Source organism: Trachemys scripta, chromosome 10 (genome assembly GCF_013100865.1).
Source record: "Trachemys scripta elegans isolate TJP31775 chromosome 10, CAS_Tse_1.0, whole genome shotgun sequence".
Classification (NCBI taxonomy): Eukaryota; Metazoa; Chordata; order Testudines; family Emydidae; genus Trachemys; species Trachemys scripta.
In genome coordinates, this window is record NC_048307.1 from 30,585,761 (window position 1) to 30,642,927 (window position 57,167).

The following is a 57,167-nucleotide window of genomic DNA, read 5'->3' on the forward strand; positions in this document are numbered from 1 at the left end:
TAGAGGTGGCCCCTCTCACTCCTAGACTAGACATGTGACCAGAAGCAGGGGATCGTTGTAAGAGAGGTTGCCCCACTTCTGTGTCTGTTCTGCGGATAGAGATATTTGCTCTCCATTGCTGTCATGCCCTTCACAAAACGGAATGTACTTTACTTCTAAAACTGGAGAGGGCTGCAAGGGGACTTTGATATACCAAGTAGCATCCCAAGAGTGTTGGCTTTTCTATGTGCCAAAGGGAGTGGGTCAGTTTCTGAGTCTGGTATGTGGCTGTGTTTGCTCCACAGAGCGTGTACTGAGGCTGATTGACTGCACGACGAGAACAGAGCAAGACTTCGTGGGGCACGATGACTCCGTTCACCTCTGCAGATTCACCCCTTCGGGTAAACGCCTCTTCACGGCTTCCTACAATGAAATCCTGGTGTGGGAGATAACGAGCACATGAACTGAGCCAGCTTGGCTCCTACCAGAGTTGAGAGAGGTTTTCTAAACAACTGTTTTACTCCGGCATGAATCGAGGAAGATAATGTGAGAAGAGAAATGTTTCCATCAATCTCGGGCTATTAGCAACTGAATAAATCTGAACCAGACCCTTGCAATCCTCAATCACTGCTGGGTAGTAATCCCCTTTCAGAGTCTCTACTAGCCATTGTGTTCCAGTTCACAAGGCACAACACCCAAACTAACCAGAAATTGGGGTTGGCTGGTATTTAATCATAAATCTAATTCTGCTTTAACACGCAACCTGACTTACAGGATGTGAAATGAATTTGGGGTCTTAGTGGACAGTATCCGAATCAGAAAGGGCACCCTCACAGTTGGTACCTTCTTAGCAGTCTAAGCAGAGGCTGAGAATTGAATGGGGCAAGAAGACTGGATTCCTCTCTCCCTCACTAGGAGTGGTCCACCAGGTCAGGACTAAGGAACACTGCAGTGTCAGGGAAGGGAAGTTTTTTCTGCCACTGTCTGTGCTGTGTTCTGTGGTTAAATGGAGGACAATCTCCAGGGCTGTCAAGCCAGCGTCCTTCACTCACACTAACATTCTTTGCAAAAGAAAACAGCCCACATGCTTGCCAAAGACATGGCTGTACCTTGACCTGTTTCTGTTTTCATGGCCTTCAGGGTTTTCATTCCTAGGCTCTGTGGGCGGGAGTCTGGCGTGCCCCACCTGATGCAGACACATGGCATTTTTATTTGTAAATTATCAGGACCCAATGGCTCCGAGTGTCATTTTGTATGTAACATAGCATCGATTTTTATTGGGAAGAGTTTTTGTATTGGTTTTTATAAGCTGTATAGTTCTTAAATAAAAGTGTTGGGTTGATTTTCTGTCTGGTTGGTTCACTCTAGTTTCTTTAATTGTCAGTAGCATTTCTAGTGTGATCGGCGTGTGACAATGTAGAACTTGTTCCAAAAAGGTGCCCGTTCAGTCTGCCTGCAGATACGCCTTTCACACCACAGCGCGGAACTGAACTAGAGAGGACCCTTTCCCTGATTCAAATCTAATGAAGTAGAGCCTCTGTCATTCTCTCTCACTGCTCCTTTGCAGCTGCAGTCTTGGATATTAAGTCTAAATTCTGTTGCTCTGTGTATTGACAGGAGGCGTAAGTGTGTCACTTGAAGAAATTAGCTGAATGAGCTATAATTCTGCATTCCAATGCTGCTCTGTTTCACCAGAGTTAATACAGAGTAACTTTATTGTCTCTGGAGTTACACTGGTGTAACTGAGATCAGAATGTGGCCCAAAGGCTCCTGCTTTGGTGCAAGGCGTGTTTAGCTGGCTGAGCTGTTTTTAAATCATACAAGAGGTGACTGAGGAGTGTTAAGAACACTAGACAGTAATACTCTGCTTTGGGAGTGTTCCTCTTTAGTGGTCCACTGTGCTCTTCTCTGCATTACTCCCTTGGGCCAGATTCTGCAATGCAGCTCTGAAGGCAAAGGGAGTTCTGAGCATGGAGCAGATACACAATTGGACCTCCTGGATCATTATTGGATCAGTGATATAGGTGTTGCAGTGTTTGAGGAGATCATCTTGCTGCTACAAACCATACATCCATGATAAAAAATAGTCCCGGCTTCAAACTTCTACAGTGCCATTCTGGAAACAGGGAGTTTTAGAGAGGCAGCGGGAGCACCAGCTAGGAGGGAGAAAGTGGCATGATGAGCACATGAAGGCACTTCTAAGACAAATGGTGCCTGTCTGAAACTCCAGTTATATGATGAACCTGCTTGGTTTCAGGGGAGGAGCTACTGTCCTGCTTTGGGATGTCGGGTCGGAAACTAGAAGGCTGTCTTCTGACATAGCATGTATGTCTTGGCACCTAATCTTAATCAATCAAGCTTAATGTTTCAGGCTGCATGTTGATCAACAGCTGTGATCAAGAGCACCCCTGCCACCTACCAGATCTGAGGAGTGTATTTAGTGGGTGAATGTGGAGTTCATACCCATCACTGGATGCTGTCAGAGGTGGGATGTTCAAATAGAAGAACTGCTGGTTTGTTGCAGCATGGCAAATCTTACATACCTGAACCAGTGGCAACCATAGCTTTGCCATAACCTGGCAACGAGAAGGGACAATCTGCTGACACCGTCATGAGCTGATGGATCAGGAGTATGTGTACTGGCAAAGGAAATATGGTGTTAAAACCAAGCAACTATTCTAAGGGGCCAAGTTGCCCTACCAGGAAAACCTGCATTATCTCTTTGAGAGAGTGCCACTCTGGTCTGCGTGTGTAGGTGCTGCATGTTTTAACAGCAGAAATTCTAAAGTAGTTAAACCAATTGTGGGTGTGTACTCCTTTCTGCAGTTTTCCATTAGGTTGGACTGCAAACACTACAAAACAGGCATGTGGGACAAGTAGGTAGTGGTGGAGTTGGGGTGTATGGGATGGTGGAGTTCATCAGTTTGTGACTGCAAAACGGGCTCAAATTTTAGCAACTGTGTAACACTGAGAGGATTGCATTGGCAACATCCCAGGGTTCTGAGAGTTGTTCTTAATTTGCATTGGTCCCATTATGCACTGAGTGGTTGACTGCAGCATCAGGATGTTTTAGTTTGCAATGTGCCATCCCTCTCTGCATGCAGGAAACCCTTGCATGCAGGAACCTGAGATTCCTGTTATCTGTACCCAACCCAAGCGTTTTGGATCAGGACAGAGCATTGTCTACTGAGAGCTGTATCTAGGGCAGGGGAGGGCAAACTTTGGCCCATGGGCTGGATCTGACCCGCCGGCCATTTTAAGCCGGCCCGCGAGCCGCACCACGTGGCTCGGCTCTGCTCCAGCCGGACTGCTGGGTTGGGGGCCGCACCAGATGGCTCAACCCTGCTCCGCTGCTCTGGTCAGGGCTGCATTACGCGGCTCCCGGAAGCCGTGGCATGGTCCCGCTCCGTCTCCTATGCACACTAATGGGAGCTGCAGGGACTATGTCTGCAGATGGGGCAGCGTGCAGAGCCGCCTAGCTGCGCCTCCACGTAGGAGCCGGAGAACGGACATGACACTGCTTCTGGGAGCTGCTTGAGGTAAGTGCTGCTTGGAGCCTGCACCCCTTGAGCCTCTCCCCACACCCCAACACCCTGCTCCAGTCCTGATGCCCCTCCCGCTCTCCAAACCCCAGAGTCCGCACCCCCTCCTGCACCCCAACCCCAATTTTGTGAGCATTCATGGCCTGCCATACAATTTCTATTCCCCCACGTGGCCCTCAGGCCAAAATATTTGCCCATCCCTGATCTAGGGGCTAGGACAGAAGCATGCTTTGTGGACCAGGTTGTGTATGAAAGAGGTGGTTGTGTTGCCCAGGGTTCGAACTCAGGCTCAAGCCTAACCTTCCACCTGCACACACATCGTGCTAACCCAAGGTCCAGAGCCTAGGGGGTGGAGGGTCTGAGCCTGAGTCAAGGCCAGGGTTCAAGTTCAGGTCCTACTGTTTGGCAGTGTAAATACAGCCCCAGTGGACTTGTGCTCTGGGAATCCACCCCCAGGATCCCACAGGCTGACTTTCTTTGTCTCGGGACAACCAAGTTGGGTGGGCAGGTAGCTGTCAAATTTTCGACAGTGCATCCTGAACAAGGGGCTAGAGCAACCACATTTTGGGAGGGCGCTAGGAACTCTGGGGTCGGGTGGCTGGACTGGGGCCCAGGTTGGGACCCAGGGTCAGGGCCGTCTCCAGACACCAGCTTACCAAGTAGGTGCTTGGGGCGGCCACTTCAGAGAGGGGCGGCACGTCCAGCTGTTCGGCGGCAATTCGGTGGATGGTCCCTCACTCCTGCTCGGAGCGAATGGCCTCCCGTCAAATTGCCGCCGCAGATCGCAATCGCGGCTTTTTGTTTGTTTGTTTGTTTGGCTGCTTGGGGCGGCCAAACCCTGGAGCCAGCCCTGCCCAGGGTTCAACACTTCCTAACCGGGGGTTGCATGTAGATGCTCAAGCTAGGGTCTGCTAACTGCAGTTCTCCTACCCGGGCCTTCCCTTGCGGTGCAGACAGACCCGTTGTGCCCTAAATGCACCAACCTAGGTGATGGCTGGTTGTAACTAACCAGGGGGCCCTTTCCCCAGTTCCCCCTGGGTGCTGACTCGGGTGTCACCACCTCCCACCCCGAGCCTGTCTGAGAAGCGGGCGCCCTGCCCCATGGTACCCTTCTCCCACCGCCCACTGACTTCAGTGGAAGCCGGGATCGGGTCCTAGATAAGCCAAGCCCCGATCTCTCCCCAGCCCGGGAGGGAGGGGCAGCCTCCCCCCGCCGGTCCCTCGCTGTGCGCCGGGCGGGTAGGTGCGGCCGTGCCCCGACTGGCCGCACGGCGGCGCTGCGGGCCCCGGGCCCCACAGTGGTTCGGCGAGCGACGCTCGTGCCCCACGTCCCCGGCCCACGTGCTCTGCGGTGAGGCCGGAAGTGGGGGCGGGACTCGGGAGGGCGGCAGGCTGAGGGGGGAGGGGGCAGCGCCGCGGCCTGGCACCCCCGGCGCGGGAGAGGCGGCAGCGGCGATGAAGCGAGACGTGCGCATCCTCCTGGTGGGGGAGGGTAAGAGCCGGGCCCTGGCTGCCGTGGGGGACGGGATCCGGATCCCGGGGCACGCTGGGTAAAGGGGGGCAACTGAGGGGAGTGGGAGGGGTCTCGGCTCACCCCGCAGGGTCAGCCTGGGTAATGGGGACAGACCCCCCTGCAGAGAGATCAGCCCCCCCGGGGCACGCTGGGTAATGGGAACAGACACCCCCCCCCCCCCCGCAGAGAGATCAGCCCCCTCCCCGGGGCACACTAGGTAATGGGGACAGACACCCCACCCTCCCGCAGAGAGATCAGCCGCCCCCGGGGCACACTGGGTAATGGGGACTAGGGTGACCAGAGGGCAAGTGTGAAAAATCGGGACGGGGTGGGAGTAATACGTGCCTATATAAGAAAAAGCCCCCAAAATCGGGACTGACCCTATAAAATTGGGACATCTGATCACCCTAATGGGGACAGACACTCCTCCTGCAAAGAGATCAGCCCCCCCATCCCCCAGGGAATGCTGGGTAATGGGGACAGACACCCCCCCCCCCCAGAGAGATCAGCCCCCCCGGGGCACCCTGGGTAATGGGGACAGACACCCCCCTACCACAGAGAGATCTGCCCCCCTCGGGGCAGGCTGGGTAATGGGGACAGACAACCCCCCTGCAGAAAGATCAGCCCCCCTCCACTCCCCCGGGGCAGGCTGGGAATGGGGGCAGATACCCCCACTCCGCAGATCAAATCCCTCCAGGTTAGACTGGTTGCAGGCAACCTCCTCTCTCTCCTCCTGTTTCCTGTCCGGGCAGGAGATTGGAATTGAAGATGGTGATGGTGGTGGGTTGGCGGGGGGGAGTTGGATGACTGGGCTCAGGGCTGTTGCTAGCAAGCCCTTCTGTCCCATACCACGCTCCACACACTGATGAACACTTCCCCTGAGAGTGGGACGTGGGAGTCATCATCCCTGATGTCCTGTTGGGAAAACTGAGGCAGGGGTAGGGGAGAGGCTCACCCAAGGTCATGTAGCCCATCAGTCCCAGAGCAGGAGTGGAGCCTGGCTCTCCTGCCCCCCAGGCCTGTGTTGTAACCACTAGACCATTCTGCAATATAGGCACTTTGGCCTATATCTGGAAGGAATCAGATGGTAGGAATTAACCTACCATCGCCTTGTGAATTAGGGCAGAGGAGCCCGGCCTGCCAGGAGCAGAATTTTCTGTAAATTAGGCCCAGTTATGAAACATAGTGTCATCCGAAGTCCCTCCTGCTCCATCCATGACTGCCAGGGTGTCTGGGATGTCCCATTGACCAACCCTAAGGAGCGGGCTGCTGCTGTGCTGGGTCTCCATTGCCGATTCAGTGGGGAAACACTTACAGTGTACAAATTTGGTAACAGGAAAAGTTGGGGGACCAGATCCTGCGTTAGTGTAAACTGGCCTCATTTCACTGAAGTCAGTGGTGTGACAGACTTACACTGGCTAGGGATCTGCCCATGTTTCTCCTTTTAACACACTGGATTTTCCATTAACGCTGAGATTACTGAATGTGTCCCTTCCCTATTATAAAGTGTGGCACAGTTGTGATCAGCAGAGGTGCTTGAGCTGGGATCCCTCACTCTTTTAAAGAGGGGAGGCTGGTGGTAGAGCATGCTCTGCAAGGCACATTTCTTTATGCGGTGTCGTGGAGGGTGGCTTTGGATGGAGTTGTTAGATTCCCACAAGGAAGGGGCAGCTTGTATTTACTTTTGTCATGTGGGACAACAGCACCTTGAGCCCTGGACAGGTGCCCCCTTTTTATTGTTGTACTGATCCAAAGAAAAGAAAGATCTCTAATGTGTGAAGTGTGGTGGATGGGCATAACTTTAAGAACCTTACATTCCCTGTTTGAAAGGTATGTCAGTGGGGTTCCATTGGGTTTTGGCATTAGAAAGAGGGGCAGGGAGCAGGAGAAAGAATCGCAGCATCTCAGCCTTCTGCTTGTACATGTGCTTTAGAGGCACTGGGGCAGTATTAACAAGCATGGTTCTTGCTTAGGGCTTCAGCCATGGGATCCAGTGCCAGCCAGGGAGTGGGTTAGGGAAACGAATGACAGAAGGATTCAATCCTTGCCCATTAATTTCCCATAACCCTTAAACCAGCGTGTTCTGGGATGTAGAGTCCTACCACGTAGGAGACTTAAAATGGTCAAAAGTCCCTCATTTGAAAAATACGACTTTACGTGTGGGGAGGCAAGAGGGCTTTAAGGGCCTGGCTGGATGTGAAGGCCAGGAGAAGGCTTGAGCCAAGAGATGTCTTTTAACCTTGGTTTCAGAGATGCACCTCAGGGCTTGTCTACATGGGGGCATTTCCTGGTATTATTGTACTGCTAGTCAGCTGTAGTTCTATCCCTCTAACTCCCCATGAGGACACTTATTCCAGAGGAAGTGTGCTTTTCCAGTTTATTTTATGTCACTCTGAAAGTGAGGTAAATTAATCTGGAGAAAGACACTGTCTTCTTCAGAATAAGTGTGTCCATGTGGGAAGTTAGACCAGTATAACCGTACGCTCTAGGTATGCTGGTAAATTCCCCATGCAGACCAGCCCCCACAGCTGTGTGTGCACAGGCATCTCAGCTGGGACGTGTGCAATTACAACGTAGACATTTCCCATTGTTCCAGCTCCATGCAGCATTTTCAAATATTAATAACGTTCCTTTTTTTCATACTTAGCTCTTCACTGAGAGCTGCGTCTGTGCCAGCTTTCAAGGTGCAGCGCTCTGGTTCGGTTTTTATTATTTATTTGGAGCTTCTTTTTAAAAAGTGCAGCTGTTCAGGAGGCGATTGCGTTCTAGTGGTGTTAGCGCAGAGCTAACAATCAGGAAACCTAGGTTTGATTCCTGACCGCCCCAACGTGCTGTGTAATGTCAGGCAAGTCCTTTGACCTCTTTGTTTCTTGGTGACCCCATTTGTAATCCCCCACCTTTGTAAAGCTCTCTCCCAGCTAGTGCTTTCCATCCATAGAAATTCCCCTTCTTATTAAGGAGATCAACAAGAAGTGGGACAAAGTAACAGCAGTTTATAGACAGAGCCGTGAAGCCTGTCTAGGCTACAGGCAGAAGAGAAGGAAGGAACGGATTACACCCAGCACATGGAATACCATAGAAACCAGACGAGCCCTGAAGAAAAAAGTTTTAGACACACAATCCCTGAAGCTAAAGGACAAATACCACGAGCAGTATAGCAAGGCTCACCGGGAAGTGAAACGCCTTGTGAGAGCAGACAAACAGCATTATATTGATAATCTGACAACACAAGCAGAGGATGCAGCTGCTCGTGGTGAATTAGGAACTGTCTACAAAATGACACGGCTTATCAGTGGTAAACGGCAGACACCAACAAACATTCTCATCAGGAACAAACAAGGCCACCTACTAACAACCAAAAAAGAACAAGAAATGCGCTGGACAGAGCTTTTCAAAGAATTGCTGAACAGAGAGCCACCTAAAGAGGAAGCAAATATCCAGGAGGCAGAGGAAGATCTTGATATCAACCCAGACACCCCAGCTAAGGAAGAGATCATTCAAGCCATCAAATCCTTAAAAAATGGGAAAGCTCCTGGCAAGGATAACTTGAATGCAGATTGTTCAAGGTAAATCCTACATTAGCAGCATCTATCCTGGCCCCTCTATTTACATCAGTCTGGGAAAGGGAAAAAGTGCCAGATGAGTGGACCAATGAGTGGTATAGTGAAGATACCAAAGAAAGGAATTCTCAGTGATTGTAATAACTGGCATCACACTTTTATCTGTGCCAAGCAAAGTATTGTGTAAGATCATAGTCCAGTGTATATCAGAGGCAGTTGATAGCGTTCTCAGAAAAGAGCAAGTTGATTTTCAGAAAGGGCCTAGATGCACAGACCAGATCTTCACTCTACGAAACATAATAGAACAGTGCTTAGAATGGCAACGGCAACTCTACGTACATTTCATAGACTTTGAGAAGGCTTTTGATAGCATTCACAGGACCAGCCTATGGCGCATTCTGCGGGCATATGGAATTCCTTTCCGTATAATCAACGTCATCAAAAGCTTCTATTTCAACCTTATATGCAGTGTTGATCACAGTGAGCTCAGTTTTGAAGTCAAAACGGGAATACGTCAGGGGAGTGTCATGTCTGCAATCCTTCAACATTGCCATTGACTGGGTAATGTGGTGTACAACAGAAGACATGCCAAGAGGCATGACACCCTTTTCATCCCTTGAAGACCTGGACTTCTCTCATGATCTCGCTCTCCTATCACATACCCAACACCATATACAAGAAAAAACAACTCGACTCAACGCATTCAGCCAGCAAATTGGATTGAAAATCAGCTGCAATAAGACAGATATCATGAGCGTTAATATTGCCTCACCATCACCAGTACGGATAGAGGATTATGTCCTCACCAATGCAGAAACATTCACATACTTGGGCAGCACCATCAGCCAGGACGGTGGAACAAGCCAGGACATCCGGAACAAAATCAGTAAAGCCAGGAACACCTTCAGGAGCTTAAATACAGTCTGGAAATCATCAAAATACAACACTAAAACCAATTAGAGCTGCGTACTTTCAACACTACTTTATAGTGCAGAATGATGGAGAATGAGAAAGTATGACGTGTCCAAACTGTCCATACAACCTACCTCAGAAAAATCCTCCGTATCTTTTGGCCCAGAACAATCTTAAACCAAGATCTATTGACACAGTGCAGCCAAGGATCTGAGCACCATCATTGCCAGGAGGCATTGAAGATTGATCAGTCACGTGCTTCAAATGGAAACTGATTCCATCACCAGAGTGGCAATAAGATGGACACCTGAAGGCAAGAAAAAATTAGGCTGCCCAAAAACAACATGGCGAAGAGCTGTGGAAGCCGAGCTGAAAAACCTGGGGCACAGCTGGGGAACCATTGAAAGACTTGCCAGAAACTGAGAGGAGGGGAGGAGCGTTGTCGCTGCCCTAAATGCCAGAGGCGTAATAGGAACATGATGATGATTAAGGAACTATCTTTGTCATGCTCTCAGAACTCAAAAAATAGCTGGTGGGATTTTCCTCAGGCTTTCCAAACAGGTCCCCCTGTAGGCTGAGCTTGAGCAGAGAAAATTGCACCCCAAAGAGCAAATGCTCTGGGAAGTTAGGAGTGTGTGAAAGCGAGGTTAGCTTCTGAACCGTTTACTGATAGGAAATGATGGTATTTATTGGTGGGGGGCTCTGGTGGTAATGTGGCACTGGTTCCCCTCTCTGCTTCACAAAACAGTTGGGACTTCAGGGTTAAGGGTGGGTGTGAATGTTGAAGGGAGCCTGTGACCTTCAGTGGTTGTAGGAAATTTCACCCTTTAGCCCAGGGGTAGGCAGCCTATGGCACGCATGCCAAAGGCGGCACGCGAGCTGATTTTCAGTGGCACTTAGACTGCCTGGGTCCTGGCCACCGGTCCGGGGGGCTCTGCATTTTAATTTAATTTTAAATCATAGAATCATAGAATATCAGGGTTGGAAGGGACCTCAGGAGGTTATCTAGTCCAACCCCCTGCTCAAAGCAGGACCAATGAAGAAGTGAAGCTTCTTAAACGTTTTAAAAACCTTATTTACTTTACATACAACAATAGTTTAGTTATATATTATAGACTTATAGAAAGAGACCATCTAAAAACATTAAAATGTATTACTGGAACGCGAAACCTTAAATCAGAGTGAATAAATGAAGACTCGGCGCACCACTTCTGAAAGGTTGCGGACCCCTGCTTTAGCCTCTGGGCTTGGAATGAATTTGCCTTCATCTCTTTGCCCTAACCCCACACCCCTCTGCTTTGTCACCTGGATAGATTTCAGCCCCTAGCATCTGATGGCTCTGCCACCTCCATTCCCAAAGGTCCAGCCTGAACCTCCTGCCTTTCTTTCTCTCGCAGCCCGGGTGGGGAAGACATCGCTGATTATGGCTCTGGTGGGCGAGGAGTTCCCTGAGGAGGTGAGCGAGGGGCGGTTTACCTTTCCTGTGTGTTTTTAATGCATCCTGGGAGGGCGAATGTCTGTCTGTCTGTCATGGGGCAGAGGCCAGCAGAGCCTCTAGATGTGAGACCAGCATTAATAGGCTCATCTCTACTGTCCAGGCAGAATGAGCCTGGAGCAGCAAAATCTTTACTGCCTTTCTGGGGGTGTGACTGAGTCTGAGAGGCAGGCTTCTCCACTTGGTTTTCTTACCGCAGTCCTGCTTTGGAGAACAGCCTGCCCTTGTGCTCTAGGGTGCCTGGGCCTTTCTCTGTAGCCTGCTGCTGTTGGGCCTTAGGAATGAGCAGCCCGCCTGAACAGCTGTCTGCTCTGGTCCATGCATTGGCCACTAGAAGATGCTTCCCTAGTCAGCCCAAAGCAGGGTCCCTGTCCCTCCTAGCCGCAATGTGTTCTCTCTAGCAAGGCAGTTCAGGCTGCTGTCCCTGGTCCAGCTGGGAAAGTCCCTTGAAGTGGTCACACTGTGTTCTCTGCTCTTCTGTGTACATGCAGAGAGCCCCAAGCTGCAGCCATCTGTGTGAAATACAGAGTAGCCAGCCTGCCTTCATGCACTGTAGAGCTCCTCCCAGCTCCAGGGCATGGGCTGCTTTAGAAAGGGAAAACATAATTAGCCCAAATGGGGGAGCAGATGGTCTAAGTTCCTGAGCCCCTTGCTGACCCTCGGTGACACTTGCACTGCTGCAGCGTGAGGCTCGGCTTGGTGGGATAGATCTAAATGCCTGTCCCGTTTCCACAGCAAAGCCCAGCTAATCGGCTTAATGCTCTTCCCAGGCTGCTGGAAGGTCAGTGCTTCAGGTCAATGTTTGTGTAAGGTTTAAGGGGCGATGGAAGTGCTTAGGAGCTTATCTGCAGGCCAGGAAGGGGGAGCTTTGCCCTTCCACGTCCCCTCTTCTCATGGGCAAGAGAAGGTAGAATCGCCCTGTCTGGTGCTCCCCGGGGCATTGAGTGTAGTGCCGTTTCAGCCTCTCCCGCCACGGTACACCACCAAGGCGGGAGATTATCTTAATGCAGAGCCAGTGAGGTGCACAGTGCAGGCCAATAGGAGTTGTGCCAGAGCATCGACTGGCCCCTGCCCTGGATCCACAGCAGAACTTGGGCTCAGATGTGAATGCTGGAGTAGCCCTGAGTAAGAAGTCAGGCATTACTCCTTCTGCTAGCTAATCAACGGGCTGGGAAGTAACGCCCACTCGCCATGTCCATTCACTCCTGGGCTAGCTTCCCCCTGACCCAGATCTGCCCTGGTGGGAGCACCTCCTGGAGGAGAGCAAGGCTGATCCCGTGTCTCCCACTCCTGAGCGGTGGCTGTTTTGAGGCATGTGCTGTGGCCTCAGAGAGGATAGTGCTGAGCCTCAAAAGCTCATGTAGTCCCTGACCCCTCCTCTTTTGGGTCTTTAAGGTGACAGAAGTGTTGTGTGTCTCCTCTATGTTGTATTCAGCATAGACCTGCCTGTTACCTCCCTCTCCCTCACATGCTGTGCCCTGGGGCTTGCTCCTCCTCACGCTGCCCCGCTGACCGTGTCTGTTTGTTTTGAAGGTGCCCCCTCGTGCAGAGGAGATCACAATCCCAGCCGACGTCACACCTGAGAAAGTCCCCACCCACATTGTGGACTACTCAGGTAGGGCCCCATTGCACCTGCACTGCTCCACCTCTGGCTCTTCCTACTCCTTCCGTCCTCACCAGAACCCAAGCTGAGTACCCCACACTGTGCACAAGCCCCTTCCCAGCTGTGCCATGCTGCCAGTTCACGTGGACTGTTGTGAAACAGGTCGCGGCAGCCGGGTGACTCTGCCTTTTTCCCTTTCAGAATCAGAGCAAACGGAGGATGAGCTGCAGGAGGAGATCACCAAGGTGAGTGAGGACAGGCGGCTGGGGCAGCTGGGTTTGAGATGGCAAGTCAGGGTATCTGATTCTTCGTCTCTGCAGCCTGCCCATCAGCTTCGCCGAGCTCTGCGATAGGCCATCTCAAGAGTCGTGTTGTCAGTTTTGTTAACAGTTTGCATAACCTCTTCCCTCTTCTCACTGAGCTAGCTCAAGGTCAGAGCTCTTGCTTTCTGAAGTGATTGCCCAGGGGGGTTCTCAGGAGAGGCAGAAGACTGGGCATTGTGGGCCTGGGCAAGACGGCATGGTTTGATCATCAGAGCAACCTTCTGGTGAGCAATCTGTGCTGATCCCCAGAAGAGTGGACAGGACCCAGCTGTTAGCAGTTCTTGGCAGGTCTGGCAGATTGAGTGAGGGCAGGAGGGGGAAGTCCCGTTGTTATGGCTAATAAAACTGGACGTCTTTTCAAATCCTTATTTGAGCTCAGCCTTCTGCCCTCTCCAGCCCGGAGATCCCATGAGGAAGGAACTAGGCTGGAGTGGCTGTGTGAACCTGCTCCCTCCACCCCTCCAGAGCAAGAGTGTATACAAGAGGCTTAAAGTGGTTACATTAAACCCTGCCTAAACCCTTGCGTCTTTCTGGGATTAGCAATAAACTCTCTCCCGAAAGGGGCAGTGGTCTGCCCATCTGCTCATTTAAAAGCACTCACACTGGTGCCATCTGAAGGGCGGGGTTGTGGTGGGATTGGAGGGGAAGGGCAGGGACCCACGCAAAGCATAACAAGCAGATAGAAAAGCTGATCGGGGCTTGGTGTAGTGGCTGGGAGCTGTGTGGGGTGTAGCACATGGTGGTAGTCAGGGTTAGGGGTTCTTCCCCAGGTGGGGAAGGTGCTGGCTATCTCTGTGATCCTACAATCCAGCACCTAACAGTGGCAGCTCCAAGGCTAACCCTCTGCTGAGCCAGAGCAGGGCTGCCAAGATCCCTGGTTGGTCATGCCGGGGTGGGTATGGACACTTGATAGTACCCATCTGTCCTAGGAAGAAATTGATGCTCAATGAAGACAGAGAATGGAGGGGAGGGATTTCTTCATGCTTAGAAATCCAACATCAGGACACTGTCTGCTTAGGGGCTTGATGCTGGGGTATGGAGTCTCTCCCCAGTTCAGAGCCAGCCCACGCTGGCAGCAAGCAAGGCAGTGCCAGCTGCAGCTATTTGCTAGGCTGTGGATCAGGGTCTCACCGAAGCTCCCAGGGAGCAAGTTTCCACGTTGTAAAATCCACCCTCACTATTGGTGTTAGCAGGCTGGCTTGGCAGTCTGAGCAGAGAGGGCTAGCTGAGAGATTCGTACTGCTACTCAGCACTGCAGCTGATCTCCTCTCCCGCCTCCGGAGCGGAGTTGAGTCCCATTATGAGGGTGGGGGTGGGGGAAGCTGCCAGGGCCACTCGCTGGGCTGGACTGTGAGTGACACAGTGTCAGGCTGCTGGGCTGTGCCTTTCAGCAGCAGCTGGGTCACTGAAGATCAACCCGTAATGAAATCGGAGCTCCGGCCTGGTGCCGAGGGTGGGTTTTGGCAGCTGGAATTACAGAAAGCATCTGTTCAGTTAAGATCATCTGGCTTCTCAAGAGCTTGCAAACAGCCTGCGGGGCAGCCTGTCTTGGTATAGGCGTGGTTTGTGGGGGGGGGGGGTGCAGGGAGGGGCGGGCGTTGGTACAAAGTCCAGGGCAGTGGCGAGCCTGCCTTGTTGTTTGTGGGAGGCCTGTCTGCTTGGTGATAGAGCTGTACCATGCCTGGGCCGGGCCCTGCCCTCTCCACACCGGGAGAGGAGCATGGTCTGCGGCACACGCTGGCTGTCGGGAAGAACAGCCTCTGCCATGCCTGAGCGATGGGCTTTCTGGAGTGTTACCCACGGCTCATCCTGCTGTTCTCTCTGCAGGCCAACGTGGTCTGTGTGGTGTACGATGTCACCGTGGAGGCCACAATTGAGAAGGTAATGGGCTGATCCAGGCTTGTGGGCTTCTGACCCACAGTGTCATGTCTGGCCTCGCTCTGCTCTACTGCCTCTCCCTGCCCCCCAGGGATCTGCCACAGACCATGCCCCAAACACTGCCCTGTTCCATGTTCTCCATGGAGGACTACATGCTTCTCAGCCGCAGTCTGGGCTTCCTGGGGTAATTTGATTGCTCTTGCTTCTTGCTGAAGCCACTAGCTGGTTGTAGTCTCCAAAACATGCCAGCCCAGCCCCATCTCCCCAGCTCTGTATGCAAAGGGAATGTACTGCCAAGAGTTGGTCATTAGCCAGCCCACTTTTGCTCAGAGCCATCACTTAGCACCTCGTCATTAGCAGCCACAGGCAGTTCTTAAAGTGATTCAGGGCATGGAGTGCTGGGGATTTCTTCAGACGCGATGGGACTCCATCACATCAGAGACAGAGCAATTCCTGCCCACTCCAGGTGCACCCCAGACTGGATCACTGCCAGCCCACCACCCCAGGAATTGGCCTTGACCCCTCTGGGCTGCAGCCTGCAGCCTGTTTATTGTCACATGCATTCTGCTTATCTGTGGGGTTACAGTGGAGCAGATGGGCTGTGATGATGAGGTGGTTGTATTGCCTCAGCTCCCTGCTGGCTTTTAATTAGTACACAAGCCACATCCCCACCTTCTCTGTCACTCACAGCAGTGGCCAGTCTGTTCTAACAGGGCTTTCTCCTGGTTTGCCTTTCAGATTCGGACAAAGTGGATTCCCTTGGTGAACGGGGGAGTTGAAAAGGGTTCCAGGTACTGTTCCAAACGCAGCTTTTCTGGAGTCTGGGAGGGAAGAGGGCGTGCCAGTGGCGCAATGGACCGGCTCTGGGTCCTGCTCCCATATAGCTCCGTGTGTTGGCTGTGCACACAAGCACTTGAGCACAGCCTGAGGATTGCTGGCTATTTGACAGGGACTTGGGAACTGGGGAATCCTGCAGGGAAAATAGCTTGGCACTGCCTGGGAGCTTCCTGCGAACGGCAGTACACAGTATTAGGGGGCAGTTGTCCAGCTCTTGGGCCCCACGAGTGATAGAGGTGGGGAGAATCTGGAGGCTTTTCCTCCTCTCAGGGTCTCGCTGCCACCGAGGCGAGAGGATCTGCTGGTGAGATGCCTCCTGATGTAGGGGAGCAAGTGAGTTGCTGAGTCAGCGCAGGACCGCAGAGACCTAAGCTAATCGTGGGTTGCTTGGACATAAGGTCGACTCATGTGCCCAGTAGTCTGGTGAAAACATCAGCAGGACCAACCAGCCTGGCTTGTTCTGGCTGATCCAATGCCTGGTTCCAGCAGCTGGAGGTGGAGGAACAGTCAGGGGGCTGGCAGTTCTGTTCCTCTGAGTGCTCTTCTGACCAGCTGCCCTAAGAGCACATGTGCAATATGAGAGCCCAGATGGGAATTGTGTGATAGGGAGACAGCGTCAGGCGTTGACCTCTGTCTTTCCTCTCCATGACACTTCATCTCTTCTCCCTCCTAGAATCCCGATCATCCTAGTGGGAAACAAGTCTGACCTACAGTCTGGGAGCTCCATGGAGATCATCCTGCCCATCATGAACCAGTTTTCTGAGATAGAGACTTGCGTGGAGGTGGGAAATCAGTGCACTGTACTTTGTCCGTCCCTTGAATGTCTAATGTTAATTACTAACAAGAGGCCTTGTCCCCGGTTTCATGGGCTGTCACTACAGTGACTAGGAGGAACAATCTCCACCCTGATTTGGATCTGCCTTTTCAACGCTGATCCTTGAAAGAGCCCCAGCCCAGCCCTGGCAGGGATCCCAGTCTCCTGGGCCCGGAGGGGAACCTGACAGAATTCTCATTGGCTTCTGGGAGCATGAAATGGGCCAAGTGAAACCAACATGTAAATGAGGAATTTCCCTTTTTGGTTTGTTTCCTAGTAACTGTCACTGACTTCAGTCCATGCCTTGATCTAATACCTATCTGGAGCTGAGGCTCACATCTCTCTTGTGCCCTCAGCTCCATCTTCCGTCTGGCCCCAGGCCTTGCCCACTCACGGTCCCTTTCTCTGTCGTTGCACTAGTGTTCGGCCAAGAACTTAAAGAATATCTCTGAATTGTTCTACTATGCCCAGAAAGCAGTTCTGCACCCGACAGCCCCCTTGTACGATCCAGAGGAGAAACAGGTAATCGAAGCCATCCCTGAACCCCAGTCAGCCTTGTTCTTCTCCCTTCCAGACATCCACGTGCTTCCTAGAAACCTTCCAGATTCTCCCTGAACACCCTCAATCCTCAGGCATGATTGTTCTTAACTGCTGCCTGATTCTCCTTGTCCTCTGCCAGTCGACAGGCCCCCTCCTCTCAGCAGAGTTAGCCCATTAAGCATCCCCCCTCTGCGACTGAACTCGCTGTGTGCGCGCTGCACCCCTCCGCAGGTGCAGTTCATGGGGTGCCAGGGCAGCTGTTCTACGGGAGCTGAAGCGCACCCTGGGAGTCTCTCACCCAGAAGTGCCTCTCGCGCACATCATGCCATGCTGCTCTGATACAATAGATGGATCACCAGCCCCACCGGGAGACAGTGATTCGGAGCCCTGAGAAGGCTTCCCCGGGGAAGAGTGTGTGAAGCCTGGGACTGTTTAGTGAGGGGATTGATGGAGGTATCCAGAATAATGACTGGTTTGCCCCTATGTCCACCTGGTTCCAATGGTACAAGAACAAGGGGATGTCCAGTGCCACTGAAAGTTGGCAAATAGTCTTTACCATTTAGAAAAGGCAATACTTTTTTGTGCAACATATGGCTAGCCAGTGGAACACTTTGCCACTGTATGTCATTGAGGCCATGAGCATAGAAGGACTCTGAAAAGGACTGGACTTTTATATGGATAACAAGATCATCCACGGTTATGTTAGGGGTCACACAGAAGGGAGGCATGCCTTCATACTTCAGGGCACAAGCAGCCTCTGACTGACGGGTTAGGAAGAAAATTCCCATGTGGGCTGAGGATTGTTCACAACTTATCCCTACCTCTGCAGCAGCAGCTCATAATGGCCATTGTCAGAGCCAGGGTACTGGTCTAGGTGGACCATTGCCCTGAGCCAGTACAGGAAGCCTTTGAAGGTGGGTTTGTGGGAGGGAGCACTGAGCAGAAGACAGCCTCTTCATGTGCTTTTCACTATGACTCATTATACCCACAGCTGCGACCGACGTGTGCACGAGCTCTTACACGGATTTTCAACATCTCAGACCAGGATAACAACCAGATCCTAAGTGACGATGAGCTCAACTACTTCCAGGTACGGACTGCTTAGCGCTTGGCTTTCCAGAGGGTCCCCTGTCCCTGGACTGTGATATCACCATGACCACTGCTACAGCAGCTGCACACATCCCCTCCTGCCTGTTCTCTGGAAAGCCCCTCTTTCTTCTAACTCCAAGGGAAAGAGAGAGTCCCTTGCATGGCACATTGAGCCCTGTTTGGATTCCTGGTCCTTGATGCCAAAGGGGAATGCCAGCAGCTAGTGTTCTGGTACACAGAGATCTGTGTATCTGCTCGTCTGTCTAGAGAAGGGTTTCATGCCCACACACTCTGAGCAGGGCCGAGCAGAGCAGTGGAAGGGATTGCTCTGTGATGTGTGAAGCAGGATACCCCTAGAGAGTAACAAGGAGTTCTGCTGCATTGGCCAGCTGAGGAGTAGGGACTCATGTGGCAGGAGTAAGGCAGAGCTGGCAACCCATGAGGTGAGTGGAGTTTGTCTTCCTGTGATTCAGTGGCAGGTTTGCTTGGCGTCCCAGGGTGTGCATAGGTACTGGTATAGCAAGAGTTCGGCAGCTCTTGGGAAGCAGCCTTCTAGCTGAAATAGGGAAATGGAGTAATTAAGGGTGCGGTGGGAGGGCTCTGGAGTGGGTTATAATTCCTTTCCTCCCTTCCGGAGAGCTGGAAAGAGACAGGGAGTCTGTCTGCTGGCAAGGGGCTTTCCTGACCTTGCCCTTGTGTCTCTCGGAGATAGAAATCCTGCTTCGGGAATCCCCTGGCGCCCCAGGCCCTGGAAGACGTGAAGACAGTTGTGTGGAAGAACACCACGGATGGGGTGCAGGACAATGGCCTAACGTTAAACGGTAACTGAAGTGGGCAGCTTTTGTGTTGGTGTCACTGTCTCCTTGCTCCGTGCCCGGCCACTCTCCCCTCTGGCACCTGGGAGACAAGCGTTGGGCTGGGCAGAGAAAGAAAGACCATAGATCTTCAGGAACATGGAGCATGGGCCATGGCTTTGTACCCCGCCCCACACACCATAATGAAAAAGCTCATTGGGCATCTTCTCGGATGAGCTGGTGCTTGGTGTAGAGCCCCAGAGCCGCCTGGTTCAGGGCCCAGCTTTCCCCAAGGAAGGAGGGTTTCCTTAGGGAGCGTCCTGTTCTGACTTTGTGCTGAAGCACCTTGCTGGCTGGGCTGAGCGGAGCTTGCCGCTCCATTGCACCATAGCGCGGTCTGCATGGTGTGTGCCATGCGCTGAGACCCTGCCTCCCTCTCCGCTCACAGGCTTCCTCTTCCTCAACACCCTCTTCATCCAGAGGGGGCGGCACGAGACCACTTGGACCATCCTGCGCCGCTTCGGCTACGCTGATGAGCTGGAGCTGACGGACGACTATCTCTACCCGCTGTGCGTACAGGGCTCATCCTCTCCGATGCTGGGGAGGGGTTGGCAGGCTGGGGATGGGGTCCCCTAGGGAGATGGCTCTGAGACATCTCGATGAGCCTTCCTTTTCAGCCACCATATTCCTTTCTGAGGAGGCTCGGGGTCTCTCTTCCATCCTAACTGACCTTCTCCAACCATACATGGTCTCTGAGCAGCGAGTTCTCCTTTACTCCCAGTGGGTCTGCATCGCTTCCTGCCCCAGTGGCCTGGCAAGGCAGGAGCTAGAATCCAACCTGACAACAGTGCACAGCACCCAGTCCAGTTCTCTGGCAAGGGCAGTCACACTCATTGCCCCTGCACTGGCCTGTCTGGGAAGTCAGGATGTGGGTGTGGACAGACCACTAACCCCAGTGACGCTGTTGATTCCACTGGTGCCCATAGAAGGGAGCAAATGCGGCCGTGACTGTGAGTTTCCAGTGAAATCATTACGGGGCTTTTGAAGTCTGTTCTCTCTCGGCAAAGCTGTTTGGAGCAGTAAGCTGTCAGCTCAGGGTTCAGCTGGGATTTTGCAGCTGCCTTCTCTTCTCTGATTCCTGTCACGCCCCCAGACTAACAAAAGGGTTTGTACTGTGAGCTAGAGAATCCTATCGCCAAAGCAGCAGGGCTCGTGGGGGTAGAATAGGGCTCTCACCATTGGAAGGGGAGCTCCTGTGACGAAAGCACCATTGTGACATATCGGGGTACAATTCAGGCTAGTGGGGGCTTGTCACCCCTGCCCTGCAACCTTTGGTGCCTTACAATGGTTTGCTGAAGCAGCTCCCAACTGGGCTGCTGTCAAACAGCCTCCAGCATGCAAGCCATGCCCTGAGTCTCTCTGTGTAGCTTCAGCCACATGTGAGTGACACTCTGGCTCTCACAGCCTTGGTTATATTGCAGGGTGACCCCAGCACACCCCCAGTCCCAGATTTCTCCAGGAAACGTATGTACAGCCCTCTCCTGGGCAGTACACAATATTTTAGTCCGTTGTTCCTTAAAGGGTATAATATGCCAGCAGATTATCTCAAATAGTGATGCAGACACGTCAGTTTAAACACACTGGATTAGATAAAACAGTAAATCAAGTTTATTAACTACAGAGAGAGATTTAAGTGAGTACAAGTAATGAGGCGTAAAAGTCAGAAATGGTTACAAGAAAAATCAAGATAAGACATTTCTTAATACCTGACTTAACAGATGATACCAGATTCAAGCAAAGTTTCTCACCACATGCCCTCTTCAGTCTTACTGACCAACCCCTGTAGGTCGGGACCCGTCCCCCAAAGTCCAACGAATGCTTCCTTTGTCGCTCCAGGTGCAGGGAGAAAGAGGAGGGTCCCTTGGGGGTGTTTGTCCCTCCTTTCTCTAGTTTCAGTCCCTCTCTTGAAAAACATTTCCAGCTGGGCACCAAGAGACTGTCTGTGTGGAAGGATGTTCCTCGCTGGCTTTTTCTCACCTGTTGGAACTGCTTGTTTGTTTTCCTTCCTGTGTGATGACTGTTTCCTGCTTAAATGCAAATGAAGCGGAGCACACATTCCTTTGTTGAGGACAGACCTGTTTGCCAGCCTCAGTTTGGGTGGGGCTGTGGGGTTTGGAACATGTTGATAACTTCATACGGGGAACTCTTGTAAGGTCACATAGTGTTGCCACACTTCTATTAACGGGATGATATTAACCAGCAAACTGAGTTTTCAAATGGTACCTCACAAGACATGCCTTGTACAAAACTTATTGCACTAGCGTATAGGGTGTGAAGATGGGTGTATTCTGTCACGGCCACTCTGTCTCTTGCTGAATACTGCACTTGGAGCTCATGGCAGAGCAAAATCAACACAGGAGGGGCTGCGGCAGTGTTACCCCCCCACTTAGATAAGCATCCCAGGCCCAGGGAAGAACCATGTATTCCTGTAAATCAGAGGCACCCAAACATCACCAGTTGAGAGCTGCATTAGCACCTTGCTCACGGACTGCGCCCAGTTGCTTTGAAATGGAGCAGGTTGCAGCCAGGCCACTGGGATCAAGATGAGGTATAGTCAGCTGGGAGCTGTAGTCTCTTAAAACCATTGTAGGGCACCAGGGCCTGCACTCTGGCCTCCCCTGTTACGGGTGTTTGTGACACCACTGACCCGGGTCCATTGGAGCTGTGTGCAGGTGGTTGGCCTGTTTGACTCTGAGGGCACATGCAGTCAGTGAGAACTACTGCAATAGGCTCCATTCAGAGGAGCCAGACCATGGGCCAGATCCTCCTTTCTCGTGGAATTGTTTTGTGCTGTTGGGTGGCGTGGAGCAGCCAGAGTGATTCCTGTGCTAGTCACCAGGCTCAATGAAGAGAGGTCTGAGTGGACGTCCCCGGTGTGGGAGTTAGTATGTCCCTGAGTGCCTGGTTGACGGGTTGCACTGACTTGTTCTCTCTCCCTCCCTGCAGGTTCCGCGTGCCCCAGGGCTGCTCCACGGAGCTCAATCACTTTGGATACCAGTTTCTGCAGCGGATGTTTGAGAAGCACGACAAGGTGAGCTGGGCTTGGCAGGGAGTGGGGAGGCAGGTGGCTGTCAGGCTGTCCGGTCCCCCTGTGAGTACCCTCGCAGTCTCGCAGACATGCTTAGCTGCCCCTGCACTCTTGCTCACAGGTGCATCTTTGTAGCTGCTCTGCACACAGTCCCATCTGCTTATTCTGTTGTCCTTGCATTCTCCTTCCTAGGGGGGATTGGGGTAAGGCAGCCCAGGGCCGTCCTCTTTCACACAGAGAAAGCATCTTCGTCACATGCATGTGACCTCTGGATACAAAGGCTATTTTGCAACGCATTGTAGCTAGGAGTTAAACCAGACTCTGGAAACTCCAGCTGGTGCAGACCATGGGTGCCAGCTGTCTGACCAACACAGCTTGTTGAGAGCACACAGTTCCCGTGCTCTGATCACTCTAAACTTGACTGGATGCTCAGTGGGTAGCCATTAAAGTCTGGGTCTTGATAAGCTCCCTGCGGCTGGGGCTGGGCTGTCATGGAGACTGCCTCTCTCTGCATAACCATAACCTATGATAGCGCCCACCCTCAAACAGTGGAGTTCTTAGTAACAAAGGGGAGGCTACTAGGAATTGGTGACAGAGCCACCTTGGCAGCTGGCCCACAGCAGTGGAACAATTATAAATGACCACACACCAGACAGCCATCAGGGAGAGCACAAGGCCCAAAGAGGGGAGAAGGAAGAAAGCAGTTTTTGCTCTTTTCTGGCTCTTTGAAGAATGAGAGAAGAGCGTGCCAGCTCTGTGCAGCTTACCCATCTGGGGCATGATGCTCCGGTTCCGCAGTGGTGTGCGCTGCAAAAACACACAAGCCCCTGTGTGCTCTGAGGCAGGCCAAGCCTCAATTCTGCAGCACTCCAGTGTGGCAAACTGATAACTCTGTGGCAGCTTCCTTTACATATTTTAAAAAGGAGGTTTCTTGAGTTCAGTCCGAAGGCAAACAGCCCGATCGCTCATTGCCCCATTATTTGGTTATTAAATTCCATGTTACACTGCTCCTGCATTTTCCATTCCCGACGTATTACTGCATCATAGAAGCTGTCTGGGGCAAAGCTGGTAGCTGAGTGATGGGCAGTTAGAGCTTTTGGCCCCTGAGAAAGTGTGGAAGGAAGTTGGGGATTGTAGGGTAAGCACATGGGCTGGGTGTTTCTGCTAAAATGATCAGCAGTGAAACAGCTGTTGACATGAAGTTACCATCTCTAGGCTTCAGGGTTAGCAGTCCCGTGAAGAATGATGTCAGTTTCACACTGGATAGATGTCAGTTTCAGACTCATTCAGAATTTCTGCAGACTCAGGAAGACAACATTGCATTGTTTTACAGGTGGCTCACATTGTGGAGGGTGTCTCTGCAGCTAGGAGGATTAGAAATATTTTTTTCAATAAAAGCTTATCCGGAGCAAAATTCTGCAGCAGCAAGTGATTTCTTCACCAAGATGTGCAGTCACAGAAACACAGAGTATATGGGGCTCTGTCTGGGCCCAGATAAATACATCACTTAGGCCTTATTAGCCAGCATGTGTGCATATAGAGCTGTGCACAAGAGTGTATCCATAATGCTCTGGGTCTCCAGGTGGCTCCCGCTTCAAGCATCAACTCTCCCTTTGTGTTCCCAGGATGGAGATGGAGCCCTCTCACCTGTAGAACTACAGAGCTTCTTCAACGTCTTCCCCTATGTGCCCTGGGGACCTGAACTCTACAACACGGTATGCACCACTGATAAAGGCCTGCTTTCACTGCATGGATTCCTCTGCCAATGGACGTAAGCGCAGTCCCTCTCCATCCCCCTTACTCCAGTTCACTTAGCACATCCCTGGCTCCATCAGGGTTCTCTGTAACTGGCAGTGTTCTCTTTGCTTGGATCCCCCAGGCTGGTATCCTATCTGGATGTCCATCACTGCTTAGAGTACCTGGGTTACTTGGGCTACCCCATCTTCTCTGAGCACAACTCTCAGACACAGGCCATCACAGGTACGTCATCCCTCCAGTGTCTCCAGCATTGCCTCTGCTATCCTTGGACTCTTGGTGCCCACCCTCCTAGTGCTAACACTGGGCTCTCTGCATCCCCTACTCCAGTTACCCGGGAGAAGAGAATCGACCTGGAGAAGGGTCAGACCCAGAGGAACGTCTTCCTCTGTAAAGTGATTGGCCCCAGGGGCACTGGCAAGTCTGCGTTCCTGCAGGCCTTCCTTGGGCGGAACCTGGCTGTGAGTATGCATGCTTTCCTCCCCCCAAAACCCCTTGTCTCTCACCTGGAAGCTTGAAAAGATGAGGGCTTCAAACTCCTCCTATGTCGCTGTGCATATGTAAAGTAGTCCTGCGCATGTACTGACTAGGGGCTGGGAGCCCAATGCCTGGAGTATCAGCAAGGAGACCCATTAATTCATCTACTTCATCCCTCTGGCCAGTGCAGGATTGTTCCCTACAGCACATTCCCTCATGCTTTATTCCGACTAGTTTGAATGTCCCAAACAGTGAGGCTCCCACCAGTTCTTGTGGGTGGAAGATCTGGTAGATCTCTCTGTTTTTTCCTGATATCCATCCTAAGTTTTCCTTCATTTCCTGGAGCAGAGCAACAAACTCCTTCCTCACACTGCTTCCTGCACTAGCAAGCCACTCTCTGCCCTGGGGTTGTGGGGGAATCGCCTGTTCCCTGGGATGAATGGATGAGGAAGCATCTAGTCTTCATAGCTGCTTACTCAATAAGTTTGTGTCCTCTCTGGTTCAGAGGGCAGCTTGCTGTGAATGGCTTTGTGCATGTGCCAGAAGCACAGGGAGGGCTGGACCCGCTCCCCTGTAATAATTTTGCTTCCAATAACAGGTCGCTGTAGCGCTTGGGGACTCTTGGGACAATGTTCACAGACCCCAATCCATGGTAAACATTCTCTCTTCCTCATGGCTGTACTGCTGTTGTCCCCTTCCTTGCAGGCACACAGGGAGTCCCCGGGAGAGCTGTCCTTCTATGCAATCAACACTGTCCAAGTCAGTGGCCAGGAAAAGTATTTAATAGTAAGTCCCGTGGAGCAGGAGACTGGGGCAGCTCTTGAGGATGGACTAGCCGCTTCCTTGGCCATGCGGAGAGAGCAGAAAGCCTTCATGGGGATCTTAGAGATGTCTCAATGGAAATGGTCAAGAGGAGGATGCAAGCGGCATTTAAGACCTCTCCAATATGCAACCCCCAGTCTGAAGAGGCCATTCTGAAGTATCCTCATGGTTTCCAGTGCTGTTTGGTTTGTCCAGTAGTTAAAGATCTATCTCTGCTAGGCAACCACTTTTGGGTGCTCTCTAGAGGTGTGGCATATGCACCACCTACAAAGAGGCATGGAGAGGTTAGTGACTCATCACGGGTCATAGAGCAGGTCGCTGCAGTCCTGACTCCCAGCCCTCTGCTATAGCAGCTAGATCACAGCAGCGTATGGGGCTTCTGCTTCTGCAGCTGCCCTGACATGCTGTTCCTGTGACAGCCTGGGGTTGGCATGATCTGTGCGTTGGCAGGAGAAGTGCCACAGTCTCCAGCCGCTGTGTGATCTCCTGGCTTCGTGTGCTCTTGGCTATCTTCTCTTGGGCCACTTCCCTTTTCTTTCCTCTGCTCCAGTTGTATGAGATTGATGTGGACACGGAGTTCATGAAGTCGTCGGACGCGGCATGCGATGTCGCCTGCTTAATGTACAACGTGAATGATCCCAAATCTTTCAACTATTGCGCCTGTATTTATAAGGTAAGCATCACGTCCTCCCCTGAGCAGCAGCCCCAGTCCCTGGGAAGGAAATCTGCGTCCTGGGAGGGGCAGGCCGTGCCGTACTGAGGATCCCTGCTTGCGCTGTCCCATCTGTCAGTGCTGGCATCGTGACAGCAAAGCACTACTCGTGCTGCCAGGGATCCTGCAGTTGAGCCCCCTCACACCAGAACTCACTTGCTGTCCTGCAAGGTGATCTTCCCTCCACCCCTGCTCCCTTTCCCCTCGACATTTAGTGGGTGATGACCACTTCGCTTTATCTCCCTGTCGGGACCTTTGTGTCTCCTACACAGCAACACTACATGGATGGACAAATTCCCTGCATCTTCGTCGCCTCCAAGTCAGACCTGCCAGAAGTGACTCAGCAGCATGGACTCTCGCCTGCTGAGTTCTGCTACAAGCATCGCCTGCCGCCACCGTTCTACTTCACCTGCAACAGCCCCGGCCTGCCCAGCACCACCATCTATACCAAACTGGCCACGGCAGCCGCCTTCCCGTTAGTACTCGTTCGGAACCGAGAGAGAGCGTGGGCAGGCAGAATGCATGTGGGACTGAGGGGTGCATGTTAACACAGCCTGCAAATGTTATCAGCCAAGGCCCATGTTATGGCACTTAGATGGTGATGAACGGGATCCCTTTTAAGCCAAAAAGCACTTTAAATACATCAGTTTATTTTTATTTTATGGCTTATTGCTGTCAGATCTGAGCGCCTCACACATTCCTAAATGTATCTTCCTGGGAGGTAGGGAGGCATCACTGTCCCCATCTTACTGAGGCATAGCACGACATGCCTGATAGCACTTACAGGAAGTCAGTGGCAGAGCCAGGAAAAGAGCCCAGATCTGCCTTAGCCACAGGACCAGTCTTCCTCTCCTTAGTGTGAGTAGGGTCTGCAGAGGGCGTCTGTAAAAACAGCACCTTCGCTTCCACTGGCCTGCCATGTGTGGGCATCAGGTGTGGCCTCCTTGTAAACTGAAAGAAGTGTGTAGCCCGGCACAGCCAGCTCAGCTGTGGGGGAGAGAGCTGGATCCTGCTCCAGCCCCTGCACCGTCAACTACGTTCCCGTTGCAGGATCTTCATTGCTGATGCGTGAGTTGGAAAGAGCCTAGCGGGAATTTCCTGTCCCAGGCGCTGAGCTTGCAGCTCTGGCATTGCTCTTGTATTTTCCCCCTAAACTGATCAGATTTGTACCGAGATCGGTAAACTGGAGCCCCATGAGGCCGTTTGTACAGAGTTGCTTTCTGGTGTAGAAATGAGTCGCCCAGTCAAGCAGATTAAGGCTCAATATTTAGGTTTGGCAAAAGAAAGTGACTAGAAAAGTTCCCGGATAGACCATTGCCTGCAGTCAGAGCATTGTTTTAGTAGAGTGGAGCTGGACAGTGAAACTGGCCTGTCTGGTTAGACGCAGGGAGTAAACTCCTACTGGGAGTAAATTAGATTGTTAATTCTAGAAGAACGATAAGCAGATACGAGATTTTTTTCGTTGGTCTCCATTCAGTAAACATTTTTTCTTTTAGCACTGATGCTTTTTTCTCTACCATGTTAAAATTTAAATATTCCTAATATATCTAGGAACTTCAGTATAAATAAATAACATGCGTAATGGAGGCCCTGGGATTGGCTGTTCTTTGATTCAGCAGTGTATGAATAATGGATTTTTCTCTCCTCCTTGGGGATGTGCCTGGAGTCTATAGAATTGTATAATGCAGGCTTGCTAAGGCAGCTGACTTGCATGGGGAGGCTTGGTCCTGTCTGCTTAACATCCTCGCAACTGCACCATAATGCACTCTAGGTGGGCAGGCTCCACCGACCTGTCCTGTGGGCGACTAGTGGCCTTGATCCTCCAGGGCAGGGGGTCCCCCCTTTGAAAATATTTTAGGCTGTGAGGATCCCCCCCTCCTGCCCAAAAAAGTGTTAGCAAATTACTGTACCCATCGGCTTACCATATTTCAAGTTCCCAAATAGAGGCCACGGGGAGGGCAGGTACAGCAGCTGCCACGCTCCGTCCGGGAGCAGCAGTGCAGAAGTAAGGGTGGCAGTATTATAACATGCCACCCTTTGGACAAAAAAGAGGTCATGCCTGGGAAAATCCGAATATATGGTAACCCTATGCTAAGGGTTAACTAAACACTGTAATGAAATGCAAAGGATCTAAAGATGATGGTAATATTTTTTGTGATTTCACAATCCCCCTACAATTGTCTTTTGGGTTGGGACCCCCAGTTTGAGAAACGCTGTTCTCTAGGGCTTTCCAGTAACTGCCACTTCTCAGCAGCCCGTGGTGGGTTTGATGTATTTTGGTCTCAGCGTTGAAAGGTGTAAATGCAGCTTGGCCTAGAAAGGAAGAGGTGTAACTCCTGATTCGTGCCAGTTACTTCAATGATGTTGTGCTATTTATACCCTTGCTAAGAAAAAAGCATGTTGGTAAAGCCTGTATCCATCCCACCCGTTCATAAATACACTCAGAAAAGCAAAGGAATGGCTTTATTCTATTGTAATCTGCTCTGATGAGCTACCAAATTGTCCTCCCCTCCCCACCCCCATTGTGCTTCTGCTTTTCAGTTCTCTGCTCTACTCAAGGGGTGAGGCTAGCTCCATCATCCTCTGGGTCATGCCGGTGCAGAGCGCTTATTCCAGCACGACTGCTCTGGAAGCCGAGGGCTGGCCATAGGACTCTACCGCAAGGCCAAGTGCATCCTGTCCTCTTGGGCTGACGTTTCTCTAGTGTCTGTGTGGTTGTAGGACCTTGTCTGTGCAGTTCACTGAACGGCTTCTTGTCTGTTTCTTTGCAGTCATCTGAACGACACCGAGCTGGGAGCTGCTTCCTTCTGGCTCAGGGTAGCCTTGGGTGCCAGTATCGCTGCTGTGGTAGGATTTGCACTTTACAAAGCGCTGGCAAAGAGCAAATAAGAAAGAAGAGAACTGACCTTCCCTCCTCCCCCTCCCAATGCTTACCTAAGACAGACACCAGCTTCCTTCTCCTACTACCATGCACCCAGGTAGGCGGGATCAAACTGGCTGTCCCTGGACCCCTGGGAGGAAATTCCTTCCTCCCCCAAACCTGATTTCAGCACCAGCAAAGCAGACCCACAAACAGGATCCTCCAGACCTAATGACACCAACCAGCATGGCCAAGAACGTTGTTCTCCTCTACACTTGCAATGTACCCATCACTAGGGGTTTGACTCCGAACGCCCCATTGCTCAACGTTACCCTCAGTCCACTCTGCCGTGGGAATGTCATGGTCTCCCCTTGCCAGATCTGGGCATCTGCAGAACCTGGAGTCCAGTCTCCCTGGAGCTTTGAGGGGGTCACCTTTGTCTCTTTTAATATTGTTTTTAAGACCAGCTCAGACTTGAAACAAACGACGCGCTCTGGGAAAGCTGTACATATCTTTCAGACCGGGGATGGCAGCAATCACGCCTGTCCAGTCTTGTATTCCCAGGGAAGATATCATTTTATATCACAGTGTGATTCTCGGGGACTTCCTGGAGCCTGCAGGGACTCTGCAAGCACCAGAGTTGTGCTTTCTCTCCTCTGGGGTGGAGCTCTGCAGCGGGCTCGCTGTCCTGTCCTTCTAGCACAAGGTCTATCAGGAAACAACGGACAAACTGGGATTTAGGAAGCCGAGGCTACCTAGAGAATGTATTGTCAAAGGTGCTGCACGGAGGGGGATTCACCCGTTGTGCTCCTTGCCATCTAATGTCTCCTGGTATTTATTGGCATATCCTTGTGTTGACTGCTGGCCAAACCCTATTGTGGGCAGTTGCCTTGAATACGTCCTTACCTTAGGGGCATTGTGACTCTCCAAGCTGCCGGAGTTTAGCAGAGCTCCACTTCTGGAAGCATTGTCGCTTACAAGGTGTTCCAGGGACCCTTCAGCCCTTTCCACATGTCCAGGGATGCCATCGGGTCTAAGTTCATATCAGAAGCCTTTACAATGGTCACCAACAACCCCCTTAGATTAGTAAAAGGGAGCCTTTGAAAACTTAATCTACTACTTCCCTTGGCTTTGGGCAATGGAAATTGCTTCGTTACTTTCCCTTTCTGGCTTTCCTGCACTAGCTCAAGGCTGCCGCTTTGGGGTTGCAAACACTGCAGGGGTAGAGGGGTTTGGATTGGAACCTGCCCTCCTGTTTTCTGTGACTTTTAAGTTCAATGTCATGAAATGACTTTTTAATAGTAGGCTTTATCAGATGTTTTTTTTAAATTCCATTTGGGTCTAACCGACCTGTGTCCCCATAAAAGACCCTGCATTGTGACCTCACTCCAGTGTCAACCAAAAGCAATCACTAGAAAATGATTTCCAGGTGTTCACTGCCTGCCAGCTCAGCCAAGCTTCTTAGCAGCTCCTATTCCAGCCAGTCCCACCATGCACAGGTATGGGGGATTGCTGCCTGGCAGATCCTTTGCCAGCTTGTCCCATCCCGCCCTTCACAAGGCTGTTTTCCCTTTGCCTACCCCATCCTGCTTGGGTCACCAGTATTAATAGGCATCATAGATTCTAGGACTGGAAGGGACCTCGAGAGGTCATAGAGTCCAGTCCCCTGCCCTCATGGCAGGACCAAATACTGTCTAGACCATCCCTGATAGACATTTATCTAACCTACTCTTAAATATCTCCAGAGATGGAGATTCCACAACCTCCCTAGGCAATTTATTCCAGTGTTTAACCACCCTGACAGTTAGAAACTTTTTCCTAATGTCCAACCTAGACCTCCCTTGCGGCAGTTTAAGCCCATTGCTTCTTGTTCTATCCTTAGAGGCTAAGGTGAACAAGTTTCCTCCCTCCTCCTTATGACACCCTTTTAGATACCTGAAAACTGCTATCAAGTCCCCTCTCAGTCTTCTCTTTTTCAAACTAAACAAACCCAATTATTTCAGCCTTCCTTCATAGGTCATGTTCTCAACACCTTTATTCATTCTTGCTGCTCTGCTCTTTGGACCCTCTCCAATTTCTCCACATCTTTCTTGAAATGCGGTGCCCAGAACTGGACACAATACTCCAGTTGAGGCCTAACCAGCGCAGAGTAAAGCAGAAGAATGACTTCTCGTGTCTTGCTCACAACACACCTGTTAATACATCCCAGAATCATGGTTTGCTTTTTTTGCAACAGCGTCACACTGTTGACTCATATTTAGCTTGTGGTCCACTATAACCCCTAGATCTCTTTTTGCTGTACTCCTTCCTAGACAGTCTCTTCCCATTCTGTATGTGTGAAACTGATTGTTCCTTCCTAAGTGGAGCACTTGGCATTTGTCTTTGTTAAACTTCATTCTGTTAATCTCAGACCATTTCTCCAATTTGTCCAGATCATTTTGAATTATGACCCTGTCCTCCAAAGCAGTTCCAATCCCTCTCAATTTGGTATCCTCTGCAAACTTAATAAGCGTACTTTCTATGCCAATATCTAAGTCGTTAATGAAGATATTGAACAGAGCCGGTCCCAAAACAGACCCCTGCAGAACCCCACTCGTTATGCCTTTCCAGCAGGATTGGGACCATTAATAACAACTCTCTGAGTACGGTTATCCAGCCAGTTATGCACCCACCTTATAGTAGCCCCATGTAAATTGTATTTGCCTAGTTTATCGATAAGAATATCATGCGAGACCGTATCAAATGCCTTATTAAGTACTGATTTTGCCCCAGATCCCTAAGTAGCCCCCTCAAGGATTGAGCTCACAACCTTGGGTTTAGCAAGCCAATGCTCAAACCACTGAGCTATCCCTCCCATCATGGGAGGTGTGTTAACCTGGGCAAGGATGGCGTGTTTGGCAGCGTGATATAGTGGTTGATTAAGCAAAGGACTGATGTGTCTGAATTCACCGTTAGAAATGTGGGGTGTCTATACTACCTGCACAGTGTCAAACCAATACTGTAATGTTACTGTGTCAGCTGCAGTCCCTGATGGAATCTGTGCCGTTGGTGCGGATGCTCAGTGATCGGGTATTGTGCAGCTAAGTAGCCAGTGTCTGTACTGCAAGGCCATGGTCTCTGCGGGGCTCTCCAGCGGCACATGATACTTTGTATACGTAGCTTTCACTGTTGAGTCTCCTGGAAGTTCCTTGAACCAGAAGTTTTGCTTTCCCTGATATCCTGGCTTTTTCTGATCCAAAGTGGTTAACTGGCAGATGCAGGGGCTGTCAGCCCATTGCTGCTCCTTCTCTTGTACAGACACCAGCTCCCATTTCATCGGCCCAGCACAAAGCCCCTATGGGACTCACCGAAGACCGTCCCAGGGTAAGGACTGTCTTCTCCGCCAACCAGTCCAGGCCCGTCTCTGCTTTCCTCACCTCCCGTCTGCATAAAGTTTCTGCTCTGTTCATGCCTGTTGCTGGAGAGCTGGAGAAAAACATAAAGTATTAATTCAGGAAATGCCGCTAGCACTTCAGCCTTTTGTGCGCACTCAGGGCAGGCTTGTGTACAGTCTACTTGTGGGATGACCTGATGGAAGATGTACCTGTTTCCTGTATGCTTCTCTAGAGTTTAAAATAGTTTCAGGCTGCAGTCTGAAGGCTGGGCTTGTAGCAGGAGCGTGCATTTAAATCCGTTGGTGTAGGGGGTCCTCTGGCGACTGAGTACAGCGTCTTCCTCCTTAACAGGCTTGCTGGGGTGGGGACTGGGCTGGCTCCCCAGTCTGGGGGCAATGCATCTCAGACTCTTCAGCTGGGCCTGCTCCAGGGGCCTTCTGAAGAAGCTCAGCACGGCCCCCGTCCTCTCTGATTCGTGGTGGTGGGTAACGTGTGTGCTTGTCCAAGTGGCTCCTGCTGCGGAGCCTGTCTCTCCAAGCTGAGGCAGAGAAGGGTGGGGTGGGGTGGGGTGATTTTGAATTTGTGGCATTGGCTTTGCCCGTGGCGGTGGGCCGAAGTCTCCTCACCAGGGGGTGGAGGAAGAGCACCTACCAGCTGCCAGAAGCTGCCAGAGACACCTGTGCAGGGTGCTGTTGCACAGATCTGCGAGTCGCTGTGCTTGTGTGGCTCTGCAGCACAGAGCTACTGGCAGCGGGTGCCTCCCTCAGGCCAGGGGGCATTTGCTAAATCAAGGCAAAGGGCTCCAGGGCATTTCTCTTTTTAACCAAGCCACGGTCCCCTTTTTCTGTGTTCACACAGGGCACAGCCTTTGCCAAAGGGCCCTCCTGTCCTGCTCCAGGCTGCCCCATGACAGCCTGGCAAAGGTAGAAGCATTTCAGAATTCATCTAGCAATGCCCAGCTGTCTCTGTCCTCGGGGCTTGCCACGGCTGAGAGGAGCTGGTCTTTGTGACTGTCCATGTGAGGTGCCGTCGGCCCACCGGTGGCCTGGGATTGAGCTGTGAGTTGAGCTGTCCCTAGGAGTCACTCTCATGACAGAGCTGCCCTCCTGGTTGAAATGGAGGGCACAGTTTTGTGGCGTTCTTCCCCCTTGTTCCCTTGCCCACCTCTCATTGCTGGTGGGAGTAATGTTGGTCCCACCATACAGTGGAATCTGCACAATCTGGTTGGATTATTTTTCAGGCCCCCAGAAACCATGTTTGCTGTGCTTTGGGGGCCAGGTCCATGTCGAGTTTCCCATTTCACTGGCCGTTCCCCAGTCCTTGTTTGAGTCTGTTAACTCTGTGATGGCCTCCTGTCACAGCCAAGACCCAAATGTGGCATCTTCTATATGAGAAACACTGTCATGAAGTGCAGAGGCTGAAAGGCCTTCTGCCCTTGACACTGTGTTCCAATGACAGTCCGGATCCTATAAAGCCATATGATTTTATCAGATGAATTCTGTAAGAAAATAAATTTTTTATGCACCTTCTGGCTGCAAATTCCTTGTCTGCTTTTCTTATTGGTGGGGGAGGGGGAAGGTGAGTTGTCCTCTAGGTGTTTCATGCAGATGAAACCACCTTGGAGCATACCAAAGCTGAAGATTTGGGGATAGTAGTGTATATATATTATTTGCCCCCATCCTGCTAGGTACTGTACAAACAGAATCGAAGATGGGTCCCTGTCCCAAAGAGCTTACAGTCTAAGAGGAGATCTTAGATCTTCTGTCTGTCACCAACAGTGATAGACAGAAAATAAGTGATTTGCCAAATTTTACAGTATAATTGATCTCTACTGCTGTGGTGCCATCCGGCTCTGAGCAACTCACAGCAAGCAAGGACCAAGGTCTGAAATAAATAAGTCTTTTAAAGAGAAACATGGAGCAATAGTGAAGTGAGACGTGGCCTCCCTTTCCCCACCTAGCACCTCTCCATGCTCAGAAGAGCTGTATGAGTGGGGTGGTTTTTTTATGAATAAGCAAAATTGCTTCACCTCTCTGCCGCCTCCTGCATTTGCTGTTTCCATCGGCAGGAATATCGATGGGAGCAATGAACACGAAGTGAATGCTGGCGAATATTTGATCACAGCCAATTTTGAACTCTTCAGTCAAGTCTTTGCACGGGTGACCCAGTTGGGGGTGGAGTTATGCTCGTCCAATCCAGGAACAGAAATCTGCCATATGCCCTGTGTCCAGAACTAAGCAACATAGCTCCTATATTGATTATATGAATACGCTAAAGCCCAAGAATTATCAGTGAATAGTTGCCACAATGATTGTGATAATTCATGAATAGAGGCAAAGTGTATCGAGTTGGTCACAGATGGACTGATTCAGCATTGTCCTCCCCTGCCAATGCAAGGCAAACAAAGTAACTTGGTCCATTACTTGGTGTGTTTATAGCACCCACCGTGCTCTCAGCATCTCACAGGACAAAGCAAGTTGTGGCTCCTGCCCCAAAGACCTTAGACTCTAAGGCCTTGTCTACACTACGAGAGTAGTTCGATTTTACTTAAATCGAATATTTGGAATCGATATTGCAAAGTCGAACGTGTGTGTCCACACTAAGGACAGTAATTCGACTTTGTGAGTCCACACTAACGGGGAAAGCGTCGACATTGGAAGCGGTGCACTGTGGGCAGCTTTCCCGCAGTCCCCGCTGCCCATTGGAATTCTGGGTCGAGCCAGCAATGCCTTCTGGGTAAAAAAATGTGTCGAGGGTGCTTTTGGGTAACTGTCGTCATCCATCCATCACTCACTCCCGCCCTCCCTCCCTCCCTGAAAGCGCCGGCGGGAAATCATTTCGCGCACTTTTCAAGTCATTGACAGCGCGGACGCCACAGCACTGTGAGCATGGAGCCCGCTGCAACCATCGCTGCAGTTGTGGCCGCTCTCAACGCCTCGCAGCTTATCATACAGGTTGCCCTGAGGCAGATGCAGAAAAGTCAGGCGAGGAGGCTACGTCAACGCGGTGATGGCCTGAAGTCTGAGAGTAGCACAGACCTCTCAGAAAGCAGGGGACCCAGCGCCGAGGACATCACGGTGGCAATGGGTCATGTTGATGCCGTGGAACGGCGATTCTGGGCCCGGGAAACAAGCACTGAGTGGTGGGACCGCATAGTGCTGCAGGTCTGGGATGAATCACAGTGGCTGCGAAACTTCCGCATGCGGAAGGGAACTTTCCTTGAACTTTGTGAGTTGCTGTCCCCTGCCCTGAAGCGCAATGACACCCGGATGCGACCAGCCCTGACTGTCCAGAAGCGAGTGGCCATAGCCCTCTGGAAGCTTGCAACGCCTGACTGCTACCGGTCAGTCGCGAGCCAGTTTGGGGTGGGCAAATCTACCGTGGGGGTTGTTGTGATGCAAGTAGCCAAGGCAATCGTTGATGTACTGCTGCCAAAGGTAGTGACCCTGGGAAACTTGGAGGCGATCATAGATGGCTTCGCAGCGATGGGATTCCCAAACTGCGGTGGGGCCATAGATGGAACTCACATCCCTATCCTGGCACCGGACCACCAGGCCAGCCAGTACATTAACAGAAAGGGCTACTTTTCCATGGTGCTGCAAGCACTGGTGGACCACAGGGGACGTTTTACCAACATCTACGTGGGATGGCCGGGCAAGGTTCATGACGCTCGTGTTTTCAGGAACTCTGGTCTGTTTAGACGGCTGCAGCAAGGTATTTACTTCCCGGACCACAAAATAACTGTTGGGGATGTGGAGATGCCTATAGTCATCCTCGGGGACCCAGCCTACCCGCTAATGCCCTGGCTCATGAAGCCCTATACAGGTGCCCTGGACACTGAAAAAGAACTCTTCAACTACCGGCTGAGCAAGTGCAGAATGGTGGTGGAGTGTGCTTTTGGACGTCTCAAGGGGAGATGGAGAAGCTTGCTGACTCGCTGTGATCTCAGCGAAACCAATATCCCCATTGTTATAGCAGCTTGCTGTGTGCTCCACAATCTCTGTGAGAGCAAGGGGGAGACCTTTATGGCGGGGTGGGAGGTTGAGGAAATTAGCCTGGCTGCTGATTACTCACAGCCAGACAGCCGGGCGATTAGAAGAGACCAGCGGGAAGCGCTGTGCATCCGGGAGGCTTTGAAAGCAAAGTTCCTGAGTGAGCAGGGTAACCTGTGACTTTCTAATTTTGTGTACAGAGAAGCCTTCACCCCACTTCCAACACACGTTTCAAAATAAAAATAGTTCAACTTTGTTAAAGCACACCGTTTTCTTTAATACTGTTTTCGCGGGAATTTTTAAAAACTGGGACGCAGACTGTGGTGCGGAGCGGGTGTAGTGTAGTCGCGCGAATGCAGCTTCTAAACTCAAGGACTGACAGGCTCCGCTGCGGTGGGATGGTTCTTTCAACGGAGCCTGTCACCCCTCCTGATAGGGACTGTGTGTATGGGGGGTCTATGTGACTTTGTGGCAGGGGGGGGACGGTTACAGATCCCCTGCTGTGTGGCTCTGTGATCCTGCCTAAGGACCGCCGCTTAAGATCTCTAACTGCCCTCCCCTGCCACAAAGTCACAGAGCAACCCACCCCCCACCACATAACATGAAAAGAACCTCCCAGACTAACCAGGGTAAGTAGTCACTGCATCACTGCACTATGTATGTGCCTTGCTGCTGTGCCTGCCCCCGACTATGTACCCTGCCAAAGGTGACTGTCCTGTCCAATTACCAACCCCCTTTCCCCCCCTCCTCCAAAAGAACATGATGGAAACAGTAGTTAACAGAAACATATTTTTTATTATCAACTACACATGGGACTGGGAAGTGAAACTTGGACGGGGGCTTGTGTCAGGCGGGAAGGAAAGTACTTGTCAAACTTTGGGGAATGAGAGCCTTCTGCTGCTCGAGCTCTCTGCAGGGGTGGAGTGAGAGTTAGCAGGGACTCTGCCGCCTCTCCTTCTGTGCACTTTGGGTGAAGGGAGTATGGGACTTGGTGGCGGGGGAGGGCGGTTAGAGATGGACTGCAGCGGGGCTCTGTCCTCCTGCCTCCGTTCCTGCAGAACATCCACAAGGCGCCGGAGCGTGTCCGTTTGCTCCCTCAGTAGTCCAAGCAGGGTTTGAGTCGCCTGCTGGTCTTCCTGACGCCACCTCTCCTCCCGATCCATGTTTGCTTGGTGCATTCGGGTCAAGTTTTCCCGCCACTGGGTCTGCTGTACTGCCTGGGCTCGGGAGCAGGCTATAAGCTCTGAGAACATGTCCTCCCGTGTCCTCTTCTTCTTATGCCTAATCCTCCCTAGCCTCTGGGAGTGTGATGACAGGCTAGGTTGTGAGACAGTCGCAGATGGGGCTGTGGGAATGGGAAAAAGGGAGTGAATTCCTCAGAAAGCTAAATGTACTTGTGAACAAAGAACATAGTCTTTCTCTGTGAACAGGACCATGCACAGCACCTATCACATGCGCACTCAGCACAAGGTCGAATTCTCGGCCTTCGCATTCAGTGTCTGGGGTTTTGCAGAGCACTTTCGAGAACCCTGTCAGGACAACGGAATTGCTCTTGCACGCAGACATGGTAAGCCGTAGATTCGTGGCAGCTTAAAACTTTAATATTAGCAATGGCCTCATTTCACATTGAAATCAATGTCGGTCCCTGCTGCCAGCAATCCGGCAAGCAGGAAGTCTGCTCCTGTCCCACACCCTCGCGGCTGTCCCCGGGAACGATCCCTTTCGGCTGACCCTCTCCCGCCTCCACCGCGTGGCTGCAAACCAGCGGTTACAGTTCTGTAAAGGAACGGTAAAGCAGTCCCAACACTAACATTCCCCTACCTCATTCAAAGCAGGTCGTCATGAGCGACATCACCCTCATGAGGATCTCTGAGAGCGACAGACAGAGAATGCTCCGGGAAAGCCTTCAAAGACCAGGGCCGTATGCCGCCATGCTGTGCCAAGCAATGATTCCGGAGTACTTGCTAGTCTCGTGGCGCGGCAACGTGTCCTACAACGGAGGACCCAATAAGGCCGCTCTCCCCAAGAACCTAATGCAGCGGATTTCAAATTACCTGCAGGAGAGCTTCCTTGAGATGTCCCCGGAGGATTTCTGCTCCATCCCCGGACATATAGACCGCATCTTACTGTAGCTGCAGTAGCAGGGACTAAACAGTAGAGCGGCTTGGGCAGGACAATCATGCAAAACCGGACATTGCTAGATTTTTTTCAAATAGTTGCACTGCCCATGACTGAACCGTTAAGTTAATCAAACTAATCATGAGAAACCCATTTTTTAAATTGTTAATAATCATGTTCTGTTACAAATAAATGTTTAGATGTTTACAACACTTACTGGATGATCCTTCACCAGATTCTGTGTCCGGGGTAACGGCTGGGGAGGGTTGGTAGGGGATCTCTGTAAGGGTGATGAAGAGATCCTGGCTGTCGGGGAAATCAGCGTTGTGAGCGCTGTCGACTGCCTCGTCCTCCTCATCTCCTTCCTCATCTTCCCCGTCCGCTAACATGTCCGAGGATCCGGCCGTGGACACTATCCCATCCTCAGAGTCCACAGTCAGTGGTGGGGTAGTGGTGGCGGCCGCACCGAGGATGGAATGCAGTGCCTCGTAGAAACGGGATGTCTGGGGATGGGATCCGGAGCGTCCGTTTGCCTCTTTGGTCTTCTGGTAGCCTTGCCTCAGCTCCTTGATTTTCACGCGGCACTGCGTTACATCCCGGCTGTATCCTCTCTCTGCCATGTCTTTAGAGATCTTCTCATAGATCTTTGCATTCCGTCTTTTGGATCGCAGCTCGGAAAGCACGGACTCATCGCCCCACACAGCGATGAGATCCAAGACTTCCCGATCAGTCCATGCTGGGGCCCTCTTTCTATTCTGAGATTGCACTGCCATCAGTGCTGGAGAGCTCTGCATCGTTGCCAGTGCTGCTGAGCTCGCCACGATGTCCAGACAGGAAATGAGATTCAAACTGGCCAGACAGGAAAAGGAATTCCAATTCAAATTTTCCCGGGGCTTTTCCTGTGTGGCAGTTCAGAACATCCGAGCTCTTACTGCTGTCCAGAGCGTCAACAGAGTGGTGCACTGTGGGATAGCTCCTGGAGCTATTAGCGTCGATTTCCATCCACACCTAGCCTAATTCGACATGGCCATGTCGAATTTAGCGCTACTCCCCTCGTCGGGGAGGAGTACAGAAGTCGAATTAAAGAGACCTCTATGTCGAACTAAATACCTTCGCGGTGTGGACGGGTGCAGGGTTAATTCGATGTAACGGCGCTAACTTCGACATAAACGTCTAGTGTAGACCAGGCCTAATACTAGCCCTGCCACACCACATAGGAGGAACTGTGGCTTTGTCTACACTACACAGCTTTTAGTGACACGCCGTGTCGCTAAAAGTCGGGCAGTGTAAACGCTGTTTGTTGGCACTTTTGCTGACAAAATACTTCCACCCCCTATGAGCAGGGTTCACGTTGTCAGCAGGAGAGCGCTTCTGCCACCAACGAGCCATTTATATGTCCACTTGCCGTGGCAAAACTTTTGTCTTTTGCGGGTGTGGGGCGGGGCTTTTTTGAGCACCTGTGAACTACAAAAGTTATGTAGTTCAATTGGCAGCGTAGACAAAGCCAAAGGTAGGGAGAGGATGGGTGAGGGCCCAGCGATAAGATCCCTCAAGGAGGTGCATGTGCATCCACAGAATCAAATACAATGTTTGTTACTGTAGCCTTCTTAGGAGCCTGGCAGATAGATCAGTGACTGTTATGATCTTCCTTTCCCTGTGTGTAAAGTCGGCTTGACGCCCAGGGTCAGGACATCCAAGCCATCCTTCCAGGAGGCAGACCCCAAATAAAGGGGGGGAAATAGGTACCTTTACCTGGCCCAGTCAAAGGGCCAGAAGCCTGTACCATGAGAAAAAAATTCAGACTAAATTGTGGCCGTTCGTGTGACTAAATTTCATGTGTATAATCAGCCAGTGTTTGTATCTGTGTGTGAGGGAGCCAGGCTCTGGGGAGTAGGACAGAGGGGACATGAGCAGAGACCAAAACTCCCAATGACTCCAATAGGGCCAGGATTGCACCTGGTGCTTGAGTTCTCCTTTTAGCCCAGCAGCACACGCTCACCTTGTTGGGAGGGTTGGACAAGGGCTACACCAACGAGCATTTTCCCTGGGAGCGGCTGGTGTCTCCAGCGCAGGGCTCAGCCGTTCTTTGGCTCAGCATGGGAAGGTAGGGCAAAACCTCCTGTCCTCCCTGCTCCAGTTTTCCTATGCTTCGGCTTCTGGGCAGCTCTGCTGGAGCTGTGTTCCTATCTAGAGCCTATTTCTGGAGCGGGCAGCTTGGCGTTTCCAGCCCTCGGGCGTTCTCCAGAGGCCTGGGCTGCCAGGAGGAATTGCTCCATTACAGCTCTCCGACAGGAGGTTACGGTTACGGATTCAGGAGTATCCCTCGGCAGAGGTTGCCATGGCAACCCTTTGGCTTCTGTCACAGCATCAGCCAAAGGCTGCTAGGGCAAAACAGCCCCCAACCTGCCCTCCTCTCTCCGCTTGAACTGCAGACAGCCGGGCAGTCGAAGGGGGAACCAGAGGCCAGGCTCCCAGCAAGAGAGTCACTGGCAGGGTGCAGCATCTTGGATTTGCACTACCCCAAACCAATGCATGCCTGCTCCAACCTTCCAGGCTGTGGTTCAGCTGCTTCCCCTCCTCACAGCTTGGAAGGAACAGGAGATTCCCTGCTTCTCCCTGGGAGCCTTATAGAAGGGCATGAGGGCCGGCCCTGGGCTCTGCGAAGGCCTCACGCAGGAGGAAGCAGATGTGGGTGAGTGAGGCTGGATTTCTGGTTGTTCCATGGAGCTTAATGGGCAACATCGAGAGCAGGACGGTGTGTGAGATGCTCCACCTTCTCCCAGCTGCAGAGGGCAGGTGGCTCCCCTTCTCCAGAGATGGGGGAGTGGCCCTGCTGCCCAGGGGCGAGTGGCTTTTGCTGCACATAGGTGTGGGAGGCCTGTCCAATTCACTGCTCGTGCACCTGATTTAAATGGGTTGTACGGGGCAAAGATCGGGGGCTGAGCTGCTCACCCTAGGAAGCCCCATTAGACCAGGTAAGTGATAACACAGAGCAGCCTGTGTCCCTCGCCTCTGCTTTGCACATGGATCGGGGCTGGGTGGTCGCATATCTTGGTAGCAAGTGTCTGGGATATGGTTACATGCTGTTCCCCAGCCGAAGGGCCTTTCTTTCCTCTGTTAGCAGCTTGGCAAATACTACAGGTTATTTGAGGTGCTGGGGGAAGGAAAAGGCAAAGGTGGCAAAGCCCATAGCTAGGAATCTCACCCATTCCTGGACACAGCCTCTCCTCTGCTCAACCCAAGCCTGAGGCACCGAACGAGGCTGCTGGGAGCTTAGAAAACAGCTACCACAGCAGTCTGGGGGAAAAGAGCCACCATGACTGTGTGCACCAGTGGGCAGCAGGAAAGATCACACCTCTTTGCACCTGAGTCACTGCAGCTGCTGCAGGGAAGAGCTGGACAAGATCAAGGTTCTGTGTCCCAGAGGGCCTGGAAAGTAGAGGTGATTAGCACAGCCCTGGAGATCTCTGGGCGGGGCAGGGGAAGGCAGGGTGCCCAACCCCAAGCTCTAAAAATCCAGAGATTGCCATAAAAGTCAGGCGATGTAGCCAATATTAAATCACTGTTTATTTTTGGTTGCCATCAGGTGTTAGGATGTTTAGAGGGTCACATTTTCAAGCTTTCCTCTGCAGCCATGAGGGCTAGAAACTTACTTTAAAACTAAAACTGAGCTCCTCGTGATCACCTGACTCCAGGAGCTGGCACATTAGGAAATACATCAAGCAACAGGGAAGTTGGCGACAGTGGGAAGGGGAGCGTAAAGGAGTGCCACTGAGGAAAGAAGGAATTTAATCTTTCTACAGCACTCTGGGTTTGCAGGATATAGGCTGAACAGGAGGCTGATGCTTGGTTACCCCCAGGAGCACACAACGAGTACAGAATGGGACAGGTCTGCGTGAAGGCGGAGCGCTCGCTTTGGGGAGAGCGGAAGCCAGACCGTTAAGCTCACGGCTGTGGCTGTTTTGTGTGAAGGGTTTCTCTGCAGGTGAAGCAGTGTGGCAGATGGGCCAGGCTGAGCATCCGGGCTCTGCAGTTCCATTCCTGCCTCTGCCATCCCCGTGCCGTGTGACCTGGGGTAAGTCGTTTCCCTATCTGTAAAATGAGCATAATGACACTGCGGCTCTGTTGCAAAGTGCTTTGAGATCTAGGGCTGATACACAGCCAGTGCAAAGGGGTGGGAGCCTGTAGCATGGAGATGATTCTAGCCCGTCTGCTTCCCATCGGCCTGGCAGTTTGCAGCACCATGTGAGGCTGGGATCCCTCGGGCAAGGGGAGACTGTAATGCAGACTGGAGAGGTGGGGTGGGGAGGGGGGGAACGATCAGGTCTAGGAGGAATCTGCACCTGCCTCTTTGTAGCCTCAGGTGGCCCAGCCCCCTGGGGGAGCGTAGCTGGGAGCTGCCTGCAACATGGAAAACAGCATTTGCCTCTGGAATAAACAATGACAGTGGGGGATGAGCAGGCAAAGCCTGACTGTAGAGCAGGATTTCCTCACAGCTTGATCAGATCTGAGCACTTCAGAGAGCAGAAGGGACTTGAGTGAGGCAGGGGCTGCTGAGTGGCTGGAGTCAGGGTACAGGGGCCCCTGGCAAGTGTCCTGCACTGTCTGTGTTACCCGAAATTGGACCAGCTAGTAAGCTTAGGGCGGACTAATGAGCCACCAGAGTTTGGCAGAAAGCAGCACATTTATTATACTGATAGCTAAGCTCAAAAGAAAGGGGGTCACACTCACACTCGCATACTCACGCTCCCAGGACAGGCACAGCACTGGAGAGGTCAGGATTCTTCAAGGTAAGTGTCCCACAGCGCAGTGATGGACGGTGCGATGAAGGTGTCTTCCCGAGGCATGATGGAATGCAATGCTGCGAACCACTGGCCAGGCGGTCCGGGCAAAGGGCCTTCATGGGAGGTACAAGCTTGTGAGTGCACTGCTGAGCACATGGCCCCTTCCCCTTTTAAGGATCTGCTCCCCATGGCCTGCGATTAGAGATGACATGGCTGCATCTGGTTGGTCACACTCCACCTCGGACAGCGTCCATGCATTTATCATAGGTTTAGCAGATAAAATAAAAAAAGAACAAGTTAAAAATCACTTAGAAAAGTTAGATGCCTGCAAGTCACCAGGGCCTGATGAAATGCATCCTAGAATACTCAAGGAGCTAATAGAGGAGGTATCTGAGCCTCTAGCTATTATCTTTGGAAAATCATGGGAGACGGGAGAGATTCCAGAAGACTGGAAAAGGGCAAATATAGTGCCCATCTATGAAAAGGGAAATAAAAACAAGCCAGGAAACTACAGACCAGTTAGTTTAACTTCTGTGCCAGGAAAAAAGAACAGGAGTACTTGTGGCACCTTAGAGACTAACAAATTTATTAGAGCATAAGCTTTTGTGGACTACAGCCCGCTTCTTCATGCCAGGGAAGATAATGGAGCAAGTAATTAAGGAAATCATCTGCAAACACTTGGAAGGTGGTAAGGTGATAGGGAACAGCCAGCATGGATTTGTAAAGAACAAATCATATCAAACCAATCTGATAGCTTTCTTCGATAGGATAACGAGTCTTGTGGATAACGGAGAAGCTGTGGATGTGGTATACCTAGACTTTAGTAAGACATTGGATACGGTCTCGCATGATATTCTTATCGATAAACTAGGCAAATACAATTTACATGGGGCTACTATAAGGTGAGTGCATAACTGGCTGGATAACTGTACTCAGAGAATTGTTATTAATGGTTCCCAATCCTGCTGGAAAGGCATAACAAGTGGGGTTCCGCAGGGGTCTGTTTTGGGACCGGCTCTGTTCAATATCTTCATTAACGACTTAGATATTGGCATAGAAAGTACGCTTATTAAGTTTGCGGATGATACCAAACTGGGAGGGATTACAACTGCTTTGGAGGACAGGGTCACACAACCAATAAGATTTATAGGAGTACCACAGTTGTCATGCAAGGTTAAACTGATTTGGAAGATACATAGTAACAGAGAACTTGGTGAAATTGTTGATACTTAAACTAACATTTAGTTGTATGGGGGCCCATGAGCTACCTTTCAGGGCTTGGGGAAGTAGAACCAGGGTGCATAGAGGAAAGTGGAATTAACAATACAAGAAAATGTAACTAACAATACAAATGTATTAATAACAAAACTCAACAACAAAATGATTATTAGAGAACCTAACAAAAATAAACCTGATGCAGTGGGGACCAAAGTCTTTTGGAGAGGTGGATGTGATTGATAACTTGGTTGAAGATGGGGGAAGTAGAGAGAGGAAAAGGCATTTACCCTGTCTAGTGTAGTATCCCCTCTCTCTCTCTGGACCCAATGCTAGCACAGGACACCCACCAGAGACTGACACAGAACACGCAGCACAGAACACTGAACACAGACTTTGTCGCAACACTATAACCATGGTATTTCTGTAACTCTTCAGCTAGAACCAGCTCTCCTGATGTTCTGTTCAGAGACTGAAAGATAGAAGCTTAGAAACAAATTAGCACAGTGCTCCCACCGTGGCAGCCCCTGCTCGTTTGAGTTGTCCGCGGTGTACCCATTTTCCCTCCGGGTATGAGCTATACCACCCAGAGTTTTTGCTAACTCTATTGTTTGCGCGGGAGTCAACTCGGTCTCTGCCAAAGTGTGTCTGGTACTTGGGACTGCCCTGCCCCCTGCGGGCGTAGGCCCATAGTTTCGAACCACCCTCTGTACCGCCGCAACACAGTGTCTGGGGTCCCGCCATCCAGGATCCAGATCTAGGGATCCGGATCATACCAGATATCCCCATCCCAACCATCATATGGTCCCGCACCCCCCTGGGCTTTCACGCCAACGGCGGCGACCCGGGCTGAATAAGCCCCCAGGACCCTGTTCTCCCAGGCAGACCCCTCCAGGACCAGATCCTTCAGGCAGGATCTGGTTGGTCATACTCCACCTCGGACAGTGTCCACGTGGTGTCCATGCATTGGGTGTGTGAGCGCTGCCTAATCAGAGTGCCAGACACCTTGTCTACCTGGGAGCTCTTCTGATCTTCCAGCTGCTCAAGCAGCCCATTCATCCCACAAGCATTCCAGGAGGAAGCGGGAGGGGAAAAGCCACTTCACAGGTATTCAGAGAGGGAGAGGAGACAAAAGGGGGGTAAAAAGAACAGGAGTACTTGTGGCACCTTAGAGATGAACAAATTTATTAGAGCATAAGCTTTCGTGGACTACAGCCCACTTCTTCGGATGCATATAGAATGGAACATATATTGAGGAGATATATATACACACATACAGAGACCTTTCGAGCCTACAGGTTATACAGATCACTGGTGATCCTACAACTGTCTGCACATGTCAAAACTGATGGGTAATTCCCTGCTGTTCCAGTGCTGGGCTCTCCCCACCCCCCAGCGCTGCCAGTGCCCCAGGCCCCTTTCTGTTCCAGTGCTGGGCTCCCCCCACCCCACAGCTCTGCCAGTGCCCCTTGGTCTTGACTCTCAATTCCATTTCCTATTCTAGGACTTTTCCATCGAGATGGATCCTGCATCTTTTCTCCCCACCCAGGATCTCTCCGGTCGCTGCCTTGGGTTGGGCCTGCAGAGGGGAAGAAAAGAGATGCCTCCTCTGGACCTCAGCATGTAGGATGACCAGATGTCCCGATTTTATAGGGACAGTCCCAATTTTTTGATCTTTTTCTTATATAGGCTCTTATTACCCCCACCCTCACCTCTGTCCCGATTTTTCACATCTGCTGTCTGGTCACCCTATCAACATGCTGGCCGCAGGGGGAAATGCTGCCATTCCCATGATGTGTCTCTCCTCCGTGGCAGGCTGCCCCAGTGGAGGAGGCAGGTGCTGTATGTGGGGGACACTCTCCTGGGGCAGCTGGTCTCCTGGGACGATGGCTGGTCTCCAGGCCCTGCCCAGGCAGACTATTGCATAATGTGCTAAGCTATGAGCGCTGTCTCCTCAGCCATTCCGAGGGGAATAAACGGAGCCGGAACTCTCCTGCCGGCTCGCTGCCTGCACAGCTCTTGGCTCGGGATGCTGGCCTGCACAGCTGCCTGCACAGCTCTTGGCTCGGGGTAGCGTAGCCCGAGGCAGCATTATGATGCTGCAGGTGGGGTGCTCCCTCTCTGTCTCTCCCCCGCTCCCTCCCAAGCTCTGGCCAGCAGAGCACAGAGGTTCGCACTGCTACTGCAACATGCCCCCAGGCTCTGCACTGCGTGCAAGCTCTGCCCCTTGTGGGCGGAGTCTCATGCCGGGTAGAGCCATTGATGCATCCACTGGAGCAAAGCAAAGGTGAATGGGTGCAAACGGCACCCTAGACTCTGCAGAGCAGTGCAGGGCGGTGGGGGAGGAGGGCCACCCTTCCAGCCCCAGCACTCTCACAGATAGCGCTCTCTGCACCTGAAATGGACTGGCCAGCGGCAGCTTGCTCTGGGCCCGTCATGCACCATGGTGCAGGGTACCAGGGCTTCTCGGATTGTCTCCTCTCCTCCCCATCCAGTGACTCCTTGTCCCTCCCAGTTCCAGCCTCTGGGTCTTCCTATGGCTTTCCCTTCTCTCACCTTCCACTCTCCTCCGCCTGTTGGTTTCTCTCTCCTCCTGGTTCGTGGTTCCTTTGCTGGGTTGAGTCCATCCCTGAATTAGATAGGGATCCACTGGACTGCCATACCAGGCAACGTTTCTCAGGGCACGTGGGCCTTGCTTGTCCTCTACGGAGCTGCTGAAGGAGCTAGCTCCAGCGTTCTCTTCTCCCGGGTGCAGTCAGGGTCCATGCCACCCTTTGCAAAGATGACATGCTGCTATGTTCCTAATGCCCAGTAGGAGGGGCCCTGGACTGAGGAGAAAGAGGACAGGAAGGGTGGGCCAGTGGGTAGGACGCTAACCTGGGACTCTGGAGAAGTGGGGTTAATTCCCTGCTCTGCCAGAGCCTTGCTGGGTGACCTTGGGCAAGTGGCTGTTCTCTGAATATGGCCCATAATAGTCTAGTCTCCCGTGGATCTCGTTTCTGTTGCTGGGATAGCAGGCTGGGGGTGGCTTGTGCTATACAGGGCCTCAGACTGGATGACCTAGCGGTTCCTTCTGGCCTGAAACTCTAGGACTTGCCTCTCTGGGTCTCAGTTTCCCCATCTGTCCAATGGCAATAACAGCCCTGCACTGCCTCCCAGGAGCGCTGTGAGGTGCCCGGATGTTACAGCGATGGGGCCGGATACGTCCCTCAGCTGGATGCTTTGTGGCTGGACCAGGGCAGCAGTCTGGATCGGGAGAGGATCTAGAGGGTCAGTGGGTGTGAGCTGGGGCAGGGGCCTTGCAGTGCTGAAGAGGGTGAGACAAGCGAGCGGGACTGAAGCGAGAAGAATGTGATGGGAGAGCGCTCGCAGAAAGCAGCGAGTGGGCAAGTAGCGCTGGGAGCCTCTCCAGGAGGGAGCTGTCAGTCGAGAAGGCAGTGGGTTGGCATTGACCATTCAGCCCCCTAGGAGTGGCGCGACCCACTGGTGATGTGCGGGCTGTTGTGGGATGGTTGCTGTGCTGCATGGGTCTGTGTTGCTTAGCAGTCAACAGTCCTAGAGTTCAAGGCCAAAGAGATCCCCTACGCTGAGCTGCGGTGTTCACTTTCTCCCAGTGGCCTCTGTATTGAGCCCGGGACCAGGGCCGGGTCTAGGCACCAGTGTCCCAAGCATGTGCTTGGGGCGGCACTTTTCAAGGGATGGCACTCCAGCTTTTTTTTTTTTTTTTGCTTGGGGTGGCAAAAAACCTGTAGCCGACCCTGCCGGGACATGGCTGCACGTCTCCCAGCCAGGCCACCACTCCTGCTTTGAAGCCATCTCTCTTCTTGGTAGGCAGCTATGCCACTGATGTACAGTGACACCTTGGGCAAGTCATTTAATCTCTCCACACCTCAGTTTCCCCTTATGTAAGTTGAGGCTAATCGGCCTGTCCACCTGGTTTATGGGGCAAATGCTGCCTTCCCACCAGTGGCTGCTATTCAGTCTGATGCTGCACCTCGAGCTGTGCACGTCAGACTTGCTAGCACACGACTTCCTGGATGTGGAGGATGATCAGATGGGGTGGGGTGGGGGGTGGGTTTGCTGAGCCCGGCTGCTCTGGTGGATCACCTTAGAGATGCCAGGGTAGGAAGCACCAGGCTGGTACCTGTGACCCTGAGCCGTGTCTGCTCACCTGGGTTCTTGCGGGGCCGTTATGTCTCCTGCAGGGTCCTGGGATGCTCTGGTGCCCCAAGCTCCAGGCATTGACCAGGAGGGTGTTTCCATCCATCCTGGAGGTCAGCACCTGCCTGCGGGGGAACAGCTGCTGAGCGCGAATGATCATCTTCCTTCCTCAGGGGTGCTGAAGCCGCCTGCTGTGGTGCCAATGGCAGAGCCCTCAGAGGGCACAGGCGTCAGATCTGCTGTCGCTGCTGGTTGTGCCTCAGCGCTCGGGGTCTGAGCAGCCTGAGGCAGGGGCTTTGCCCTGTGTGCGCGCTGGTGTTTGGACGGGGTGTGTGTTCAGCAAAGGGCTCCCAGGGACTCAGTGTGATGTGCTCAGATCTGGTCTCTGGAAACCTGGCTAGGGCCTTGGAGACACATTTCAGGAGCCCTTGCCCAGAATCTGCTCTGGGTGTCTGATTCCAGTCTGGATGGGAGCAGGGCGGGCTCCAGGCACCAGCGCAGCAAGCAGGCACTTGGGGCGGCACGTCCGGCTCTTCGGCGGCGGGTCCCTCAGTCCTTCTCAGAGGGAAGGTCCTGCCGCTGAATTGCCGCCACAGAATGAAGCGGCGTCGGCTTTTTTTTTTTTTTCCCCCCCCGCTTGGAGCGGCAAAAGCACTGGAGCCGGCCCTGGATGGGAGGAATCCACAGCCATGAGACAGATGGTCACTGCGGCCTCCCCCTCTCTCATGTAAGGGGCTTGGAGGGATTGCAGGGACCTGACCATCAATGTGTTTTCCCCCGGACTTCCAGCAGAGCAGCTAGGGAAATCCTTCTCCCCTCCTCCCCCCCCCCCCCCCGCAAAAAAGTGGGATTAGGGCAAACTGGGATTGAGGTTTCTTGTGTAGTGTGTGCATGAGTGCAGCAGGGAGAGGGAGGGTGCATGCACTCAGCGAGGGGTGTGTGTGCCTGCAGTGTGTGCATGTGTAACCCACACACCTTCTGGGTGGGGTGCTCTGTCCCCTCTAAAACAACAAGGAGTCTGGTGGCACCTTAAAGTCTAACAGATTTATTTGGGCATAAGCTTTTGTGGGTGAAAAACCCACTTCAGATCCATGCATCTGAAATGAGGCTTTTTACCCACGAAAGCTTATGCCCAAATAAATCTGTTAGTCTTTAAGGTGCTACTGGACTCCTTGTTGTTTTTGTGGATACAGACTAACACGGCTGCCCCCTGATACTTGTCACCGCTAGTGGCACCAAGACCACTTAGAGATTAATGAGTCTGCTATAGCCTTAGCTAAGGGCCACATGTGGCTTTTAGCTCATGCAGTAGTGGCTCATGCATTTAGCTTCAGAGGTCCCAGGTTGAGGGCGACTGGGGTCTGTCGGTGTTACACATGCACTCAGTGAGGAGGGAGGGTATGCAGTGTGTGCATACACTCAGCGAGGGGAAGAGGGGAGGGTATGCAGTGTGTGTGCATGCACTCAGTGACTATGCCATTGTAATGATGCCGCCTTTGGGGGGACACTTCTGAGAGTATCAATTCAGGACAAATTGCTTAGAGCAGGGCAGTCACAGCCCCAGGCTGATGGTTTTCCACCTCTAAGGCACACCATACCAGCCAAACAGAGAGGACTTTGGTCTCACCCCCATAAATCATACAAGTAATTCCCTTAGACACTCCAGTTTCCCAGTATCACCACCAGTGCCACTCGTTATGGGGACGAATGGTTATGAAAACCAAGACCCCAGTAAAAGAAAAAAGGTTCTCCCAATCCCAAAGGACCAACCCCCAGACCCAGGTCAATATACAGGACAGATCTTACCCACAAATCACACTATTGCCAAGCCTTTAAAATCTAAAATCTAAAGGTTTATTCATAAAAGAAAGAAATATAGATGAGAGCTAAAACTGGTTAAATGGAATCAATTACATACAGTAATGGCAAAGTTCTTGGTTCAGGTTTGTAGCAGTGATGGAATAAACTGCAGGTTCAAATCAAGTGTCTGGAGTACACCCACAGCTGGGATGGGTCATTCAGTCCTTTGTTCAGAGCTTCAGTTTGTAACAAGGTTCCTCCAGAAGTAAGAAGCAGGATTGAAGACAAGCTGAAGGAGATGCAGCTGACTTTTATAGTCTCTTGCCATGTGGCCTCTGCTTTCTTTGTTCCAACCACAAGCCACTCAGCACATGGCATGGAAAAACTTTTAGAGTTCTGTCCATAGGCATGTCCCTGAATGTCTTGCTGAGTCACAAGGTGTATCTGCCTTCCCTCAGTGGGTCAATTGTCTAGCTGATGGTCCTTAATGGGCAATCAAGCAGGCTAGGCAGTGCTGATGCCAAATTGTCTGGGGTGTTACCCAAGAAGCATAGCACAAGTTTGAAATACAGACAGTATAGAGCCAATACTTATAACTTTAAATACAAAAATGATACATGCATACAGATAGCATAATCATAACCAGCAAACCGTAACCTTGTCAGAGAGACCTTACTTGACCTCTTTTGTACAAGATTTGGTGCCACTACAGGATCTTGGTTGCAACAATGGTCTATACAGTCACAGTTCATGTCAATAATTTCACAGAGGGTATGCAGTGTGTGCATGCACTCAGTGAGGGGGGAGGGGAGGGTATGCCATGTGCTCAGCGAGGCGGGAGGGGAGGGTATGCAGTGTGTGCATGCACTCAGCAAGGGGACGGGGGGGGGGGAGGGCATGCAGTGTGTGCATGCACTCAGCAAGGGGGGGGGGGGGGGGGGAGTGCATGCAGTGTGTGTGTGCACTGTGAGGGAGGGGTGTGGTCTGGGCTGTGTGCTGTGTGTGACCATAGGATGGACTAGCTGATGTGTGTATCACCTCCCCTCTTACTGCCCAGGTTAAGCAGGTGTCACTGAGATCTGCCCCCTGTGGGCAGCCCTGCTCCTCTCCCATTATCATTGCTGCCACCCCTAGAACAAATACAGCTCAGGGAAGAGTCCGTTACATTGTCCCAGCTCCCACTGCGATGGCACCAGTGGCACTCTTACACTGGGGGCACCTGGGCTGCTACCCCCCTCCCAAGCTGCCCTCCATTCCAATTACATGCCCTGGCCACAGCTGGTACAAGCTCGGCCCAGCCACGCAGGCCTCAGTTCCAGCCCTGCGGCACAGCGAGCAGAGCGCGCTCAGTGGGCTCTGTGGAGGCTGATGGAGCAAGGGCCGTGCCCTGAGGCAATGCCAGGGGACAGCAGGGCTTCCAGGCCAGAGGGTGAGGCATGGCGCGCTGCACCACCAGCTACCATAGCTGTGCGGCAGAGCAGCCAAGGCTGGACAGCGCAGCAGGCTGGAAGTGGGAAATACATGGAAAGAGCAATTAAAGGCCCTTCCAGAAAGTCGGGTTGGAAAGCATCAGGCACTGGGCCTGTGGCTGTAAAGGCGAGCTGGTGTAGGAGATAGTGCACTGGGCTGGGGCTCTGGTGACCTGGGTCAATTCCCTGCTCTGCCACAGACAGCCTGAGTGACCTTGGGCGAGTCCCTTGGGGTCGCCAAGCCTCTGTTTCTGTAGCCTCAAAAGGAAGGTAAAGTCCCTGACATAGGAGAGGTGCTCTGATACAGCAGTGGCAGTAGCCTTCCAATGGCATTTGGAATACTGCATGTGCACCACTGCCCTCTACTGGATAGGATCAGAACTGCTCAGCTGCGTGTCATCGGCCCTCCACTGCTAATGCCAAATGGAGATTCTCCTTTGACTCAGATGTCAGTGACTAGAGGAGAAGGAGAGTCTGAACGTAGTCTCGGTTCTGTCTGTGAAGTTCTGAGTGGCTGTGGGGGTGCAACACAGTGACAGCTGTGAAGTCTTAGGGGTATCAGAGAGCTGTAGGCCTCTCACACCTCAGCATTTCCAGCTCCCCTAGTTTCTGACAGGCAGATGTGGGTCCACATGGCAGCCTGAGGCGGTTCCCTGGCCTGGGAGCTCCCTGTGCAAGGATTGCTGTGGGAGCAGCATCTGCCAGCTGCTGCACTCCATAAACCACAGCAATAAAGCTGGCTCTGTTGTACTCCTGTCACCTGACAAAGGCCTAGGAAAAATGCAAGAGACAGAGCTGGGAAATGCAGCTGGCGAGAGAGGAGGCGTGCCGTTAACAGAGCTCTTGCACCTTGTCTTCCAGCCGCAGTGCTGTGTCGGGATGGGACGGACACACCGTTCTCTTGTGTAAGGTGTATGAAATCCAGGCTTTATCTCTGTACAACCCCACTGGACGCCCGGGCTGGCCAGGGACGAATGGGACTGCCCACTCGCTTCATCTGGCCCCCGCTCCCAATGTGGCCGTGGCATGATTTGGCTAAGCCTGGTGTAAGGGCATGCAGTGCCGGGGCAAGGAACATCATGGGGCTGCTGGTCTTAGGAGAGCAGGCCTGGCCAACTACTTCAGTCAGCCAGGGTGGGAAAAGCCGACAGCGGCTCGCCTGAGCTCATAAAGGCATCCAGCCAGCATGTTGGTACTGCTGCAGCAAACGTGCTCAGAAATGACCCCCTGGTTCTTAGCTCAGCAGGTACAGCCAGCAGGGGACTGGCGGCCCAGCTCCGTGAGCACGTGCCTCCAGCCAGCATGCTCCACAGCTCAGGTGAATGGAAACTCATCTGATCTGCACCTTCCCGCAGACGAAAGGGGTGCACCCATCCACCTTGGTGTGCCCTGCCTCTGCCACCACCCAGAAACAGAGCCATGGAGAGCCAGTTGGCAGAGACAATGGATATTAAACCCACAGTGCGGCACAGGCCCTGTCTGCCTGCCCTCCCGCTCTGCAGTGAGGCAGCGCAGGGTTTGATTCTGGTGTTCCGCGCACACTCTCCCCGCCAGGGGTGCCGATGGGCAGGGGGTGGGGTGTATCCCCTCGGAGAAAGGCTTCCCTGAATGTCCCCACAGCTTCACACCCTGTACAGACTGCTTAGCTGATGAGTTTGAGGGGCTACCAGTGGAGTCGGGGGTGGGGGGCCTCCTGAGCAGGGGCATGCTAAGGCTAAACACGAAGCAAGCTCTTTAAAGGGTCTCATGTGGAGGAACCTGAAAAATAATTACAGTGGATGAAGAAGCCAATAGACGTGGCGGGGGCTCAGTAGGCCCGGAGGCCCCCAGTCAGCTCGGTACCTAAGCTTAGCGTTAAGGGTGTGAGCAATGCTTAAAGTCCAGCCCGTTTGAGTGCCCTGCTGAATGGGGCTGTGATCACAGGCAGCTGTAAGCAGGGGTGGTTTTGTTGCTCAACACTAAACCTTTGCAGTTGCACATAATTTTCTGTGGCTAAAGGTACATGCTGCCCTTGCTGCTCCACCCCTCTTCCTCACCACCCATCACTTGGTTTCCTCTGAGCAGCCCTCCAGCTCCCTCCCTCCCCCCTTCTCTCTGCTTTTCTCCCTGTGTCTCTGTTTTCCCTCGTGCTGCTCTTGCCTCAGCTATTTCTGGCTCTGCAGGGTCAGCAGGAGCACACTGCATGGGGCAGGGCTGCCGAGGGAAACAGAATCACCCCCAGGCAACATGCTTTCTCCAGGGCCCATCTGAGCTTGATGTGGGGGGAGACCGATCACCCTAATAAGGGTTCCTCGGGCTCCATGTTTATCGGGCTAGCCGTGCTGGGACCTAGGTGCAGACGGGCGCTCATTGGGATGCTGTGAGCTTCGTCTGTTTCCCTTTTAAACTGGCTCCAGACTGGAGGGCAAGGAACATGCCAGAGCTGCTGGATGCATTGGTGGTGACGCATAGGAGAAAGCATGCAGAAGCGGATGGCCCCTGCCTGGTGCTAGGGGGCGCTGTGCTGCTGGGAGGGTGGTAGTGGTGATATGCTAGGGGGCGCTGGCCCCTCTGAGTTGGTGCTGAAACCCAGACCCCAGCACAGTGATGTAGGAAAGCCTTTTGCATGAGAAGCAGGACCAAGGCCCTGCACATTTGCAGCAGTTAGAGCTCCTCCGGTACTTTGTGTGAGTGCTGGGGGCTTAATTGGGGTGTTCTGGTCAAATGCTAATTTGGGTCAGTCCATTCTGCCTAGAAACTCCCTGTGGTTTCGACCAGCTGCAGGGCTCCTCTCCTCTTCCTGGCTTAAAACTGCTGTGCCAAAGATTGTGCATGCCACCCCAGTGATGGCTGCATTCCACTGGGGCTTAACATCATCACTATGTTTAGATTGTGTCAGTTAAGTAGCACCCGGAGGCCTTGATCGCGGTCGCAGGGCTCATTAGGTCGGCTGTTGTACAAACACAGAGGTAGGCACAGTCTCAGAAGCCAAATGACATTCAAAGGGTGGTGGGGCAAGAGAGGGATACCTGTTTAATATACACTTGCTACATTGGTTGATCTTGTGGTTAAGGCGCTTGCCTGGAACACGGGAGTCCTAGGGTCAGTTCCCAGCTCTGCCATGGGCTTCTGGGGTGAGTCGCTTCATCTCCCTAACTGTCAAAGGGGCATAATACTCCTTTCCGCCCGCCCTCTGGCTCTCTTGTCTATGTCAGCTGAGGCATGGACGGTCTGGGTCTATGTCCACATGCAGCACCTGGCCCAACAGAGCCCTGATCTCGGCTGGGGTCTCTAAGCGCTACTGTAATGGACATCATAATAGATATAGTGACTCTCCCCAGACGCCCCCAGCCTGGTCTTCCTGCACTGGCTGATTGCTAGCAGGTGCCCAGGAAAAGCGGGTCTTCAGAGCGGAGGTGACGGAGGGAGGAGCCCTGCGCTGCTTTACTTCGATTTCATTACTGCTCTGATCCCCCTGTGCCCCGCACAGCTTGGCTAGCTCCTGATCTGGAGACCAATGGTTTAATCCTGCTAGACTATTGAAAGGGCCTGTGTCTCCTATTACTAATCCCCTTCGTTTGCAGTTTAAACCGATTTTTACCGAAAAAAATCCCAGGCTTTACACAAAGTAGTATTCATTCCCCCCACCCCCAATTTTCACCCTACTTTGTATCATTCAAATATATATATATATAAATTTGTTTTATTAGGAAAATACAACCCATTGCATGAGATATATGGATTACGATAATACATTAGTCTGTGTGTATATGCAAAGCTGCCTGTTGAAGCAAGGCTATGTATTAGTCTAAATTAAGATACACACAATAAACAAACAGGGACGCATGCAAGCTCTGAATTGCGTGCGTATCTGAACATACTGATGAATCCCACACCCACCATGTACGCATTTCAAGCTGTTAGCAGATAACAGTGTAAAGATCTGACATGCTAAAATGGGAAGAAAATGAAAATCTGTCTCCGAATACGTTTCGCAACACAAGGGAGTATTCGACAGTTTTAAAAAAACAAAACCAGGAGAAAAGGGTGAAGTTGAGTGTATGTGCTGCAAATGGTGGGGCCCAATTATTAAATGTAAATATTTACATGCTAATAGTTCTAAGTCTACAACAGTAAACTGTTTATTCAAATGAAAAGTTATATTGGGGGATTAGAGATATATTGTTTTCTTGAACTCTGGGCGGCATTGTGTTCTGAGTTCTGTTTCAGTTCTGCAGCAAATCACATTGAATTCCATTCATCAAAGCATTAATCCCCCCCCATCCTTTCATGCACCAAAATAAACCCCGATCTTTACCCAGAAAAATGATTAATAGTTTTTTCCACCGATTTGCACCTGTTTTTGTTGTGGTAATAAACATTGACAAATTCCCAGGAAAAACTAAATAAAATAAAAAGCGACCGTGAAGGGCCCTACCTAGTACTCACCATGAGATACTGAGGCTCCAGTGCATCGCTGTCGGTTTGGGGGCTGTATGTTGCACCTAAGCAGACTAGCAATTGCTTTGGGCCCCAAGCAGCTCAAGGGGGCCCCTGTTTGCTTTTCATTATAAGAACTTGCCTGTTTTAGTGTTTGGGGGGTGGGGAGGGCTGCTCAGGGCTCCCAGTGGGCTGGCACCAGCACAGCCTCTGGCTTTTCTATGCTATTCCCCCCGAGGGGGCAGGCAGGGAAGGAAGAGCCCATCTCCTCTCTCTAGGCCCCATCTCTGCTGAGAATTCCTCTGCTGGCACTTTCTGCCTCTCAGCACCACTGCTGAGCAATGGCTCCCCCAAGGACATAATCAGTTAATCACATGGGCTTTTATGGTCTCCCCTTAACAGGGGCTCTCAGCGCATCTGGGAGGAGAGGAGACTATGCAGAATGAACATTGGCTCAGAGGGAAGGCAGGGCTGCTGGGAGACAGCACCAGGCCCTGGGCACCTCCTACTGGTAGGCCCTGCAGTAGCTGTGTTTGCCCCCTAGATCCAGCATGCCAACACCAGTCCAGCCAGCAGACCCTACAGTAGCTGTGACTCCCCCTGTTTGCTAGCGCTCCTTCCCCATTCCCTCTCTGGATGGGAGTGGCAGGCCCTGAAGCATTCAATTTCCACTCTTGGCTTCTCCATCTCTCTCTTGATGAGGTGAGCTAATTACAGAGGACAGCCCAAGGTCCTTCCTCCCAGCAGGAGATTGCAGGATAGTGCAGAGCATGGGAGCTAGCGCTGTGCTGCTTAGGAGATGTTTTTGCACTGGCTTGGTGTCAGTCTGAGCTGTCCCTCCAGGTCTGCAGCCAGGCATGGAAACACCACCAAGCTCAGGGCTCCCTCCGGGGGTCAGCAGATATTGTCCATGTGCTTGGTCCTGGACTCCTGGCAGCTGAGGCATCCCAACCACCTGCCCTCCTTGTGCTGGGGAGCCCCATAGACTAGAATGGGGAGGGGAAACTCTCCAGCCTTCAAGGAGCAGAGCAGCCCCCCTCCCCTTCCCCTAAGTGTCTCTCTCTGACCCTGCTGTCTCCCCAGAGCTGGGTGCATCTGCCCTTTACTCCCAACAGCAGCAGGCTGGGCGCGAACCTCTTCCTGTGCGAGCTGGGGTGAGGGAGAGTCTGAGCCCCCTTCCCCTGCACAGGGAGCAATTTGCATCCAGTCACTGCTCCAGCTAATGGCTGCGAGGAAGCCCAG

At 52.1% G+C, this 57,167-nt stretch overlaps 2 protein-coding genes across 3 annotated transcripts in view; both read left to right on the plus strand.

Moving 5' to 3' along the window:
- Positions 1–1,326, plus strand: part of WDR90 (WD repeat domain 90) — a gene marked incomplete at its 5' end in the record, with an annotated part of 51,567 nt that extends 50,241 nt beyond the window's left edge. Inside the window, 1 exon segment of the mRNA XM_034783726.1 lies at positions 285–1,326. Within this exon segment, the coding sequence (XP_034639617.1) occupies positions 285–442 (158 nt within the window).
- Positions 1,327–4,904: 3,578 nt separating this feature from the next.
- Positions 4,905–30,331, plus strand: RHOT2 (ras homolog family member T2). 2 transcript variants are annotated; one of them, XM_034784090.1, is made up of 19 exons: positions 4,905–5,013; positions 10,904–10,962; positions 12,535–12,616; positions 12,806–12,849; positions 14,755–14,808; positions 15,544–15,596; positions 16,316–16,424; positions 16,877–16,978; positions 17,988–18,086; positions 18,798–18,906; positions 19,328–19,448; positions 21,886–21,970; positions 23,593–23,738; positions 23,847–23,947; positions 24,053–24,183; positions 24,905–24,985; positions 25,572–25,694; positions 26,006–26,208; positions 28,505–30,331. In XM_034784090.1, the coding sequence occupies exons 1-19, from the start codon at positions 4,977–4,979 to the stop codon at positions 28,620–28,622; spliced, it is 1,857 nt and encodes a 618-aa protein (XP_034639981.1). In that variant the 5' UTR covers positions 4,905–4,976; the 3' UTR covers positions 28,623–30,331. The 2 variants fall into 2 exon arrangements, with proteins under 2 accessions (XP_034639981.1, XP_034639982.1); XM_034784091.1 differs by lacking the exons at positions 4,905–5,013; positions 12,535–12,616.
- Positions 30,332–57,167: the final 26,836 nt, after the last annotated feature.

Bases quoted from the DNA above. Each gene is read 5' to 3' on its own strand.
- RHOT2 (XM_034784090.1), top strand. From the start codon at position 4,977: ATGAAGCGAGACGTGCGCATCCTCCTGGTGGGGGAGG. The intron at 16,425-16,876 runs GTGGGAAATCAG...TCGTTGCACTAG, and splicing joins AGATAGAGACTTGCGTGGAG to TGTTCGGCCAAGAACTTAAA. The intron at 16,979-17,987 runs GTAATCGAAGCC...TTATACCCACAG, and splicing joins ACGATCCAGAGGAGAAACAG to CTGCGACCGACGTGTGCACG.